At 38.0% G+C, this 62,870-nt stretch overlaps 4 protein-coding genes across 4 annotated transcripts; 2 read left to right on the forward strand and 2 right to left on the reverse strand.

The window, feature by feature from the left end:
- Positions 1-6,441: 6,441 nt before the first annotated feature.
- On the reverse strand, positions 6,442-7,471 carry LOC142625355 (uncharacterized). Its single transcript, XM_075799034.1, has 2 exons — positions 7,299-7,471; positions 6,442-6,823 (listed from the first exon to the last, which is right to left on the reverse strand). The coding sequence occupies exons 1-2, from the start codon at positions 7,469-7,471 to the stop codon at positions 6,442-6,444; spliced, it is 555 nt and encodes a 184-aa protein (XP_075655149.1).
- Positions 7,472-17,506: 10,035 nt separating this feature from the next.
- LOC142623853 (uncharacterized) lies at positions 17,507-21,072 on the forward strand. Its single transcript, XM_075797325.1, has 5 exons — positions 17,507-18,478; positions 19,277-19,382; positions 19,472-19,572; positions 19,681-19,752; positions 20,687-21,072. Exons 1-4 carry the CDS (start codon positions 17,712-17,714, stop codon positions 19,745-19,747), a joined length of 1,041 nt encoding a protein of 346 aa, XP_075653440.1. The 5' UTR covers positions 17,507-17,711; the 3' UTR covers positions 19,748-19,752; positions 20,687-21,072.
- A 1,968-nt stretch (positions 21,073-23,040) lies between these two features.
- Positions 23,041-28,034, forward strand: LOC142626299 (uncharacterized). Its single transcript, XM_075800116.1, has 9 exons — positions 23,041-23,507; positions 23,691-23,835; positions 24,378-24,546; positions 24,791-25,049; positions 25,430-25,518; positions 25,735-25,917; positions 26,019-26,104; positions 26,357-26,441; positions 27,004-28,034. The coding sequence occupies exons 1-9, from the start codon at positions 23,300-23,302 to the stop codon at positions 27,136-27,138; spliced, it is 1,359 nt and encodes a 452-aa protein (XP_075656231.1). The 5' UTR covers positions 23,041-23,299; the 3' UTR covers positions 27,139-28,034.
- A 1,007-nt stretch (positions 28,035-29,041) lies between these two features.
- Positions 29,042-34,372, reverse strand: LOC142623882 (putative prolyl 4-hydroxylase 9). The gene is made up of 7 exons (XM_075797363.1): positions 33,857-34,372; positions 33,392-33,549; positions 32,598-32,694; positions 31,428-31,523; positions 30,503-30,568; positions 30,238-30,357; positions 29,042-29,357 (listed from the first exon to the last, which is right to left on the reverse strand). The coding sequence occupies exons 1-7, from the start codon at positions 34,127-34,129 to the stop codon at positions 29,271-29,273; spliced, it is 897 nt and encodes a 298-aa protein (XP_075653478.1). The 5' UTR covers positions 34,130-34,372; the 3' UTR covers positions 29,042-29,270.
- Between the last annotated feature and the right edge of the window lie 28,498 nt (positions 34,373-62,870).

Consider the following 62,870-nt stretch of genomic DNA (forward strand, 5'->3'; position numbering starts at 1 on the left):
ATCATCAAAACCCGTCCCAAAAATTTCAACACAAACTCATCAATTTTGAAAAACCCCAAAATTTTTCAAAGACCCCAAAACCTAGGTTTTAAAAAATGAAATGCATGTAGAATGAGGGATAAGAAGCTTACCAAGTGAAGAAAAACTTGAAGAAGCTTGAAGAAGCTTGAAGAAACCTTAAGAAAAGGATTTGGAGTGTGAGAGAGAGGTTTGGAAGGTGAAAAGACAGTTCAATCAAGAGAGAGATAGAGAGAAATGAAGAACCGAATCGCACAGAACCTTTATATAGAACCTCAGTAAATCCCGACAAATACAGGTATCAAGAGGTGTCGAGACATCTATCGAGGTAAGTGTTGAGAAATACAACGTCGATAGATCCAACTATCAAGAAGGTGTCGAGGAACAAGACTGGACACGAGAACAGATGCTCGATCGATCCACCAGGTGTCGAGAAGCTATCGAGAGGACAAGAGGTTGCTCGATCGATCCAGAAGGTGTCGAGAAGCTATCGAGATTGCGATAAGAAAAAGATGAGATGCTTGACAGACAGACAAGTGTCGAGAAGGTGTCAAGCCAACTTTTCAAAACAGTTTTTCAAGAAGGGAAAAACACAAACATGAATGCAATCACACATGAAACTTAACCAATGAACCAATCAACATATTAGACTCTCAAAATCATCTTTCAACAACAATCTAAAGCCCATGGAACGAAAACAAACACACTCACACACTAAACAAGTCTAACCGATTTTATATTTCAAAAACAAGTTAAGACAGTTTAGTGAGTATACATCAACACATGTAAACCTTGTGATGGCCAAATCACATTGTACCTGCACATGTATCAAAAATAACAAAGAATATTGCGTGTTGTGTGTGAAAACATCGCAAGAATGCATAAATGTCTCAAAGTTATGATGATTTGAGATATGAGAAAATCACTTTAACTCACACACAATCATAACTGTTTGATGGGTACTATCACCTTCGAGGTACATCCTATAACTCCTACATCTCCTAGAAAACACGCTTGCAATCATATTTAAGGCATTTTTTATCTTTTTGCTTTTATTTTCTTTGCATATTTTCTTTTTATTAAGCAAACAATGCATGGGTATACGAAGGAGAGAAAAGAAATACCCAATTATGTTAAGCTTTTAACATTGCACTTTTGTTATGCCGAAACATATAGATGTCATTGACATTGCACTTTTGCTATGCCGAAGCATACAGATGTCATATCATGATTGGCGGGTAACATTAGTGAGATGATTATTTATGCCTTTCTCTTAGGATTTTCTAGTCCTACACATCAAAAAGAGTGATACGAGTGTTAAGTACAAGAGATCACTTAACCTTACTCGTCACAAACAAAAAGCCACAAAGCTCACTTGCTTAGTTGTGCATAGAGATGCTCATCTAAGCTACAAGAGATACAGAGTTTAGAAAACTCTGTTTCAATGGCCATTTTAAAGTTCACAAGAACCGATATACATAAACACACACTGTTTTTTGTATTTTTATGATTTTTCATTTTGTTTTTTATTTTGAAAAACAAAATAAAGCAAAACTAAAAAAAACAAACAAAAACATGTTAAACAATGCAAAACAATGCATAAAACTAGATTGACTCAAAATAGTAAAGCAAAACACGCAAGTAATGCAAAAACAAAAACAAGAAGGGGAGAAAGGGAAGAACTGAATAAATCACTTGGAACCCTTTTCCTTCCACACCTTGAAAAAACCTTTCCTTTTAGCAAACCCTTGAACAGGTGATGAGGGGGAAGAGTTGAAACCGTTCAAGTTCAAAAGGAACATAAGGGCTTTAAGAAGATCTCCAAGAGGAGCAAGAGAGGTTTGAAGCTGATTCTGGTTCCCAGATGCTATCATGTCATTACTCTGTTGAGTGGCTAACCACTTATAGCAATTTGGTCGAGTATGACCGGCAATACCACAATGATGACAGAGATGCTGCTTCTTCTGTTTAGGCTTTTGAGAGTTAGCCTTTTTAGTCCTAGGGGTTTTGGTTTCCTTCTTCTCAAACTTAAGGGGTGCACCTAAAATGGACTTACCTTTGTCTAGGTTCTCACTTACTAATTCAGTTTTATCATCATTGTTCTCAATTTTAATATTATTAGCAGGAGGAACAAAAACAGTAGTACTAGCAGAAGCAATGTTAGAGGAAGAGACTTCATACCCCAATCCTGTTCGATCAGAAGCAGATTTCTGAATGCTAAGCATCTTATCCAGCTTCGCACTTGATGCCCTCTCCAATTGAGCTCTAACTTGAAACAGCTCCGCTTCAAGCTTCTTAATCTTCTCAGCCAAGAAATTGTTCTCGAATCTCAGTACCCCAATAGTTTGATTTGCTTCATCAAACTTTGTGGAAAGTTCCTCATGGTTAAGTTCCACATCACTAAGCTTCTTGGTGGCTAGCCTATAGAGTTTCTCATGCTTCTCAGAGAGGTTGTACAGTTTCTCATAGGCTGTATGGATATCATTTTGATCATCCATCTTTTCAAACTTGGATTCCACTAATTCCTCTTCTTCATCCACATCTTTAACAATCCCTTCAGTAGGATTGACAGTGGTAGTGAAGGCATTCAAAATTCTGTCATCCTCATTGTCGAAATCATCATCAGGCTCAGTGTCGCTCAAAGTAGCAGCTAGTGCCTTGCTCTTCCCAATGCTCTTGAGATATGTGGGACATTCCTATTTTATATGAACAAAGCCTTGACATCCGAAGCACTTGGGTCCTGCAGGAACAGTATACTGACTGCCATCCCCAGCATCCTTCTTCCCTTTATCTTGACTCTTGAACTGAGAGGAGCTAGACTGCCTACGGTCCTTATTGAAGCCCTTTCCATTGGCATTTTTCATGAATTTCTTGAATTGCCTGATGATGTAGGACTTCATCTTAGAGTCTTCATCGTCTGATGACTCATCCGTCTCATTGTTCTTGACCTTCAGTGCCATGTTTTTGCCTTTACCCGACTTGCCAGTTCTTGTCAACCCTAACTCGTAGGTTTGCAGGTTACCAACCAGCTCAGTCAGAGGAATCTTGTCAATATCCTTTGATTCCTCTATCGCCGTGATCTTGGCATGGAATTTCTCAGGTAGAGATCTGAGCACCTTCCTCATAATCTTGGGTTCAGGAATGGTTTCCCCGAGATTGAAGGCTGAGTTTACTATGTCCTTGAGCTTGGCATAGAACTCATCGAACGACTCATCCTCCTCCATCTTAATTTCTTTGAAGCTAGTAGTGAGCCTCTGTAACTTCGAGTCTTTGACAGCCTTTGTTCCCTCATAGGTTGTCTGAAGGATAGTCCATGCTTCTTTTGCAGTTTCCGTGGAGGATATCTTCTTAAATTCCTCATTAGTGACCGCACTGAATAAGGCACTCAATGCTCTGCTATTGAAGTTTGCCGCCTTGATCTTCGCTTCATCCCAATCGGCCAGCACTTCTTTAGGCTTGGTCCAGCCTATCTCCACAGCTTGCCACACCTTCTCATCTAGAGACTGCAAGAAGGCTCTCATGCGTATTTTTCAATATGCATAGTTAATACCATCAAACAATGGAGGTATAATAAGAGACTGACCTCTATCCATGATAAACAGGGGTCAATGGATCACACACAAAAATTAAACCCTAATCAGAGTGTGCTTGCTCTGATACCACTTGATAGGCCAAAAACGTATTGACCCCTTGTGATGGATTAAATTGATTAATTAGCCAAGTTATTAATTAATCAAATTAACATGCAAACGCGTGGTAGCACAAACAAATCACCAATTAAACTAAAGTATGCAGCGGAAAATAAATGACACAGTGATTTGTATACGAATGGGGAAAACCTCCAAGGCGAAAACCCCACTGGATGATTTTAAAGTCACCACTCTTGAAATTCCACTATTATCACAACAAGCAGTTACAAGTAAAGGAATCTTAAATATCTTACCAACCTACAGTTGAACCCTTACCCCAATACCCAATTGGACTTGTTCTATAGTGACAATTTCTCCTTTTGATACACGGCTCCCAAGTACGTGACTAACCAATTATGCGGATCTTAGTACGCGACTTCAATCACCAACTAGAGAAGATTGTTGGCTGCAAAGTTCTTCAATTCATCCACACGATGAAAATCAAGAAGATGCTTGGTTGCAAAACCCTACGGTACAAAGACACAACAACTTCTTCACAAGAGAGATGAACTAGGGCAAGAATTTTGTCTCAAGTTACAATTTGCATGAACAAGGATTTCTTAATGCTTGTGCAACTTGCCACACTTTGACGGCCCTTAAAATAATCTTTTTATATGTCTAGGGTTAGGAGAAAAGAAGGCCCAAAGACACATCCACGGATTGGAATCAAAACAGAACTCATAATCTATTTTTCTTAAATCTCGACAGCTAAAGGTGTCGAGGTGCTGTCGAGCCTTGGGGCCAAAACAGCTTCTTAAAACTCAATAGATGCAGCTGTCGAGCTTTAATAAATAGCACTTCTAAGCTTGTTTCTTGGACAGACTTGATGACTTCAACACTTGATCTTGAAAACACAGTTTCTTGAAGTATAAAACTCATTCTAATTCTACCAAATTACAAGTAAAGTTTTGACAAAGGATTAACCAATTACATAAATAATGAATGACATATGTTCTAAACAAGTGAAACACATATGTCCTAACAAGGTCTGTCAGGACAATCCCATCTTCTTTTCTAAGGTAGTAATATCCGCTATCATGAGCTTTTCTAATGATGTAGGGTCCCTCCCATTTTGGCGTAAATTTGGAAGGTCCTAGGACATTCTTCTTTACATGCTCTACTACCCTTAACACCAACTGCCCTTCCATGAAGGCTCTTGGGTGTACTGTCTATCCATATGCCTTAGCCATCCTCTACTAGTACCTTTGACTCCTCATTCTGGCCACTTCTCGTTTTTCTCTAGCCCCTCCAGATCCATCAACCTCCTTTTACTATTTGTGCCTTCTGTACCTTCTTGAATTTCTTCGAGTACTACTCTTGGCGTAGGGATGACTAGCTCCACGGGGTTGATGGCATTTGTCCCATAAACTAGGGAAAATGGTGAAAATCATGTAGCTGTCTTCAAGGAACTCCTACATGCCCAGAGTACATCTATCAGGTGGTCACTCCATTTTCCCCCATACTCATGTTTCATTTTTTTGAGGATCTTTAGTATCACCCTGTTAATAGCCTCTGCCTGACCATTTCCCTGTGGATAATATGGTGTGGACCTCCCATGTTTGATGTAATATGTCTCAGTCAAGCTCTTCATGTCTTTATTTATGAACGAAGTTCCATTGTCACTGATCAACCTCTTGGGAATCCCGAACTGTGTGATGATATGTTCTCGAATAAAGTTCGTTACAACTGCTCCAGTGGCCTTTTTCAAAGGGACAGCCTCTACCCATTTTGTAAAATACTCGATGGCTCCATGATCCATATGTGGCCATTGGAAAGAGGGTTTATGGGTCCTATAAGATCAAGCCCTCAAGTGTGGAAGGGTCATGGTGTCGTCATATCTTACAGTACATTTGGATGAGTATGAATCGTATCTCCAAGTACTTGGCAGGCACGACACGTTTTGCCAATAGTACCCCAATTACAACAGCTGCATGTGGAGTCTTCTTTTCCCTGGGTGACTTCCACAGTCACCGGAGTGAACTTCCCTGACTACTTCTCTAGCTTCCCTAGATCCTAGGCATCTTAGGGGATCCTCATTGTACCCTTTTTTGAACAAGATTCCGTTCTGTAAGAAGTATTTGATTGCGAGTTTCCTGAGTTAGTGGGCCAATGTCCTATCAATTGGCGGGATCCCTTAAGCCAAGTATTTTAAGAATGGGGTCCTCCAATCTTCTGTCACGAACACAACATAACTTTCTTCTTTGTCCACCAAAAGTTGACACCTCTGACATTCCTCCTGTACAGTTATAGCCTCTTTGTTCATATTTAGCCAGTAGTACCCTATGCGCTGCATCCTTCTGTATAGTCTGATTTTACCTACAATCCCCCAGACCTGGCTGTGTAGTTCTTTTAATCTCAGCTTTCCTTCTTTCTCGTTGATACATCTGGACAGAATCCCTCTGGGCAGCCTTCTGTACAGCTTTCCCTCTATCAGAGTGTAATCTTTTAGTTCTTTGATGCTTCCTTCATGCCCCAATTTTTTTTTCTCTTTTATCTCGTCTTTCCAATCTTTCTATTCTGGTTCTTCAGGGAACATCTTTTTAAGGATCCCTATGATGGAATGTTCCTGCTTACTTACCCTTATCAAAGTACCTTTTCCTTTAAACGGTATTTGGGATCTCAAGGTGGCTAGTGCATCAGCGAATCTGTTTTCACTTCTTTGTGCGTACTCCATACTAAAGGTCTGGAATTTCTGCTCCACCTTCTACGCCCAAGTTCTGTAAGCTGCCAAACTTCACTCTCTTAGTGCGAAGTCACCCTTTACTTGGGAGATCACGAGGTTGGAGTCTTCCAAAACCCTCATATGCTTTACTTCTAAGCTGAGCACTATGGCTAGCCCAATTAGGTATGCCTCGTACTTAGCAGCATTATTTGAGCAGGAAAACCCAAACTTGAAGGACAATGGCATGGTATCCCCATCTTCACAGCTTTGTACAATTCCCAGGCCATTTGAAGTTGTCGCTGTTGATGCATCAAACCTTATTGTCCACTTCTTTCTTGGGAGTTTTGCCACTACCACCTTTTCGGAGATCTCCTCGCTAAATGGACACTCCTCGTTCCCTAGAAAGTGGGCTAGCAAATCTATTATGGCTTGACTTTTGATAGTCTTGGGGGTCCTGAGGTCGATGTCATATTGAGAAAGCAAGACCAGCCATTTTGCTATTCTTCTTGTTAGGAGAGGCTGATGAAGGAGTGTTTTTATAGGATGTGATTTGGTTACCAAGAGGATCTAGTAGGCTGAGAAGTACCATTTTAGCCTTTAAGATGCGTAGATGACCACTAGACATGTTTTTTTCTATCCTGGGGTACCTAGTCTTCGTATCTTTTAGTGTCCAGCTCACATAGTAAATGGGTTGCTCATTCCCATCATCATCTTCCTATGCTAGCAGGGCTTCTATAGCCTGGGAGCTTGATACTAAAAACAGCAACAAGGGTCGCCCACGTACTGGTGCTTGTAGGGTAGGCAAATGATTCATGGTCTGTTGGATTCTCTAAAAGGCTTCCTGTTGTTCAGTTCCCCAAGTGAACTCAGCCCCTTTTTTCAACAGTTTAGATAAATCACTTGTGACCGAAACTAATCCTGGCACGAACCTCTTGATGTAGGAGACTCTCCCCAGAAAACTTTTGAGCTCTTTAACTATTGTAGGCCATTTCATTGTTGCGATGGCTGTGGCCTTAGCTGGATCCACACTTATGCCTCTATGATGTACTAGGAACCCAAGAAATTTTTCAGCAGATACTCCAAAGGCACGAGATTCATGCATAGTTTGTACTTCCTACACCTTTCAAAAACTTGTTCAAGTACCTGGAAGTGTCTTGCCCTGGTTTTTGACTTTATCACAATGTCATTTACATAATCTTCCATTTCCCTATGCACATATCATGGAAGATAGTTGTCATGATTCTCTGGTATGTGGCCTCTGCATTTTTAAGGTCAAAGGGTATCACAGTGTAATAAAAATTTCCGATCGGGGTCCTGAATGCTGTCTTCTCTACATCCCTAGTAGCCATACGGATTTGATTATACCCACTATATCCATCCATAAATGAGAACATAGAGTTTCCTGCAACTAAATCTACAAGGAGATCAATATTAGGCAAGGGAACTCATCTTTTGGACATGCCTTATTTAGATTGCGAAAATCCACACAACACCAGATTTGACCATTCTTTTTTTTCACAAGTACTATGTTGGAGAGCCATTTGGGATGCTGGATTGACTTGATGAACCCAACTGCCAGTAGCTTCTTAACTTCCTGAGTTATTTGAGCCTCTATATCATTGTGAAAGACTCTAGCTGGTTGGATCATTGGCTTGACTCCCGGGTCCACATTGAGAGAATGGACTACCAGTCCTGGATCCAGGCCAGGCATCTCATCGTATGTCCATGCGAACACATCCACATATCTCATGAGCAATGCCGCTAACTATTCTTTTTCTTGTGATGTCAGCTGACTGCTAATGAAAACAGGCTTCTGGGATGCCAGCTCAGCCCCTAAGTTTGCCTCTTCCAATTCCTCATCGGGTTGGATTTGTGCTTCCTCGATTGGGTCCTCTAGGATTTTTTCTTGAGCCATCATACAATCTGGCGGTTTAGGACCTTCCTGTACTACGTATTCAGGCCTTGCGTACCTTCATAAACGATATATTAGCCTCCCTCCAGGCTCTCGTACTATTACGCATTCCCGAGATCCTGAGGAGTTGGTCTCCTTCTTTTGCATTTTTCTGTCCAAGAGGTTCCTCAGGTCATAGGTACCCCCTCCTTCTTCTTCTTCCAAGATAGGTGCTCCTAGGGTCCCTGGCGTAGGGCTCTCATCATCTGGTTCCAACTCGCCATAAAAAATTGTTTCCACAAAGTTCACTTCTCCTTAGCTGAAAGAGTTTGGGTTGGGAAGGATCCTTACGGGCCTCTCATTCAATCTCCCTTTAACATATTGATGGTAGGTGGAGGGAATAAGGCAATGCTTATGGAGCAGGGGGCGTCCCAACAAAACATGGGAAGAAACCTCTAAGTTAATCACATGGAATCTGGTCAGGGCTACTATTGGGCCTACTCTCAAAGCCAACTACACATATCCTTTAGTCGATTCTGTTGATCCTCCAAATCCTATTATCTCCATAGGAGCCCCCAAGATCCTCTTGCCAATCAGGCCCACGGCTTCTAGGGTACTTAGGGCTATGAGGTTGAGTGATGCTCCTGTGTCTATCAATGCTCTTCTAATTTGGACACCATTTATGATGGCCATTAAATAAAGGGGTATGCAATGGTTTGGGTATTCAACTTCCATGTCCTCATCCGTGAAGGTTATTGCATTGGTTGTTTCCAAGTAGGCTCGGCTGGCATGAGATTCTGCTGTGAAACATTCCACTCCAAAATCTACTGCTATATTCATGAAGGATTCTGTGGCCATCGTTATTGCTTCTGGCCCAAATCCCAATTGGTTGAATAGTGTTCTAAACTTAGGGCTTTTCTGAAGGGTCCTAATTATGTTTGGATGGAATGATCCTCCAGATTCTTCTGCTTCCATCGGATTTCCATGGATCACCACAGCCACCACTCCCTTCCCTTTGTGATTGTGTAAAGGGTTCCTTTGCACCTCGGGTTCCTTTTAAGTGAGCTTTAGGGTCCCCTCTGTAAGCTTCTTGTGAAAAAGCCTACGAAAGGGTCCGACAATCCTTAGTAGAATGCTTGACATAGTTATGAATTATGCAAAATAACAGATTCTTTCTTTCATCTTTAGTAGGTGGCCTGGATACAGTGAATGGTCTAACGATTCCATCTCCAATCCACTTATCCAAGACATGATTCAATTCTTTAGTAGTACATGGGATCACAGGTGGTTCCTTGGCCATTTTTCCTTCAGGTCTCTTCTTCTTTTTGTCTACTGAAGCCGTCATGGCTTGGGGTACTGGCACCCTCTTTGTTCTCATAGTCAGCGTTGTTCTCCTGGTCCTTTGTTGCGGGTCGACAAACTAGGTTATGCATAGATTTTCAAGGTTAAGCTTGTAATCAAAAAGCATGTTGGATATGCAAGTCTCCACGAGTTCCTTTTCTTTGTGGTCTCCATAGCAGTCCAAAGAAACGTCTTCAAACCTTTTGATGAACTGGATAGGATCCTCTCCAGGCCTCTGCCTTACCATTTGAAGGATTTGGAATGTGGCCTTGTCCTTACTTGGATAGTACTTTGCGCAAAACCTCTCCATCATCTCATCCTAGGTCTTGATGGACTCAGGCCTCAAGGTAGTGTACCATGTATTTGCTATGTCCACTAGGGACTTAGCAAATTCTCTTAAACACAGCTTCCTGTCTCCTGCATAAGGACCCATGGTGTGAATGAACCTACTCACGTGCTCCATAACACTTCCATTTCTCCCATCAAAAGGATGGAACTTTGGGGGTTCATATCCCTTGGGATAAGGCTTGCCAAGGAGTTTTGGTAGGAATGGGGGATCCCGAGAAAATTGCTTGGAGACCCCCGAGAGCTTTTCCCTTTCTTGTTCTGACATTCGCCAGTGTAAGATACTAGGGGTTAGCTCCACCGCCTACTGCTAACCCTCCCTCTGGTTGGGCTCTCTCTTAATTGGCCATAGGGGGTGTTATCTCTGATTTCTTGAGTCCTTCCCTACTTGAGGAGGCGGATCTCCTGTTGCAAATCTTTCATCATTTCTGTCATTCAAGCCACGAGGTCTAGTTCCTCTCCTCTTCCTCCCCCTTGCGTCTCTATCCTGAGACAACCTCCTACTCCACCAAAGGTACCTTATTCCTCTGTCTGGAAGCTAGCTCATTTTCTCCTACAGGCTCAAATGCCACAGGTGGCACATTGGTACCTTTACTGTTCCTTGGTCTTGAAGCTATGCTTTGCGAAGGAACTGCTTCTTCCCTCTCCTTTACCCAATCCCCAACGGAGTTGCCAAAATGTGTGGGTTCTTTTTTTAAGACACATGCTCAAGTAGGAACAAGGATCCTAGGCCTAACACTTATTGTTTTAAGGGACTGAGCTTGGTTCAACGTAGCTTAATTGGGCTGATTTTGAACTAGGTGATGCACAGAGCACAAATCCTACAACACATACATGCTAACATACGAGAAATATATGCATTGAATAGCAAGAAGACAACAAAGGAACAAAATGATTAAGAAAGAACATGAAATAAAGCGTTAGAGATCCTTGAAATATATAAAATACTTTGTTACTTTCTTGATTATGTAATACACTACGCTCACTACGACGTGTTACAAGGTCCAAATAAGTTCAAAAATCACAGACTTAGATGGCCTTTTAGGCCTCTAAGACTTGCAAAGTTTGAATCCAAGTGTGTTCTCTAGTGGCTACTTAAGGATACTGGACGGTATTTCCCTTTCCTTTCTCTCTTTTTGAATTTTGACAAAGTTTTTTCTCAAGGATTTTACTCTAATGCACTGTTGTTGAATGCCTTTTACTGTTGGTTGCTCCCTCTTTTATAGTGCCATTCTAGGGTTTCCGTGGTACCACTGATTCCCCCCTTTTGCTCTTTTAGGTACCAGAATCAATGTTTTGCCAGCAACATTAATGGCTGGTCCCTTCCTCTTTCCTCATTATCTTCTTCTTTTGAGGTTTTCTCCTCAAAAAGCCTCTTGCTAACTTTCCAGTTTTAGGGTGTCCTAAAGGGCTGACCTTTGGTCATTCTCCTTTCAAGGCTTCTAGATCCCATCTTTTCAGGCCCAACTTTTGACTGCTTTCCCTTTTGTCATTTTTCCCAAGCGAGCTGATTCCTTTCTGCCAGGCTGAAAGATCGCAAGCCTCTTCCCTTCTTGGTTCTTCTTCTTAGGTTCCCCAAGGTTCCATGCTCTTGTTTATGAATTGCTGGTCCCAAGCCCTCTAACTTCTTTTCTGCACCCTTGGGCGGTTGAAAAGGACATATCTATTCTTATTCCTTGTGTTTCTTGGCACCCTCCTCTGAACTGTCTTAATCCAAACCTGGTTTTGCTGCACGTCCCGAGGATCCCAGGCTCTTAGGAATTCCCAGGTATCCTAGCCCGATTATTTTCCTAGACTCCCCAGTGATTCTTCTGACCTTTAATGGCTGGGTTGAGCTTTTTTCTTCCTTTATTTCATGGGGCCCGAAATTTGCCCATCCATGGACTTGGGCCCCATTTGATGGACCCTTAATGGGTTTGGACCTCTCCCCTTTTTTATTGGGAGCTCAAATGCTTTATCATTTTCTCAGGCTTCAATCCTTTGCATTGTTTTGGGCCTTGGTACGTCATTGTTATTTTTTGGACCTCAACAAATACTCACCCTAAAAATTGATATGATTATTTCACTCATCTAGATAAGACAAACTTATCGCTGAATATTTTTAGTATATAAGCATAGGTTACAACTTACAAGCTATTTATTTTTATTTTTATTTTTTTGAGAAAATACAAGCTAGTTTAATTAAAAGTAGAACTTGATGGGAAATGTAATTTTTATTTTATTTTTATAAGTAAGATACATCATTACAGAGAAAAGAAAAAGAGTGGAGATGAAAACGGGACATCCCAATTACACAAAATGACCCAACGGGCAAGATAGAAAATGAGCTGAGAAGTTTACATGCTTATGAACAAAGATAGAATCCCAACACAAAAATGAATTCAATTAAGGCTTAATCTCTGCAATGAATCCTTAAGATTTGGAGTGGAAGTTGAAAGATTGACAAGTGCATCAATAAGCATTTTGGAATCTCCTTTAAAGCAAACATAGTTGAACTTGTGTTCTATTGCCATAGAAATAGCCAAACAAGCTGCACTTACTATTAGCTAATAGGGGTTCTCAAGGAGGAAGCACTATAGAGTAAGCAAAAATGATATCCCCCTTGTCATTTTGCAAACTGCCACAACTAGGGAATTTTAAGGACGAATGGCTACATGATCAAAGTTTACCTTGAACCAACCTGACTGATGAGGAGTCCAGCTTGATTTTCTGAAGCTTTCAGTGGAATGCAAAGATTGCCAAGCAGATTAATGATTCTAGTAGTTTTTTAACATACTTCCACTGCTGTTTTCAAAGGGTCCAGTGTACACTTTTCAAAAAGGACACGACTTGTATCCAATGTCTAATTTTACTAGACACGCTGAGATGCAGACATATATCCAAAACTAAACACATGTTTGCATCTTAACGTGTCCAGTAGAACTGGACACTAGTCACAAGCTCTCCTCTTTCAAAAGCTACTAGATTTCTAACCCATCATATCTTGTCAAGTGACATTGCAGTAAATAAAGTGAATCGTGCTCCATCATCCTTACTTAATCTCAGATATTTAGAGGGGAAAATTACTTTCTTGACTAGTTCACTAGTAGAGAGAATTCCCAACCTGCTAAGATTAATTGGCCTATATGAGTTAGACCAGCAAACTACAGAGAAAGGGAAATCGAGGAGAATATGCTCTAGAGATTGTGGTTGTCGCATAGAACATGGGCTGTTTCTTGTTGGGGCCATCTGCTATTCATAGGAATCAAAGCAGTATTACTGAGGAGGATGTTTAGTTTTTATTGGTGTTTCTACTTTCTATTCCATTTTGTCTAATGGACCTGGATCCTGGAATCTAGGTGACTGGTCTAAAGGTAAAGCATATTTAACAGTGAAATTTCCAAACTTGTTTGGTGTCCAACTGAGCCTATCAGGTGAGGGGTTGGCTAGGAAGGGAATTTTGGTTCTACATTTGACTGTGGGGTCATCAAATATAGAGGAGAGTTTATTTATATCCCACTATCCCAGGTTGAATCTAAATAGAATTTCAATTGAAAAACCCAATGGGTCTTGTTTGGGATGGTTTTACTTTTATCAGGTAATTGCGATCCTTGAATATGGCAAAACGTACCTCCTCAATCAATTGTGGTACACCAACCGACAACTTTTATGCAAAGCAAATATATCTTACAAAAAATAACTAAACTATTGCATGTGAGATTTGTGGATAGAATTTAATAATAATTTTTTTATAGAGTTTTAATTTATGACATTCACTTTTAATTATTGTATTTTTTATTATTAAATTAAGATATTAATCAGTTTTTAGTGTAGACGATGATTGAACCCTAAATTTTTTATTCAATCCTTAAAAATTTTATTAATTGAGCTAACTAGAACCCACTAGAATTTAGTAATACTAGTTTGTTAACTGTTTTATCATTTGCTAAATTACTAGTTTCTTAATTGTTGCATCTAAGAATTCAGCCCAAAATAATAATAAAATCGTTGGATCTAGGAGACATCATTCTTATATTAAATTCACTATGCCCATTGCCCAGTGATTGTTCCAGGAATGTACCCCAATTGCAAGCAATTACAGATCATAGCTAATTGTATGAAGTTTTAATCATTAAGTTACGAATGGACCGCATACCTACAATAAGACTTGGTTGCTCATCCAATTTCATTGTATATTTTTAGTCATTGCTTTTAGTTTAGACTTTAGACTTTAGAGCAAGCATGCACATCATACTAATTAATTAATCACTACGAATCCTATAGAGATTATCGGTCCAGTGATGCACTCTATGACTGTAAACAAAATATAATAAGAGCATCCACAGCAGTGGAGCTAAATAGCTATATTGCTATTTTAGCTCCACTCAAACCCTAAAACCCTCCTGCAGCAATGGAGGCAAAGCTAAAAAAATTTAGCTTTGCGCTACAGTGCTCATGTATCAATACATGAGCACTGTAGCTGAAAGTTATAAAAAAAAAAAGAATTTTTTATTCGGGCCCCGATTAAAATAATTCAAACAAAACGCCTCTCTCTCTCTCTCTCTCTCTCTCTCTCTCTCTCTCTCTCTCTCTCTCTCTCTCTCTCTCTCTCTCTCTGTGCACTAAAGCTTTCAACTCTCTCAACTCTCATCTCTTCTCTTTCAACTCTCTCAACTCACTCAAGCTCACCGCCGCCGGCCCATCACCGACCCACGCCGTCCGAAGCTCTCAACTCTCTCAAGCTCACCGTCGCCGAGACCCACGCCGTCCGAAGCTCTCAACTCTCTCAAGCTCACCGTCGCCGAGACCCACGCCGTCCGAAGCTCTCAACTCTCTCAAGCTCACCGTCGCCGAGACCCACCGTCACCGACCCACCAGCTGAGACCCACCGCCAATCAACCCTCTCAACCTCAGACCCACTCCGTCCCAAGCTCTCAAACCCACACCGTCACCGACCCTCCAAGCCGCCGATTAGCTCAGACCCACGCCGCCGATCCTTATGAGTTTGATCTGGGTTTTTGGTTGAGTTTGACCGCTGATCCTTCTGAGCTCACCGCTGATCCTTCTGGGTTTTGCTCCATTTTTTTTCCTTTCTTTTATCACCGTGCCTCTCTCTGTCTCTCATTCACTTTCAGAAAGAAAAGTTCAGAGGATTGAAGAAATGAAGCAAACAAAGAGGAAAAAAAAAATACGTGTATTTGGATGAAACCAACAAATAAGATAAAAAAGAAAAAGAAAATAAAGAATAATAAGAAATTAAAATTAAGTAATGTTTTATAATATTTTTGTAATAAATTTTAAGCGGTAGATTATTACTACTTAATATTGGTGAGAAAAAAATAAATTTTTTGATGGTGGCGGTTGCAGTGGTGGTGACAGTTGCAATGGTGGTGGTGGTAGTGACAGTGATGATGACAGTGGCTGTGATTGTTGTTTATTGTAGAGAATATATTATTCTATTACGTGGCGGCGGTGGCGGCGGTGACGGTGGGCGGCGGTAGTGATTGCGGTGGCGGTGGAAGAGTCGGTGGCGGTGGCGGTAGTGGTAGTGATAGCGGTTGCGGTTGGTTGTGATTGTTATTTATTGTAATGAATATATTATTTTATTGTAGTAGATATATTATTTTATTGTGAGGTTTATATTATTTTATTGTGTTGAAAGTTAAAATAGATCCACTGCTGTAGCATGTTTTGTAAAATGTATAGGTAAAATAGATAAAGTAACTTTTTGTGAAACTAAAAAGCTAAATTTTTAGCTCTACTGCTTTGGATGCTCTAAGACATCTCATCTACTATAATTCCTTTTAACTTTTGTTTTTTACTTCCAAACGTGGACATGGCCTTAAGTTAAAGGGTAAAGACAATTAAAACCACGAGAAAAACATGAACCCCACCTGGCACAGTACCGCCGCTTATTATTATAGCCCATAAAAGCCCCTTCCTTTGACATGGACATCCTTTTACCTTACACATCCCACTCCCGTGAGTATTTTTGTCTTGCTACTGTTGGGCTTTTGTTTGTATCGTCCTATTAAAAAAAATTAAATAGACATCTTTTTTTTTTTTTTATGGGAATTAAATAGACATCTTTGAATTGACACCATTTTGCTTGCACATCAGATCATCTCCTAGTACTCTATGTTATCTTTCTTTATTATCCTCAAACTAAGTTTTCTATCGGTTTGGAATTTTGTTACTTTAAGATTTAATCTTGCTCAGCACTAGCCAATTATTGAGTTTTAAAGGTAGAATATATATATTTTTTTTTTTAAAAAAAAATTGGTAAAGGTTAGTGTGGGAGGGAAGGTTTATGAGTGGCACTCTTGTTAAATTGGACCCGAGGTGTAATTTGGTCCAATTTGCCTTCAAATCAATTCTACTCCAGCCAAGATGGCCGAAACATCCAACAAGAAAATATCACCGAGGTGTATCCAATACTTGAGGAAGTATCATTAGGGCAACCACATGGCAGACAAGGTCGAAGCCACCCTAAATTAGAGCTGGGCAGCCGAAGAGGGAAATGATAACAAATACAAGTGAAGATAGGAAGAAACTTTTCTATAAAGCAATCATTACCTTCACATTAAATGCACTGCAACAACCCAACTGACCGCATTTATGGCAAAATGACCCCTGAACAGTGCCTCACACTTGTATCCTACTCTACCACCACCAGCAAAGCAGTGATGAGACAAGTATCAAGGGAAAGATTAAAAGCACTCCAAGTGGAAGGCTGGGATGTGGTTCAAGTGGCTATAAAAGGAAGGAAGATCCTACATGAATGGGGATCAAAAAATGAGAGAGAGAAAGAGATAGGAGCCAAACTATAATTCTCTTCAAGTCCTGTAGATTTTTGGTTAGCTGAAAGAAAGAGATAAATAAGAATTTCACCCTTTCTTGTTAAATTTCTGTCATTGTTAAGTCATTCATGTGGCTAACCTTACTTCTTTAATCACTAAGCCACACTTCCAAGGAATCCAAGTGTTAACCTGCATATCTATCTTTACAAATTAATTGTATTGTGTTCTAATCTTAGCCCAATCTGAGTGGGTTGGGTTTGAGATTTTACCCCCTACAGTTAGTAAGGTAGAATAAGATTTGAACTCATAGTTTTTTTTTGTTTTTTTTATATAGTTTTAATGAAAATACCACGAATTTTATTCAGCTTGAAAATCAATAATTATATCTTGGAGAAAGAGTTTATTCAACGAAGTAAAGACTCCCATTCTTGAGAGAAAAAATCATCAATACCTAAAGCATATTTTTTTTTAATATATAAAGAAGCCCTTAAAAATTTCAAACATATAAGGTAAGATATATATATATATATATATATATATATATATATATATATATTATTTCACACCCCATGAAGTGATTTTTTATTTTTTATTTTTTTTGAGAAAAAAAATTATCTGTTTACTCTTTATTATTATCGAGTTATTGATTTTTTTTTTTGTGGGGTTCATATCCAATTAGAACTTCAATGGAAAAAGGAATAATTATCAGTTAAGTTTTTTTTTTTTAATAGAAAAAATCAGTTGAGCTTAATTAGAGGTCCTGGTTTAGTGGGATATTATTATCAATCGACTAACTACTCCAGTAGTCTTCTACTAAACAGCCATATTGGTCCATAACTACCGCCTCCTCTCTCTCTCTCTCTCTTTATCTCCATCTCTATCTCTCACACACAAATTTGTGAAACAGTCCTTTTCAAATTGGGTCTCTTTTGAGTTGAGAGACGCATGCCATCCAATTGGGACCGACACCTACATGGTAGTTGCAGATGCTAATAAGCAGAATATACTTTGCTCTGTTCTGCACAAAAAAAAAAAATCCTCTCTTTTTCCGTCTCTTTATCTATATCAATCTCTCCTCCTCTTCACCCCCCTCTCTCTCTCTCTCACGCACACACACAATGATAATAACCATGGAAGTTCTTTTTACTCTCTTGACCCTCACGATCATTGTCGTTTCTGTTATTATAACCTGGGTTAATAATGACCTTCGCAAGCTTCATGACGTTACCGTAAAATCGGTGCCTAAACTCGAAGTTGAACCCAAAATTCGAGTTGGGCTTGTTGAGAAAATTGATGACAATAAAAACATAAGCGAAACCGAAGTGTTGGTTCAGGAAAAGTTGGGAATTCAAGAATCTGAAGGATGTGACTGTGAGTCGCCGAAGGAGGACGATAGCGGTAGGGAGGTAGTTAAGATCGTTGAAGTGGGAGAGAAACCTGTCGTAGGAGACAAGGTATTTGATGAAAGTCCCAGAAAGGAAAAGCTTCGTGAAATTGAGTTTCACAAGAATGGAGACGATAAGTTAATTGATTTAGAGGATGATTGGGAATGGGAAGGGATCGAGAGGACTGAATTGGAAAAGGTTTTCGGTGCCGCGGTGGCGTTTGTCGGTTCTGTTGATAATGCTGATCGAGTTTCGAGTCTTGGAAGTAATTTGAAGATGCAGTTATATGGGCTTCACAAAATTGCTACACAAGGACCTTGCCATGAACCCCAACCAATGGCATTGAAGCTCTCTGCCCGCGCAAAGTGGTAAATAGCTAGTCATTAATTTTTTTTTTTTTTTTTTTATAGCAACTGCTAGGTTGTTTATATATTGTGGTTGCCAATTTGTCTTGTAGTGTTGGTTTTCTTATATGTGATTGGCACTTTTGAGATGCCCTTAATTAATGGGTGAAGCAAGATCTTTGGTGTAAATTGATAAAATTGTCTCAAATTGAATGCATGGAGGTGTGGGTTGGTTGAGAAAAATCTAATTTACCAAGCTCATAGTACAATTTATAATCATGATTACATATGCAAAAGATAGTGTTGTGGTGAGTGAACATACAAAAATTTTAAGACCACAAAAAAAAAAAATCCACAACAGTTGCCGTAATTGTCCACATGGCAGATTATGAGTGGTGGGTCCATATGAAAGTGGCAGATTTCCAATGTAGGAAAGTTGTAGCAAAAGTTGTGACTTTTTATGTGGTACTAGAATTACTCTTGAACATTAGGCATAAAAGCATAGCAGATAAAGAGTCTTGGAAAAAAGCATATTGATAATCAAAAATTGAGTAAAAAACAACAACAAAGAATGTGGTCGGTTGTGGCTGATGGACTGAAATGTTGAAATGATACTTGTGTTTGGTATATTTATGACAGCCAGTGTTGAAATAGATCAGAAATCTAGTTTAGCTATAAGTATCAACACAGATTGACTTAATGTGTAAACAAACTAAGACCTTTCCTTCTAGTGTATAGCTTGATTAGTAGTCATCCTAATAGGTTTTTGCTATACTTCATTTGGTGATTTAATTGATGAAGGTTACTAATTACATTATGCAGGAATGCTTGGCAACAGCTTGGGAACATGAGTCCGGAAATGGCAATGGAGCTGTACATCTCTCTTCTCTCAGGAAGCATTCCTGGGTGGATGCAGGATGATTTTGTTGTAAGGCTTTGCTTTTGGATTTGTCCTATTGGTGATTTTCTTTGATGGGCAATGGGGTTCATATTCCTGGCATGTATTTATTGGTACAGGGAGATCATGAACATGTTTTAGCAGAGGTTGAAGTATATAAGAAGCTAGCTTCTGATTTAAAGACATTGCTACCAAATAAACCAGGTGCTGTAGATGAAAGGTATTTGATATTAGTGGGTTATTGGATAGTGTTTTTGTCTCCTCAGTTATCACTTCTCCTGCAAGAACTGACTTTATAGTTTATTCTCACCGTTTTCTTTATTGGCAGCAACATGGAGATAAAGCCTTGTTTTGAGGGATTGGATGTAAATGCATTTGGGGTCCAAACTACTTAATTTTGGTATGCACATGCTCATTTGGTTAGGATATTCCTTGCTTTAATTTTTTTATAGACTTGCATGTCAGACAGTGTGTGGTGTAATGGAGAAACTTGGCAAACATAAATGGAATGTTTCTATTATTATGTCTTGCAAATCATAGGCAAATTGAGTATTACAATTTTCAATAATATGCATCTGAAAAGGAGAACTTTATAGTCCATGCTAATTAACATTTTCCATATGAAAAATACTTAGGAGATGTCTGTAAGGCTGAGATTGGCTGTAACATCTTTTGAAAATGTGGAATAAAATGGATTGAGAAATATGTATGTGCATGTATATATATGGAAAATAATCCATTTTCCTGTAAATATAAGTAATAGTTTGTAACTATAGCATTTCAATTAAAATTGCAACACTCATGAGCTTTTCAGGGATCTGGTTAACAACTTAGTACTTGTATGAAAGAAGATACATGTCTATCATAAATATCTGCCGTTCAATATTCCATTGGATCAATTGGTGATTTTTCCTTTTCTGTATGCCCTATTAAAGTGTATTGCAGCTTTTACCTATATATATAGTTTTGGCAAGGGACACACACACTTAAAATTTACGAAGACATATATGTATGTCAATATGTGTATGTATTTTTTTGCATTAGATTATGATTATGTCATTGCCAAAACTATTTTGAGACTATACATATATTGAACCGAGAAACCACTAGTGGGATAGTAAAATCTAGTATCTACCAAAGCACAACTACGATGTGTCAGATTCAAAGATTAAGGTAATGACATGTCATTTTCCTCCTTGGGTAATCCTTTACTTTGTCAGCATTTGTTTGGCTATGTACTTTATATGATTCAATTTGAGGGATAGTTTTCAAGTTTAAGTGCTCCAACATAAAATGTATTACTTTTCACTAACTAGGCTTGTTTTCTTCTTCAGGACAAGGACATGCACTTGCCAATTGCTCTTCATCAGCAGAGTGGCATCTCCTACATTCTCACAGCAAGGATGAGGAGTTCGCTTTGAGGATTGGAATCATTAGGCTGGTTTTAACCTAGTAGATATTGCAATGTTCTGTGGCAATAAAAAACTGAACTTGTATTTATGGCATAACGTATTTTCAGTTCCTGCTTCAGCCTGTTTCAATGAGTTAACAGTAAAAGTATATATGATTTTAGGCCTAGGGATTCTTTTAGTAGATCTGTTTCCTTGATTATGAGGAAAAGGGAAATTTAGAATCTTTCAATCCTCCATGAAATTAGGAAACTCATTTTGTACAGGTAGCTGAGCCAATAAGATTTCCATTGCATTGTTTAATTTTTTAAGTGCTTGAGACTTTCTAATCTTCTTCACGTTTTCTACAGCATAAGGAACACTGCAGATCCTCAAATTTACATTCAACCAACATGTATTTAAAGATGCTGCCAAAATTAAGCACTATAGCTTAACTTAGGTTGGTGCTCCTTTTACCAACCGCTTTCGTAAGCATGCACCTGTGTTGATGAATGATGCATCAAAATAGCCTGATTAGATGAGCTGTAATCATTACTTCCAATGTGATATCTTTTCATAAATACGTGTGAAACTTGTAATTGTTATGCTTTGTTTTGAAGGAAAAAGAAAAAAAAGTACTACTAAAGATTGAAATTAGGATGACCTACTTAGGCCAATTTTTGGTACAGCTCTCCCATCATACTAAAGGTTTGTCCTTTTTGTGGGGCCAAACTGAAAAATTAGATTAACGAATTGTCGAGACTCGGATAGTAAACTCATGTTAGTTAACAACACAACCCATCATTATCAATACTAATACTAGATTTGTCATCCCAAGCCCAAGTTCAATGCCTTGCCCATGTGCCATAAAGAAAGAGAGTATGGAAGATTATGGAAATATGAAAGAGAATTTCTTCGATTATTTGTAACTATATACAGATGGCTTGCATCTCTTATATAGAAAAAGAGGATGCAATAGGTACAAATCATAAAATAAATCATAAATGAATACATAAGGTAGGTTTATCTAAGGTTAGTTCGGCCCAAGATAGGCTCACACTAACTAGGTGAATGTTGAGATGTTTTAAGCAAGGGACCCTCCTCGGCAACTGTATTCCAAGAAACATCCATCGTAGCCGAGGACATAAAGCAATTACTAAAAAATCATTTCAACAATACATGTTGGGAAATGTAGAAACAGTCACATAGACTAAGGAACCCATTTAAGCCACACAAGTGGAGGGGCTCACACACGTGTGGAATATTTTCTCATCATGATGGGTCCACTAAGAAAAGTGTATTAAAGGAGAAAGGAAAATAAAAAATGGGGGTTAGAAGAAAGACAGGGAGAGAAAATGAGTGAAAGGTGATGAATTATAGGTTTGATAGTAGGATTAGGTGATCTAGTTCGGACACCCAAAAAGGGGACCTCGGTTGCTCAGTACTCACCTTGGACAATTGCTTTTCAAACAAAGAAACACTACATCATCGCTTCAAACCATCACCTGCTAGCCCAATTTCTTTTGAGACCTCCCATTGTGAACTAAACCCAAAGCTGAATACAAATTAATTAGGGGTTTTGGCCCAACGGGCTCAAGGCCATTGGAACGGATCACAATCTAATACTTACAATTTTTATACCAATAGGACAATATGTATTTCCCCTAATAAATGACTATTTACAAATTTCTATTAAATAAGTGACTACATACTCCTATGACTTTTTTACTATAGATATATACATCTTTTCTTTAAGCGATACAACTATGTACACAGGTTCATAATTGTTCCTTTACTATTTGTAAAGTTCCTCGACTCTTTTGGCAAGTTTATCTTATCCCTCAATCATTTTTTTTTCTTTAATGGATTCGGTCAACGAGTGCCTTAGGCAATTTGCTGATAAACAATTTTTTTTTTAATTGATACTATTTTATGAGAAATATAAAAAATTCTCTAAAAAATTAGTTTTATTTATTTATTTATTTTTCCATAAAAAGTTCCTAAAAATATTTTCTAAAGAAATGTCTTTAGGGCATTTGTTAACTTTTATTTTTATTTTTATTATTATTATTTATAACTTATAACTTAGAAGTGAATAGCTCCTCCTGTTTTGTTGATGTTATCAGGGGGGAGCTGGGCGCCTTGTTGCTTTGTAGTTCTTTTTTTCTTGAATAAAATTCTTCAGTCATCAAAAAAGAAAAAAGAATAGACCCTTTAAAATGTATAAATAAATAAATAAATCAAAGAAATAAAAGGAAACGGTGCGTTGCGGCCAACTGAAAGTTGCAAAAAACGACGCGTTGTCGTTTGCAGTTGGAGTTGGAGAGCCAAAATTCGCTCCCTCACATCAGCTTCAAAGGAGTCACTCTCTTTTCCGGTCCACTATTCAGATCTGAACCGAACCAAACCCGTCTCCCCCTCTCTCTCTCTCTCTCTCTCTCTCTCTCTCTCTCTCTCGCTTGCTTTCATTCACTTTATCAATGGCTACGATCTAGGTTTTCTCTGAGATCAGAACCAAATACAAATCACACTTCAAACCTCATTGTCCAGCTACATATAATGGGGGTGGTGATCGAGAGCTCCATTTGGGAACCAAATCCCGCGCTCTTCATATTCATCTTCATCTCCTGCCTCTTCTCCATCTTCCTCTTCCCTTATGCCTCCAATAACAGCTCCAACAAAACCTCGACTCTCTTCGACCACGGAATCCCCTCTTCCTTCCTTCGCTTCCAGCGGAAATTTCTCTTCCTCTATTCCCTCGCTTCAGGTCTGTCTCTTTTATGCTTTTTATATATCAAAATCATAATTAACACTTCAATTATACTCTTCTTCTACAATGTGGAATCCTATTTCAATCTTGATTTTTTCAACAAACTAACTGAGTGATTTCTATTTTTGTCCGATTTGATTTCGGATTGGTTATCTGATTTTTTTTTTTCAAATCTCACAGCAATGGAAGGACTGTGGTCGGTGTTTGGAGAGTTTGAGCTAGCTTATTATGGTGTTAGCAGAGAGCAAATGGTTTTGTATCTCTGTGTTGGTTCTGCAGCTGCTCTTTTCGTTGGCACTTTTTTAGGCGTGCTTTCTGATTTAATGTAAGTGCGCCTTTTGCCATTTATTTAGATGCTATTTGTCTAGATTATTCATGATTTAAATTGAAGAAGAAAATGGAAAAAAATAAATTTATGTTCGTTATGAAATAAAATTGAATAGTGATAAATTAATGTATTCTGAATTCTTGAGCAGATGAATAGTTTGAAAATTTAGAGTTAGTTGGGGAAAAAATAGGTACTTTGGAAATAATTTTTGAACAAATTTGAATTCGAGAACTTACCTAAAAAAAATAGAAGAAGAAAGAGTTTGTAGGTGATAAAGGCTCTCATTTTCAGTAATCTTAGTTGATATGGAATCATTGCCAGGTTTTTGTATATCGGTGCAGAACACAGAACTAGATATTGGACTTCTGGTGTTTAGCTTTCACGTTTTTTATGTAAGGTTTTTAAACATAACGTGTGAACTTGATAGAACCGAGTCTTCTTTTTCAATGCTGAGACATCTTTGGCGCATTAATTTTTCAAGTTTGTGGAATGGAATATGTCGTGAACTCTTACAAAATTGTTTATATTCCTGTGTGTAGAGGTCAAGCAAAATTTTGTCTGATTTTTTGCATCCTTCACCTCTTTGTCGGCATATGGAAGAGGGTTACTTCTCATCCAAGTGTTATGGTGGCGAGCATCTGTTTGTCTCTCACCTCTTCAATATTTTCATTCAGTTTTGAGACGTGGATGGTCGTTCAACATGAAAAGGTTTGTTAAGAGAGATCATTCTTCACTTTTATTTTTCAGTACTTGATGTAGGCGCCATAATTTTTCCTCATGGAAGTGACCCAGTCCTAGGCTCCTAGCCTAAGTATGTTTACCCGATTAAGTGATTACTTCCTGTTTTCATTTGGACTCATGTTTTGGGACTGAATTCCTTTGTGACATCGTAGGCATATGTTGAGTAGCTGAATTGCTAGTGATTATGGTTTTTGTGTCTCTTTGTTTGCAGCAAGGGCACAGGCAAGATTCAATGAGTGATACATTTTGGATAATGACTTTTTTTGAGTCTGCATCTTTCATTGGAAGCCAGGTGTTTGCAAATTGGCTGGTTGGTGATAATCTGGAAAAGAACATAGTATCTCCTTCCACTGCAGCTATCTTCTTGGCAATGATAAGCATTATTTGTTTTACTAGAGGATTGACAGGAACTATACAAACAACTGCATTTACGGAGTATAGAACGTCTTTCAATGCATATATTTTTGGTGGTAAGAGTCCCATCATTTTAATAAAATCTATCTTGCCTTTTCTTTTACTTAAGCAAACTATTTCTGGGCAATTTTAAAATGACAGTCAAATCTATTATCAACTAAAGAGCAATTGGGACTGGAATGATACAGGTATGATGACACTTCGAAATCATTCAAGTTAGAAAAATAACTGAACTAATTGTTCAAATTATTTTATAAATTTTTTTTAATGTTTCATGCGGCTATCATCTTGTTGACAGATTCTTTGCTGCCTTCAAATGATACTTGTCATGGTCTATTTTTATTTGCTTTGGACTTGATCCAGTGTTTTACTTGTCATCATTGTCTTCCTCCTTTTGCTCTCCTTTTTTACTTGACGAACTCTTTATGATTGGCAGATAAAAGAATTTGGCTTTTGGCATGGGCACAAGCTTGTCTTCACTTCTCCATTGCAGTGTTTTGGATTCTATGGGCCCCAACATTAGTGGTATGGTATAAAAATTTTTGATGCAAAATCATCACATCCAAAACACTATTTTGCAGGATGGGTCTTTTATTTTATTATTCTTTTTAACCTTCTTTAGGTTATTTTCAATTCAATGATTCTATACTTTCTAATCTCTCAACATTGACTAAATCATGAATACTGACTGGCGAATTATCTACTAAATTGTGAAACTCTTTGAAACTTGTGTAAATTTAGGCTGATGGACGAGAACTGCATCTAGGGTTGATATATCCTTGTTTGCTGGGTGCAAGAATGCTAGGAAGCACAGTATTCCCATGGCTTATTAGTGGACCATCGTCACTTCGCACTGAGGATTTCCTAGTATATTCCTTTATTATAATGGGACTTGTGTTGTCTATAGTAGCTTATGATTATCAGGTACACATCTTATATTTATGGAATTATGAGAAATATATTTTTCTGTTGTGGCTCTGGTGTTAGAAGTTGGGACATTTACACTGTTCATTTCTAATTTGTAGGAAATTGAAGTTTTGGTCACACTATTTTGCATCTTCCATGCTTGCGTTGGCCTAATTTTACCTTCACTTGCCAAATTGAGGACCATGTATGCTAAACTAAGTGTTCTATCTCATAACTTTAGAAGAGTCAGCTGTAAATTTTGTTATGCATTCTTTGTGGTGCCTCGTATCTGTGGTTCGAACCCCACCTCCCCCTCCCCCACTATTTTATGCATTCTTTGTGGTGCCTTGTATCTATGGTTCGAACCCCACCTCCCCCTCCCCCACTATTTTACCTAAAAAAAAGAAAGTTATGTGGATCTGTTTTGATAGTTCTCTGCTATTAATTGTGTTTACAGGTATGTGCCAAATGAGCTGCGTGGAGGAATGATAAGCCTTTCTCTAGCCCCTGCAAATGCAGCAATTCTGCTTTTTCTGATCCAAGTGTGTCCCCCTCTCTCTCTCTCTTGCTCTCAATAATTAGAAACCTAAAGTGTATCTCTCTATTTAAGGCATATTTAACTTTGGGAACAGAATTAAACATCTCAGGATCTTGTATTCTGCTGGTTGAATGGTGTGGCAAACCGTTGGTAAACTGATTGCAATTTTGAAGGGCAAATTATGTTAACCGGTAGTTTTTAACTTTGTGACCTTTTTCTCATTACCCAACAGTGATGGCAATATAATTATACTAGGCTGAGCCTTTATAGCATATCTAGAAATAGAAGATCCAAACTCAATTGCTTACTGATCTGTAATTGTTTTCCACCTGAGAATGTCAGAAGTGCGACATATGTAAAATGCTCTTCTTATTCTAATTTTATTTTTTGGGCTGGGGAGGGGGAAGTCTTGCTTGCTTAAAGGGATAGGAAATATAAATTCATTTTACTGAACAATTGTGTACATTATACTCAAAGCTATCCTCTTAAAGAATACCATATAGAGGTTCCTGATTTCATTCCAAGATATTGTCATATACTTTAGTTGCTAATCGGTATTTTTACAGGGAGGCTACTATCGCAACATTGGGAATGCAGCAGTAATGGCTTTTGCTGCACTGGGGCTACTCTCAGCAGCAGGTAGCATGCATGTATTGAAGCGATTAGGGAAGCAACCATATCAAAACTGGCACAAATCATGATTTCATACCCAGTGAAGCTCAGGCTTGTCTGCATGGTCGATGAGTTCTGTATGTCTTCATTAGTCCCAGATTGATGGGAAGAAGTAAAAAGGAAAGAGATGTTTTGGCTTCAAGATTCTGCTGATGCTTCAATGAGGTGTAAACTGATATAGAAGGAAACAAAAAGGAGAAGAAAAAAATGAAAAACAAAACCAACATTCAACTCTAAAGGAGTCTGAAAAGGAAATTGCTACATGTCTACTAGCACCAATTTGAAGTCTCTTTTGAGCCCTTAAGGTTTTTGAATTTTAATTCTAAGATTCTTTTTTCCAGGCAGTGCCAGTACACCAGCTAGTTAGTCAGGGGTATACAAAAAGAATAACATGGTGATTACTGAGTCAGTATTGTTGTGGAAGGAGACTCATTGCCATACAGGTCTTAGAGGGAGACTCATTGCCATACAGGTCTTAGAGGGAGACTCATTGCCATTCAGTTCTGATTTCTTATATGGTAAAAATCATCCAATCACTGCCTCAAGAAATATGAAGATCTGCATCATGTATTTATTCCAATTCTCCAGCAGTGGACCTTGAGTGACTCAGAAGGTGGAGGCTTTGCTTTGGTGATTTTTTTTTTTTTTCTGTTACTGTGTATGAATGAGTTGAAGTTAATTCCTATAATGGTCCTGAGGGAACTTATATTGCCCTCATTGCGTAGTAAATGGAGTAGAATTGTAGAAGTTGCAAGAAGGATGATATTTTTGCAGTAAGAGGAAACTGCCACAGCTAACAGGCCAAAAATCTCTTCAACTACTAGACCAGAATTTTGTAATGCAGTTCACTATTCACTGCTAGTAAATACGAAATATATCATATGTAGTTGCTACATCAGTAAAACAAATAGACGAGTTTGTGTCATTTTGGGGGGCATCTATTGAAATAGGTGATTGCATATGAATAATTCTGTAGGAAATTCTTTTTGTAGTGTAATGTCAGACTTCTTCGTCTACTGGCAACAACTTTGTTTAACGGAGCTTGAATTAAAGGATCCTACCTGCGAAGTAGATTTGCAAGGAAACCATGATGAGGTGAACTGTTTTTGAGATCGTAGATATAATAGTACCTCTTTAATGTTCCAGTTTTACAATTTAAAGTCTCTCTTGTATACTTTTCGTAGGATTGATCGTTTGTGTGTGTGTGTGTGTGTGTGTGTGTGTGTATTGAGAGAATTAATTATTACTTTATTATGAGTGAATTTTGCAAGTGTTGCTAAGCGATGGTGGACGTGGTAGGGGTTTGGGGTTTGGGTTCTCTCGAGTTTTCAAAATTGAGAGAGAGAGAAAGAGAGAGAGATTCTGTAATTCAAGCCATGGATTACTTGATTTTGGTGTGGGAGGGGGATTCATCTTAACTTAGTGAAGCCTCTAGAGAGTCCACTTCCCAGCCCTTATGGAGCTTAGCTCCCCATTGTGGAAGAGTAGATGTAACGTACTGAAGACCATAGTTGTTGCCACTTGTTGGTGTGTTTATTTAAGAGAAGCTAATTCAATAGCCTTAGTCCAATGGGCTTTTAGGTGTAATAAGATGGGCCCTATTTCTATCTCTGACCTTCCATACTCAATCCGATTAGCAGAAGAGGGAGATGGTAATAGGCCCGGTCGCTTTCTTGTGTTTGCCGTCGTGATTATTCTGTATTGTTATGGTTGATCAATTAAGCTTTGTTTATTCGGAGTTCAGACACCAAAGAGACTGCACCAAAAAAATTAAAAGGAAAGGAGGAGGAGGTAAATAGGTATGTGCATAGCACGTGCATGGTCGCGTCAAGTTTCAATTGCGGCTTGAATTATAGAGCTAAAACGAGTCCAACTCGATCCTAAATCAGGCTTGAAATTTCAACCTAGGATCTTAGACCCAACGGAGGCTCAAAATCCAAAAGTCCCAACCCAAACTAGCTCAGTTTTGGGTTAAGCTTGCACTTCTTCTACATGAAGACTACCTATATAACAGAATCATTTACTTATAGGGCCAATTGGCTGGTGTAACATGAGAAATTATTAATTTCAAATTAATCCCTCTAATAATACTACAAGAGAGCTGCCAAATACTCAGGCAAAACAAAATTTTGAAATACAAGCAGATTGCAGGTACATATATTTAATCATGTTCTTCTTCATCCCTGATCCACTTTGTAGCCACCCATTTTACACCTTTGATCACAGGGCAGCTGCCATGAAGTGACATCTGCCAAAGTTTTCAATTTATGAATTATACTAGAAGACAACAAACAGCAGGTACAATTCATGCAATTATGAATGTCAACAATAGTGTTAAGGCCCTAATAATTGGTTTTAATAGCTAAAAAATTTAACAGCGCTTTTAATGTAAGGTTTTCATATCCATCAAGCTACTATGTGTCGAACAATTGACTTGATTATGCTTCACCATAAAAATGAAAAAGTAAGATTTGAATTTTGAACCCACAATTGAAGATGCTACACCTAGTGGGTTTTGAACCCACAACCTCACCCTTCTTATAATTTTAAAAGTTATAAATTATATCTGAGGTTTAAAACTGTTACAAATTCAAAATTATAGTTTCCTTAGTTTCAAATCAAACACTCAGTTTTGAAATCGTATTAATTTAAACCCCCAATCAAATTCAAAAATCAAACCCCCACATCAAAACAAAAGTGTGTCCAGGGTTTAGATATATGACTATAAAAGTGTCTAGGGTTTGATTTGAAACTAGTAAAATCTTAAGATTGTAATAGTCTTAAACCTCAGGGTTTGATTTGAAACATTTAAAACTATAGGATTTAATTTGAAACCACCCCTAAAATATAAGTTAAAATGTAATTTACCCAATAATTAATTAAAGGTTTTGGGAATCTGGAGAAGGTTTCTAACCGTAGACATTTGCAAGATCTACGTATGTAAAGGCAACATAAGAGGAAAAGTTTGGAAGTAGCCACAACTTGGCAGAATGAGGTATTCTACAACCTTTTTAGTAGTTTAAAATTTGGCTAATCTCTATTGATAAGGATGATCTTCCCTGATTAAGAACAACGGACTGCCCAATAAGAAAGATGAGAATGGTGCTAATGATAATGATGTTACTGACCGGATCAATTGTAGCATTTGGAAACACTGAATAAAATAGAAGTCCATCCCCTTTCCGTGGCTTCACTTTCAAACCAATACAGTCTTGAAAATCATAGCTTCCATCCATATTTAAGCCATTCTGCATGTCAGAGCACAGGATACATAAACCCCCAAAAGGGGAGAAATACGAAAAATCATGCATAGAATAATTAACATAAGGTCAAAATTTCTTAACCCCCCCCTAAAAAAAAACCTAAAAGAGACAACAGAGGTCTTGATCTTACCTCAAATGGGAACATAGTTTCCCCTCCCTTGTCAACATCAGATAAATACAACAAGAAAGAAGCCATCTGTATGAGGGTTAAGATAAGCGTTACAATTCTTTAGAATCATAAACTCCTTAATATTTATATCAAGTAATTCATATTCAAAAGATCAAGATGTGATCAACACTTGCATATTCTATCCAAACACACGTTTCTGTAGTTATAGTAAGTAAATTTAAAAGAAGAAGAAGAACTGGAACAAAGCATGACAAATGTTACAAGCAATGAAGAAACACTGAATATATGAAACTAAACACAATTATGAGTGTATGATGTTCATTTGGTTTAAACAAGTAAAACACAGTTTTATTAAATAAATAAAAAATTACTGATGAAGCAGATCATTAAGGTTGTCAAGTAAATGAAGCCAAGATTTATAAACTCACAGCAAATTCATGTGATTGGAGATGAAAGCTCTGTTGTCAGTAAAACCTAAACTTAACGTCCAAGTGATATAAGTTCTATCTGAATATTTTTATAATTTAAGTTCCTCCCATTTTTATGGAAATTAAAGTGCAAAAGATTCTAGTCTTGCAATTTTCTTTCTTTCCAAAGAAACAAAACATACATTCTGTTTGAGAAAGAAATATGTTAATTTTAGAAAAATAATGAGAAGAGCTGTTCCTTGTTACATAAATCCTAGAGAATGGATGTTTCATTGTCCAGCAGGTCACATGGAGCAAATCCCATAATTTTTTTCTTCCCCTCAAACTCTCTTTCAGAAGACAATCATGTAAAATGATGCAGCATCACCACCTTTGCTGTCAGCCCAACACTGAAATGCAAATGCCTTCTACTTATATATTATAGAGTATAACATGGAAATTTGCTTAAGTAACAAATAATTACAAACAAAAACCTATGCTTTTTGCTTAGAATGTACCCTTTGGCTCTTCTGTGGGCCATACTCAGCAGGATTGAATGCGTCATAATGAGAATTATACAACTGCCCAATCTCATAGCGCAAGATGTTGAATGCCTGAAACATGGTGATATCCTCAGACAATTTTAAAATTGCCCTGAAATAAAAGGTTAACTACTTCAATGAAAAAAGAGAAACACAGAATTTAAATATAAGAATTTCCTAGGCAAGGAAATTTAGATCATTCGTACATTTGTATATAAGGTAAAAGAAGATAGTAGCAAAAGAATAGAAGATAATATCAGTATTCCAGCACTGGTGATTTCGAACAAGTTAGTGATAGCTTGCATTGGATCAGAATACACTAATGAAATTGGAAACAAAAAAAAAAAAAAAAAAAGTTAGGAGATTTTCATTTAAATGATTCAGATATGTTCCAATCTTATTCATGAACTAAGTCAGTTTCATTTACCATAAAAACCTGCCATATCTTTTTCTTCCTACCAAAAGAGAGAGAGAGAGAGGGTAGAGTAGAAACTGAAAATACAAGGACAACATTAGAAACTCTTTTCAGGTATTATAATATTGGGTAGTTCATTTCTTCTATAAATTCAGTGGGAGAGAGGAAATAAAGAGTGTGGGGGGGGGGGGGGGGCAGGAAGAGAGAGATAGAGAGATCTCAAAGATATCAATATCATTGGGGCAACATAGTGATGTAATGAGTTGTATATCTGCAAGTTTCCTGCAACTAAATTTGCCACTAAGTGCAGAGTAGCATCAAGAAATCTTCTTCTCCATGGCAAGGGAAGTAATAGAGAAAAGAAGAAAAGAAAAAGAACCAAGAAAAGAAAGCATTGTCCATGCTTCCATGGATACAGTGTGTTGCCATTTTTGTCATTATCTTAAATACTTCGTTAGTCACAATTATCTGAAGATATTCCTGAAGATGCATTGTTACAATGTTACCTTTGGCAACAAACTTGCATATCTTTTACTTCGAATTTTTTAATAAGTAAAAGTTTCATTAAATGAATATTTCACTTTGAATTTATAGATGAGCATTAGCAAAAATTGGTTATCATAAAATATAAGAACCTCAGGCCAATCAAATTGAAAACCACACACAATAGTTTTATCTTCTAACCAAGAGAGATGGAAAGAGAGTAACGATGATAATACAATGACTAGTACCTCTCCATGGATCCTGGGAAGCATTGTTGCCCTCGCAATTTTTCCCTCAATGAAGTCCAAAGTTTTGTCTTCAGAAGCACTAATAAACACGCCAGAACTGTTCGACAGCAAGCATTAGCCATCAATAGAATTTCTCATCAACATAATCACCCTTGTTCTTAAAATCGATAAACTTCTTAAACCCATGATCACCAATGCCCATGTACACTAATTTAATTACCAGCACAACAAAAATTATATTTAATTGTATAGTAAACCAGCCAATGATGATGATGATAATCTCATGATTATTATAAATAATAATACTAAAAAGGATAAAAAAAATAAAAAATAAAAAGTTGCAATTAGCAGTGCTTCAATATTTGAAGAGAAGAAGTTTCAAGATAATTACTTGAATTTCATTAATTTATTCATTGAGAAGAAGAAAGATAAGTTAAAAACATAAAATTAAACCACTGACTCTACTTATTTACTATATTTATTATCTCAATCACCCTTAATTATAATATTAATAAATGGTCATCTTTTTGTTTTTTGTTTTTTTTTTCTTTTTTATATAAGATAGAAATTCTATATATGTGTAAAACTGCCTCGAGACTTGAACTCTAACCTTTGTCTCTCACAACCTAAAAACACTTATCTTATAGTTGTACTTGTGACCATAGGCTAATAATGTAGTTGTACTTGTGACCATCGCCTAATAATCTAATATAAAATAAAAGTAATGGTAACGGTGTATATTATAATAAAAATACTGCCTCAGACTCACACACACACACAAACAAACAAAGTACCTTGTTCTAATTCCTTGGGTGTTCTCTGCAGTTTCTCCTGGTCTTAAAGCCACTGTCGACGGTCTAAGTCGCGGCTCGGCCAATTTTATTATGCTTTCACATTGTTCTGCTGTTGCAAAATTTGGAAAATATAGAGCCCTTGGTCTCCAGCTCAATACCTATTCATAGTTGAAAATAAATTATTAAAAAACCAAAAAAATTACAGTATTAGCTAAAAGTACTCTTTCTGAGCAATAAATAAGTACAAATTAATTTTTGCTACAAGCTTTTAGATCAGATTAGATATTTAAACTACAAAATTTATTTTTGGTTTTTTTTATTTATTATCGAAACAGAGTTACAGAGATGATCACTTTCAAAACCATTAAAAAAAAAAAAAATGCATCACAGAGAGAATCAGATTAAAATTCTAATCCAACTGAACTAATTATAAACTAAATAGAAAGCATATATAAAATCGAGTACCTGAAAGGGAATTGAAGTAATAGAATCGTCACCGGTCTCTCCCGAGTTCAACAAATTGTAGTGGCTTTCCTCATCGTTGACCGAATCGAGTAGCCTTGACCTTGGCCTAGCACCAGAAATGTCCGGCACAGAGACCAGAGAAAAGAGAGTGGAAGCGTAGAAGCCAGCGAGGAAGAAGGAGGAGCATAAGAGAATGACAGACGGTAACCCTAGCTTGTTCGCCTTCAGGCTCAGGCTCAGGTTCCAATTTCCTTTCCCGCTTTTCCCTTTCATATCAGTATCAGTATCAGTATCAGTATCAGTTTTGATTCAAAATCGCGAAGCTCTATTAATACTAAAGTATTGGTTTCTGTTTTATCTTTGAGAGCGTTTTATTAGTTTATATATATATATGTTGGTTTTGGTGTTGGAGGTTGGTAATGGTGGGTCACAACTCTGAGTGTTAGAGAAAGAGAGACAGTGAATTTAGAGAAGAAATCATCATGGCAACTGTTGTACGACACGGCGGGAATCTTCTTCGACAACGGGATTCATTCACTGACTTTTCTTTTATGACTATTACCAAATTTTGTTGGATTTTCCTTGCCTTTTTAAATAGGAGTGAGTGTATTCCGGAATATGTCTACGTATAATAATAAATCCACAGTATTTCCACGGCACATTTTAATTTAAATGCACTTACTTCTTCTTTTTTTTTTTTAATCCCTAACAACTAATAACAGTCTATCATTTAAAATTTATTGTGAAAGTATTATAAACATAAAATTTCTCATATATATATTGAGTATTAAAATATAACAAAATTTAAGTATAGTATCTTAGTTGTTGTTCCTTATGTGTCATTTCTAAGATTTAATTATGTAATTATTTAACTAAAAAATACACTTCTAAAAAAAAATTCACCTGATAAAATTTTAAGAGAAAAATATGAAGAACAACACTTATTATACCTAGGTCTTGTACCTAAGTCTTGTCTATTACAATAACAACCAGTAACAACCTATTACTTAAAATTTGTTATGAAAATATTATAAAAATATTGTGGACATAACATTTCTTGTATTACTATAAGAGAAATGTTATATTTACAATATTATCACAACACTTTCACAATAAATTATAAGTAATAGATTGTTATTGATAATTATTGGTAGACTCTATACAAGTAAACACGTTTAGTTTGAAACACGTTTTGTTATTCTGAATAAATTGAAGTAGTAAATTTAAATTAAAACAAATAAAATTTATCAACTACAATTTGTTATAAAAAAGTTTGAAAATGAAATTGAAAACACGTTTAGTTTCATCTTTTCGAAAAACGTGGTTAAGCTTATTGGCTCATCCGCTCACAGAGTCATACGGTCAAAGCCCGCCCACAGAATAATTTGGGTTGCAGTATTTGGTAGTTTATTTATTTGTATCTGTTGCATACTTGTATAGAGTCTACCCTGAGAATAATGAGTCAATGACGTGTCCTTCTGGTTGGAATTGGAATCACAAAACTTAGAAATTTCCAGTCACTTTCACATTTTAATGTTTTATTACCAAAGAAAACTTACCAACAGGCCGGACCAATAAGTCAGTCCACAACCACCACTGAAATGACCCGGAAGTTAAATTATTGAATAAAATAAAGTTAAATGTTAATGAGCACCATCCGGTGCTTAATAACATTTTTTGTTTTGGATCTCACTTTTTAAAAAAAAAAAAATTATCAAAAAATGGTTGAAAGAGATAAAAAAATTGTCAAAAGCTGCCAAAAGTTGCTAAGAAATCTGAAAAGCTACAATAAAATGTGTTTTTAACAGACAGCTGTCTCCATTTACACAACTCTAAAATAAATAGATATTTTTATCATCCTTTCTTCTTCTTTTTTTTTTTCTTTAGGAACAATTAAACTAGCTAGTCGAATCCAACGGCTGCTTCTGTGTATGAACTATCCATTTTATTTTGTAATAAATAACTAGTGCTTAACATGCAAGTGCGTTTTATTTTGTCAATGACTAGTGCAGCTCAACATGCAAGTGATTATGCCATGCATGCGGGCCATGTGTCATTCCTTTAGACAATCAGTTACTTGTATTTCATCAAAGAGATGAATATTCTACTCATTTGACACAGATCTAGTAATTTTTTTTTTTATAAATACGATAAGATTTTAAATTTATCACTGCAGTTTTGTAAGAATGGTTTTATTATCAATCCAAGATATCAATTGATTTTTTTATTTAAGTAAAATTTAAATCATAATCTTTTTTTTATAAAAATAATCTTTTTATTCAACAAAAAAAACTTTATAAAATTATTGTGAACATAGTGCTATAATGAATGAGTATGAATACCAGATCAGTTTGAAAATGAAATTGAAAACACATTTAAGTTTCCTCATTTTGAAAAAACCCAATCTCATTGGCTCATTCGCTCAGAGTCATATGGTCATAGCCCGCCCACAGAATAATTTGCCTTGCAGTATTATTATTATTATATATTTTTTTTTTGATAAACGGCCTTGCAGTGTTTGGTAGTTTATTTATTTCGTATCTGTTGTATAGATATTAGATATAGTGTACCCTAGTATAATGAGTCAATGACGTATCCTTTTGGTAGAATCACCAAGTTTAGAAATTTCAAGTCGCCTTAATGACTTACACATTTATAACAAAGAAATCTTGCCGGCAGGATAAGTCCTAGAATAACTCGGAAGTTTACCTATTGCACATATATGCTTTTATTTTTTATTTTTTATTTTTTTACAAAAATGTAAAACTGACCTTCTAAATTTTACCTTTTGTCAATTCAGTCCTTTAAGTTTTAGTTTTGTCATTTCAATCTTTTAAGTTTCAAGTATAATCAATTCAGTCCTCCGTTAATCTTCTGTTAGGTGCTGCCGTTACTAACCAAAACGATGTCGTTTTAGATGATTTATTTATTTATTTAAATTTCTAAATTTAAAAAAAAAAACTTAAAAAACGTTAATTACCAACAAAAAAATTATAAAAAAAAACTAAGGGGAATGACGTCGTTCCCCAGCCCACTGGAAAAACAAAGCAAGTCCTCAGCCTATGACTCGAGAAATTTGAGGAACTAAGGGATAAAGAAAGAGAGGGAAAAGAGACGGAGAGGGAGAAGAGACCCTGTAGACCCACAACCGTTTCATCCCACAACCACACAAACGCAGCTAGCCATCGTTGTTGGCCTGTCACCACCTCAATCCGTTACCCATTACACTCCAAAACCACCGTACAAACCACCAATCCGCCCAAATGACATCAAAACACCACAAAGTTTCCGATCGGGTCAATTGATCAAATACACAACACAAAAAAGGCCTTTCTTTTTTTATCTGACGTTGGGGTCTAACCAGGTACCATAACAATCTATATTGTAAGTGTTAGAAATACTGAATTCAATAGTATTGTATTTCTCACTGAAAGAATATACATGAGTGCCTTTATATAGGAGGCATATGAGTGCAGTACAAGTAATCATGAGTTTAGTACAAGTAAGAGTGTAGTACAAGAATGTGTGCTATACAAGTAAACTAGTTGGGTCTAAAGCCCACTATACGTGTTAACAAGGTGGATGTGAGACCAACTTGAGGTTGTCAACTAAATCACGAAGGCATCCCTTAGGATGTGACTTAGTGAAGATATCTGCAAGTTGATCTTTGGAGGAACGGAGAAGAGCTTGAGAGCACTATGAACAAGATGATAATGGATAAAATGACAATCAATCTCGATATGTTTAGTCTGTTCATGGAAGAAATCGTTGTGAGCAATATGAATGGCACTATGATTATCACAATAAAAATGAGTAGCAAAAGATGTAGACACACCTAAGTCCTTAAGAAGCCATCGTAGCCAAAGGAGCTTAGATGTGGTATCAGCAAGGGCACGATATTCAGTTTCAGTACTTGAGCGGGCCACAAAGGTTTGTTTCTTACTTCGCCAAGAAATCAAAGAAGAGCCAAGGAGGAAACAATAGCCAATGGTGGACCTGCGATCAGTAGGATCTCATGCCCAATTAGCATCAGAGAATGCACGGAGTATAAGAGGAGACTGAGCTAAGTAGAAAATGCCATGGAAGAGAGTGCCCTTCAAGTATCGAAGAATGCGCTGAACAGCAGCATAGTGAGTCGATCGTGAAACAGACAAATACTGGCTTACCTAATGAACATCATAGGAAATGTCTAGACGAGTAACTGTGAGATAAACTAGGCTGCCAACCAATTATTTGTAAAGAGAAAGATTAGACAATGGTTTCCCCCTGAGGGAGTCAGATGCGCATTAAGCTCAATTGGAGTGTCAACAGTCTTGTTGTCAGTGAGTCCAGCTCGAGACAAAAGGTCAGAAGCATACTTGGCTTGAGTAATATAAAGACCATCTGTGGAATAAGTGACTTCAAGACCCAAGAAATAGCTAAGGTGTCCAAGATCTTTCATCTCAAAATGCTGACTGAGAAAATCCTTGAGTTCTTATATGCCATTGAGGTCATCACCAGTTATGATCATATCATCCACATAGAGGAGAAGTAAAATGGTGCATTTATCAGTGCAATGAAGAAATAAGATAGAATTATAAGGACTAGCAATGTAACCCAAGCGAAAGATGGTAAAGCTGAATTTTGCAAACCAAGCTCGTGGAGCTTGTTTAAGGCCATACAATGCACGTTAAAGGTGACAAACCTTGTTTGATTCAACAGAGAGACCAGGTGGAGGTTGCATATAAATTTCTTCACTCAAATCCCCATTAAGGAATGCATTTTTAATATCCATTTGAAAAAGATCCCATTTTCTAGCAGCGACAACAGCCAAGAGGGCACGAACAGATGAGATGTAAGCAACTGGAGCAAAGGTCTCTTCATAATCAATCACATACTCCTGTGTAAAGCCTTTTGCAACAAGACGAGCCTTATAGCGCTCAATGGACCCATTAGAGTGAGTCTTAATCTTGTAGATCCACTTACAACCAACCACAGACTGTCTAAGAGGGAGAGTAACCAAATCCCAAGTATGATTTTTGGTTAATGCATCAAGTTCCTCTTTCATTGCAATCTGTCATAAAGGGTCAGTGAAGGCCTCATGTTAGGTCTGAGGCTCGTGAAGTGTAGCAAGAGTAGTGTAACAATAATAATCAAATAAATGTGTAGGAATGGATCTTACCCGGGTTGAGTGACGAGGTGGAATGTCTTGTGGAGGATCTTCAGGCGGAGCAGGAGCAGGGACCCAGGCTCAAGTTGGGGTAGCTCGTCATCAACCTGTTCATCTTCAACCTGTTCAGAAGAAGCATAAAAAAATATCTGGAGGTTGGATAGAGAAGTCTAAAGGAGGATCAAGAGTATTTGGAGAAGGAACATGAGACTCGTCTGGAAAGACTTCTAAAACAGATGAGGTAGTTAGGGAAGAACGAAAATGAGAGAGTTCAACAAACAAGCGGTGTTCCCAGGAGACAACATTATGAGAAACACAAAGACGATGAGAGACAAGATCATAACACCGATACCCCTTTTGTGTTTCGTCATAACCAAGGAAACAACAAAGTCTAGACCGAGGCTCAAGTTTATTGTGCTCATGAGGCTGAAGAAGAACAAAACAAGCAGATCCAAAGGAGCAAAGGTGATGATAGCCAAGGGGTGACCCAAAGAGGCGCTTATACGGAGTTTGATTATGAATGACAGTACTTGGAATGCGGTTAATAGTATGAACAACATGAAGAGTAGTTTCACCCCAAAATGGGGGAGGAAATTTGGCAGAAAGAAGAAGAGCACGAACAGTGTCAAGAATGTGACGAAGTTTTCGTTCAGCTGACCATTTTGCTGAGAGGTACCTGGACAAGTTAGATGATGTACTGTGCCATAGGAGTATAACAGAGCTTGAAAAGCATATTAAGTATATTCAAGAGCATTATCAGAACGAAAAATTTGATACGTTTGGAGAATTGTGTTTCAACCATTTTTGCAAAGTTACTGTATATTGGCAAAATTTCAGAATGAGATTTCATAGGAAAGATCCAACTACAACGACAATAATCATCAATAAAAACAACAAAATATCGAGATCCACCAATACTAGCAACAGGAGAAGGTCCCCAAACATCAGAATGAATTAACTCAAAAATACTATTAGAAATAGAATCACTATTATTAAAAGGTAAAGCTGACTGTTTTCCTAACTGGCATGAAGTACAATCAAAATTGTCTTTGGACATAGAAACTAACAGACCCTTAGAAGCTAATTGTTGTACCCGAGAAAAGGATGCATGACCAAGACGAGAATGCCAAGGTGCGAGAGAAGATAAGGAAGAAACTGTAGCGGCTGCAGTAGCAACAAACACTAGAGCAACAGGTGGAAGATGAAGATTGTCCACAGAAAACATACGCCCAACTCTAGGACCAGTCCTAAGCTCTTGTCCTGTCCTTGGATCCTGCACAATACACCCAGAATAGTAAAAAATAAGGCGATATCCTAGTTCAGCTAATTTTCCCACAGAGCACAAATTATAGGATAGGTCAGGTACATGAAAGACCCTAGGAACAAAAATGTTGGAGGTCGAAACAAAACCTAGACTATTCCCATGCATGGTGGAACCATCAGCTATATGCATATTTAGAGGATGTGGTGCAGGGTTAAGTTTGGAGAATAAGGACGAGTGAGGTGTCATGTGATTGCAATAGGCAGAATCAAAAAACCAAGTTTGAGACTTACCGGGTAAAACTGAGAGAGCAGTGGAAAGAGATGCATTACCAGCCATACGAACAGCCTGAGCTATGATCTCCTGTAATTCAGTGGGTGAGAGGTTGATAGTGGATCCAGAAGACTGGGACACAACTGAAATGGGAGGCATTGGCAGAGTAGACTCAGTATTAGCAACTGCAGCAGTAGATTTGTTGCAACGGTAACAAGTCTCAATAGTGTAGCCAGGACGCTTGCAATAGTGGTAAAACCTTTTGTTGGTCTGCTTACGACGATTGCTAGAGCCAGAGGGATCACCTGGTTGCTCTATGGGTGAGCAGAAGGAGTAATATCCAGAACATTAAACTTATTCTGGACTTGAAGAGTTGCAAGACCACTTCTTCTCTTACTAACTCGTTCACAGCAGTATTAAGAGAGGGAGGAGGACTGCGATTAAGAAGCTGACCTCCAATGAGCTCATAGTCCTTGTGAAGTGACATTAGGAACTCATAGAGACGAAATTCATCTCTAACAGCAGCATATTGTTGAGCATCTTTTAAGCATGCCCAGGTTGGATCAGAAAGGTCAATTTGGTCCCAAATGAAGCGAAGTTGATCATAGTAGTCATTGATGGATTGCCCTGGTTCTTGCCTAAGTTGATGCAATTCAACCACTAACTGATATTTCATGGATCTATGAGTAGTGGAGTATCTTTTGGCCAACATATCCTATGCTGATTTTGCATCATCAAAGCTACCCAACAGATTGGAGATGGAGGAAATGGAAGTGTTCCGAATCCATGTGAGGATCATGTGGTTGTGAGTATCCCATTCAATCATGCGATTAAGGAAGACAGCATCTTCTTCACTTACCCCTTGATAGGAATAGTGATTGCACTAGAACAATAATGTCAGAGCATGCGACCCTTAAGAAAATTGCGCATAACTTGAGACCAAAATAAGTAATTCTTATTCCCCTCCAATATAGTATTGATGGGGCGAGGAAGACAAATATCTTTTTTATCCATTTAGAGACACAATGCAAAAATAGACTACAAAAATGAAATCTACGCGAAAAACTAGGTAAAGGGAACCTAGACTGCAAAAAGTCAACGGTCAAAGTCAACGCCTGGTCAACGGTGTGAGGGTCAATTTTCGGACAGTGTCCAGGCCCAAGCTTGAGCAAGGACCCCAGGCTCTCTTGTTGTAGTTTGAAGGGACTGGACTTGGTTTATCGCAGGGCAAGATTCCTACAATACGTACACATTAGCAAGTGAGAATATATGTATTGAACAACAAGAAAAACAGCAAATGAAGGCAATGTAATAATAAAACACACAAAATAATTGTTAGGGATCCTCAAATTAGAAATACTCCATTAGTTTTCTTAATTATGGATTACAATGTGCTCACTAAGACGTGATACAAGGTTCAAATAAACTCAAAAATTACAAACTTCGATGGCTGTCTAAGCTTCTAAGACTTGCAAAGTTTGAATCTTTTTGAATCCAAGTATGTGCTATAGTGGCTGTTTCTGGGATACCGAGAGATATTTCCTTATTTTCTCCATGTTTCTTGACAGAATTTTATGGTTCTCTCTTAATTTCGCTATTGCTGAATCCCCCCTTTCAACGTTGGCTGCTTCTCCCTTTATAGTGTCACTCTAGGGTTCGGGGGTACCACTGATTCTTCCCCTTTGACTCCCTGGGTACCAGAGCCCCTGTTGTTCCAACCCTTCTGACGACTGATTCTTTCCTTGTTTCCCATAGTTCTCTTCTTTTGGTGCTTTTCCTTCAAAAGCCCCTTACTAACCTTCTGTTCTGAGGTGCCTTCGGGGGAGCTGACCTTCAACTTCGCTTCCTCCAAGGTTTCTCTATCTTCCCTTTTTCAAACTTAGCCCCTTTTTGGCCGCCCCTCCCCTTTTGTCATTTTTCCCAGTAAGCCAAGTCCTTTTCTGCTAAGTCGAAGGTTTTCCCAGCTATTTCCTTTTATGGCTCTCCTTTCTGGGTTTCCCGAGGTATCGACTTCTTACTCTTGAGTCGTTGCTTTCCAAGCCCTCTGGTTCTGTGCTGCATCACTGAGTGCTCGAGAAGAACACATCTGCCTTTCGTTCCTTATGCCTTTTGATCTCCTTTTGAGCTGTCTTAATCCCACTTTGGCTGTGCTGCACACCCCAGAGGTCCCAGGCAGTCTCCAGGATCCCAGCCCAACCCTTTCTACTAAAATTTCTTTGGTTCTCTGATTCTGGCGGGCTAACTTCTTTCCTTTCTCCCTTTGTTTTATGGACACTAAATCCTGCCTCTTCATGGATCTTGGGCCTCAAATCCATCGGCCCTACCATCCTTCTCTTTTTTTGTAAGCCCAATCCCTTCTCCTCAATTTTTACTTCCCATGGGTTGGCCCAATGTGCCATTTCTTTGGGCCTTGTGTCATGATTTTTTAGACCTCAACAAACAGTCAATTGTCAGAGATGACGTCAGCAAATGACTGAATGCTGACGTAAGCTAGGGCTGACATGGCACTAATGACGTCAGCTGGAACTGATGACGGCTCATGGGGCGCGTGGGATGTAGCATAGAATCTTTAAGCGGCACGTGAGGGCGCGTGCAGGCTCCGATGGCTTCACGGCTTCCACGAAGGTGTAGATCGGTGCAAGACGATCTCAGTGGTACATGCAAAAAACTGATCGGAGCAAGATATGCGACGATGCTGAAAAATGGGTAGTGGTCTTTGCGGCGTGGAACTCCTCAACAGCTGCTGCTACAGGTCCAAAACCCAAGGATGATGTCTGGAAGACGTCGAAGGTTCAATGGCGAATGGCTGCGGCAACTGCTGTGACGGCGGAAACGATGTTGAGAATGGAGTAATACCAATAAAAACAAGACTGCTGAGAAAAGGTCAGAGCAGTGGCTCTGATACTATGTTAGAAATGTTGAATTCAATAGTATTGTATTTCTCACTGAAAGAATATACATGAATGCCTTTATATAGGAGGCATATGAGTGCAGTACAAGTAAATATGAATGCAGTACAAGTAAATATGAATGCAGTACAAGTAAATATGAATGCAGTACAAGTAAGAGTGTAATACAAGAATGTGTACTATACAAATAAACTAGTTGGGCTTAAAGCCCACAACACTATACATGTTAATAGTAAGGCAGGAAATAAGTAGAATTCCTAAGCTTTGAATGACGGTGAGCTTATAATACACTAGACCCACATAGCAAATCAAAACGAAAATCCAAAATTCAAAACTTTGCAGGTTGAAAATGCTAGAAATGAAAACTCTATATCCTTTATATAGCATAGAAATCAGAATCTAGTACACCTCCAGATCAATGGCAATATCAGAATCACAAAGATAATTAAACCATGGTTGACAGGTACAACAATCCGTGGTGCTATGGCATATGGGTGTACAAGGTCACCATTCTTGAAGCAGCTGAAGGTTTTGTTGGGAAGTGATGAGGCTCTAGAGGAAGAGGTACCACGAGTAGACCTAGCTCGACGGTGTTGATCCACCAAGTAGATCCTAGCCTGATAGAGTGGAGCGGAGCCACCACGAATCTCTCTTCTCCCTTTCGATCTCTCTTCCCCCTTTCCCGATCTCTCTTTCTCCCTCGGTCTCTCCCTCTCCCAATCTCTTGGTCTCTCTCTTTTCCCCCCTTTCTTTCTCCCTCAGTTCCTCAAATTTCTCAGGTCAGGGCTGGGGATTTGTTTTGTTTTTCCAGTGGGCTGGGGAACGATGTTGTTTCCCTTACGTTTGTTTGTTTGTTTTTTTTTTTTTTTTGTTGATAATTAACATTTTTCATTTTTTTTTTAAATTAAGAGAAGTTAAAAAAAAAAAAACCATCCTTTAAAATGTGGTGGTTTTGGTGAGTAGACAGCATCACTTAATAGGAAATTAACGGAGGATTGAATTGACTATATTTGAAACTTAGAGGATTGAAATGACAAAAATGAAACTTAAAGGACTGAATTGACAAAATGTGAAACTTAGAGGGTTAGTTTTGCATTTTTGCCTTTTTTTTAAATAGAATTTCAACATATGACATCCGCTTTTAATAATTATACTATTTATTAATAGACTAAGATACCAATCATTTTTTAGTGTAAGTGGAAATTGAACCTCGTATCTCTTATTTAACTATAAGAGAATTTACCAATTGAACAAACTAAAACCCATTATTTATTTATATTTTCATGAGCCTCGTTAAGCATAGTTATAAAAATCGTACCAAACCACTTGTTAGATCGTGAACTAAAGCATTATTTAGAATAGTTTAGTGTAAAATACCAAATATGCAATGACCCATTATCAAACGGGTTAATCTTTTTAACCCACAGATAACTAATAAGAAAAGAAAAGAAAAAAAGACTACCGTGTGCATTTACTAAACTACTTAAGATTGAAAAAAAAACAATCTAATAAAGACATAAAGTGATAAAGATTAAAGACTAAAGAGATAAAATAAAAGTTGTGCCATGAGATGAGAGTTGAGATTAAGGAGATAAAAAGATAGTGATAAAAAAAAAAACTAAAAAAAAAGACAAATGGAAGAACTTCTACACTAAAATAGTCAAAATTTTCCGGACTAAAAAGTTAGAAAACAATCCTACAGCCTACTCCTACATCTCACAAATGTGTAATCTCTAGGATTTAATGATGAAACTAAAATTTTATTTTAAATTTCTATGAAATATGTTGTTTCAGAACTTTTGGACTATATATCTTGGTTATTGGAAGATTTATACGGATGATGTGTTTTTTTTTTCTCTAACTTATGTCATATGATGTAGTAATTTATTGTTATAATTTATTAATTTACCTAAATGGAGTATTTTTTATTTTATTTTAGTTGCTTTTTATAATTATAAAATATATTATTTAATTAATAAATAAAGCTACAATTCAACCAATGAATCATTGGTTGAACCAATAAGCTAGTGAACCAATTCTTCAACCGAGTCTACCGCTAATACGGTTTTTATAACTATGTCGTTAAATCAATAGCCTCCAACACAAAGTCACTTATTTGTTATTATTATTATTCCCATAAAAAAGTCACTTATTATTGTTTAGAAAAAGAAATTTATAAAGAAGAATTTAGATTTCAATCTTTAGTTTTAAATTTTAAATGACTTTAGTATGATATAAAATGAACTCTTTTTTTTATTTATAAATATTGTAAAACTTGTAAAAGGATTTGAGTTTTATTAATACGTGGATTTGAAATGAGTAAGTGTAAGATTTCATTTCAAATTAATCTATAATATTGTAAGTGTTTTGGATTAAAATTTTCAAAATTCACCATTTAAAAAAAATAATTCAAAATTCACACATCATCCTGTGATGTTAAATCTATATCTTCAAATCTCTTGATTTTAAATCCTCAAATCCAAACTTCTTCCTACAAAGCAATGCATCTAACATAAGCTTTGACAAATGTTCTTCATACAAAGTAATAGATCGATAGAATCAGCTTGAATGCCAACTTATGGTATATGCATGGTTCTAAAAATTGAACCGGTTGGTTCGACCGGTTCAATTGGGAATCGAATATCAATCTGATCCAGTAAAAAAATGTTCAAAACCAATAAAAAAATCGATCAAAATCAGACAATATTGGAAGCAAATCCGATTTTGCCCCAATCTGGTTTTTAAAACCATGGGTATATGTCTACGCACCTCGGCTTTATGATCAAAATATAAATATAAATTCGTCCAAAAAATGAAAGAAGAAAATAAAACCATAAAAAGGCAGAAAAGGTGAACAGAGCCAAATTTGCTCAGAAGCTCAATTATACTTCTGGATCTAGCCACAATTAAATCCCCAAAAAGTTCCTACTTTCGCTGTTGAAACTCGTGTGGGAGATTAGTGACCACGCACAAGAAGCTAGAAATATATACATTTGTCATCATATTACTAATGGGGGACACGCAATATCCACAGCTTAAAAAGGAGCTTGTCTGGTAGAGTGCCGATATAATTTACTGTTAAGAATGGTGGACAAGCGTTGACCAGGGCCAGGTTATCCTAATCATATAAACAGATTCAATTTAGCTTGCCTTTATTTTCATTACTCGTGGTGTGGGGGGAGGGGAGTGTCATTTGAACATGCACAATCATAATTACAGACTAATAAATGTAAGATGCATGAGTGCAATAATAATAATAATAATAATAGTGATTTGCTTTATTGCTTATAATTAAAAGTTAGGAATTAACCGGTGGTGTATTTAGGACAATTGTTAATAGATCATTTTAAAGAAATTTTGATACTGTTTTAATGGGGAATATAAAAATTTATAAAAAAACTGTTTTTTTGTTAAAAATAAAGTTTGGGCAATGATTGGCTTGCCTTTATTTTCATTACTCGTGTTGGGGGGGAGGGGGCGGGGGAGTGTAATTTGAACATGCACAATCATAATTACAGACTAATAAATGTAAGATGCATGAGTGCAATAATAATAGTAATAATGATTTGCTGTATTGCTTATAATTAAAAGTTAGGAATTAACCGGTGGTGTACTTAGGATGTTAATAGATTATTTTAAAGAAATTTTGATACTATTTTAATGGAAAATATAAAAAGTTATAAAAAACTATTTTTTTGTTAAAAATAAAGTTAGATTGGAATATATAAAGTTTGGGCAATAAAAGGGTTACATGAAACGTGTAAAGTCTATAGGGATATGTATATCCATAATTGTACACATTATTGCAATCTTAACTCATAAACTCTACAAGCATTCTTAAGGTTTTATATGTGTGTGTGTGTGTGTGTGTGGGATTGCTTTATTGTAATTGTACAGATTTAAGAGATATAAAAAAGATCGTGGATGTCCACTTGAATATAAGGGATTCTTAATATATATTTCTTGTTTTCTTCTCACTTAGTTTATATATTATCTCTTAATTCACAACTTTTTTTTTTTCTTAAAGAGCTTATACACATATTTCTTAAACCAATGTCTTTAGGACATCTATTAACGTTTCCCTATTTTTAAACCAATGTCTTTAGGACATCTATTAACGTTTCCCTATTTTTTTTTTTCCAAAACTAAGAAAAATTCAATTAAATTTCAAATTAGAGTTTAATTTTGTGTCATTTGTCAATTCAAATTCTTAACTTTAATGCAAGTGTTTATTACACAGTGCAAAAATCGAGGGCCACAATAATATAACTCATTCATCTATTGATTTGTGGTATTTGATAGTGTAGGGACATTGGGCCCAGTAATTTACAAAGGATGGCCCAACAAAGTCTTTTAGGCTAAAAACCCAAATCTAAGGATATCAAATGATCTAGGAGTGCGTGAATGTACCTCATAAAGAAAATGCTAGGCAAGAAGTGATAAACGAGTGACCAATAATGTCCGAGGAATAGATTTTTCCTCGGATAATTAAGCCGAGGTCATAGGAAGAGAGGTTTAATGTCCCCGAGCTATGTTATAAGAAATCCTATGACTACGGGAAGGCGCAGCACACGTGGAGGACAATAGAAAAAGCAGTGGAATATCTAAGGTAAAGCTGCTACCACCGCCAACCCATTAAAAGCTTTGTAATTGATATACTGACTGCATTAATGGAAAGATTGGACCTAAGCATGAGGTTCGGAACTTGGTCCCTGACCCCTGCGAACTTTGGGGAAAAATTGATGGGACAAGTATCCAAAGTCAACGTTACAACCATGAGGTGGAAGATGATAAAGAGAAGAAGAGGAAGTATAAATAAGGGAAAAGACCTTCGGAAGAGAGGAGGCTTTTTCTTTTGAAAAGAAAGACAATAGTATATGATAATTTGACGATCTATAATTGTAATCAACCTTAGGAAGCAATATTATAAACTATCATCGGATTGTGTCCGAGGAAGAGCTTTCATTCATACTCTTACAATAACTCTTTATTTCGTGTCATTGGGCCCGGAGCCCGTTTCTTTTCTTTGTTATTTAAACCATCCTTGAAATCTAGATTATAAGCACACTCTCTACAAATTTATTGTAAAAAGGCCTTTCAAGCCATTTTCCTTTTGGTTGTAGATTGGGAATTTGAATTGTGTCCTTACAATTGACGCCGTCTGTGGAAATTTAGTCTTTAAGGAAGTTTAGAACATCATGGTGGGCTGAGGACCACAACGCAGTGTGGAGTCCGTAGGCTCCCAGCATGAGGATCACTCCTTGCATCCTGATCACGGAGAGAACCGGGAAGGTAGTGTACATACTACGTACACTATCAGAAGTATGAGTCATTCACAAGGAGGAAACAGAGTTCCGCACGAGAGGAGTACCAAGGCCATGCAGAAGGAGATTGACGGCCTAAAAAGAAAGTTGTGTCACGAGAGGCGAAGGCGAACTCCTTCGGTCTCCAACCCGTCTTCGGAGGGATCTGAAGATGACAATTACAGGTAGAGGTCCAGGACTCCCCTAGGTGAATCTTTTTCTTCCGAGGAGGACAACCTGAATGGGAGGAACGACAGAGACTACACCTTTAAGGGCTTGGGAAATGATACAATGGGTAGGGCGTTGCACTAAATCTCCAAGTCACCCTTCACGCGCAGGTTGGAAGAAGGGAGGTTACCTCAATACTTCATAAAACGAGCCTTCACTATTTACAATGGTTGGACGGATCCTGTAAAACACGTGAGCCATTTCAGCCAAAGAATGGCAGTACATTCCAAGAATGAGACCTTGGTACCCAAGATATTTCCATCTAGCCTGGGGCCCGTGGCCATGAGATGGTTTGATGGCTTGAGGGCAAGCTCCATTAATTCTTTCAAAGAGCTTACTAGAGCATTTGGTTCTCGTTTCATCACGTGCAGTAGAGTTCCTTGGCCATTGGATTCATTATTATCCATGGCCATGAGGGATGGGAAAACCCTGAGAACGTATTTGGATAGGTATTGGGAGATGTTCAATGACATTGACGGAGACTTCGATGATGTGGCGATAAGGACCTTCAAGGTCGGCCTACCGACGGAGCATGACTTGAGGAAGTCTTTGACAAAGAAACCTATCAGAAGCGTACGCCGGCTCATGGATCGCATCGACGAGTACAAAAGGGTTGAGGAAGATCAACAGCAGGGGAAGGGTAAGGCGAAGGTTATCCCACAGGATTGTCTGCAGATACAACAACAACAATAGGCCTGCAAGAGATTTTTCTAGACAAGCTGGTCATATGCCCCCACAGGTGGGTAACACCGTTTTCAAAGAACCAGTGCAACAGCTGTTGGAGAAAATCAGGCATGAGTCTTTCTTCAAATGGCCAAATAAGATGGCAGGGGACCCTTTGAGACGCAACCAAAATCTCCATTACCATTATCACCAGGAGAGGGGTCACACCACCGAGGATTGTCGCACTCTGTGGAATCATTTGAAGCAGTTGGTTAAGGAGGGAAAGCTAAAGCAATTCCTATATTAGCCTAATGGGCAAGGAAACCAATCATGAGTAGCAAACCACGGTGGCCCTTCGTCAAGGCCTCCTCTAGGTACAATCAATGTAATTTTTGCGCACCTGGAAGGACTGGCTCAGCTCCTTTTAGGGTGATGTCAGTGGCTCGGACTTTGGCCGAAGAATCAAGGGATCAGCCGAAGAGAATTAAGGCGAATATCCTACCAATTTTGGGTTTCTCGAAGGAGGACAAAATGAGGACTATCCAGCCTCATGATAATGCCTTGGTGGTAACCCTAAGAATAGGGGACTATGATGTGAAGAGGGTGATGGTCGATCAAGGCAGTGGCGCAGATATCATGTAACCTGACCTGTTTAGAGGTTTAAAATTGAAGCTTAGAGATCTTACGACGTATGACTCACCCTTGATAAGCTTCGAGGGAAAGGCTGTTGTTCCAAAGGGACAAATTAGACTGCCTTTATAATCAGGCCCAGAGATGGTAAATGTAGATTTCATCGTGGTGGATGCCTATTCTCCCTATACGGCTATTGTGGCAAGACCTTGGCTGTATGCGTTGGGAGCTGTTTCCTCAACCTTGCATGTCAAGGTTAAATTTCATTCTGGAGACCAGGTGGTGGAGCTACTTGGGAGTCAGTCTGTGGCTCGACAGTGTGTCACAGCTGCAATTCTGCGTCAACCTGAGCCAGAGTCCTCGGCCTCAGCTGGCGAAGAGGCGTAGCAATCAAAGTCTTTTGCCGCAGCCAAGGTAGATGAACTTGCATGTGAAGAATTGGAGAAGATTTTCATAGACAACGACCCTGAGAAATTCTTTCAGGTAGGGGTTCAATTGCCACAGGAGGAGAAGGCAGAGCTGATTTTGTTTTTGAGGAAAAATATGGATGTATTTGCATGGAATGCTTATGAGGCCTCTAGGGTTGATCCAAGTTTCATTTGTCATCATTTAAAAGTCAATCCAGCTGTGGTACCGAGGAGGTAACCACCTCGGTGGTCCTCCAAAGAGCATTCCGAGGCTGTAAAAGAGGAAGTGCTGAAACTCAAGAAGGCGGGTGCTATCAAAGAAGTTTTTTATCCTGAATGGTTAGCCCATACGGTAGTGGTGAAGAAGAAGAATGGGAAATGGAGAGTTTGTGTAGACTTCACAGATTTAAACAAAGCCTGCCCAAAGGACTCTTTCCTAATGCCTTGGATTGATCAATTGGTGGACGTTACTGTTGGACAACCTCGGATGAGTTTTCTTGACGCTTTCTAAGGTTACCACCAAATACCTTTAGCTGTGGAGGACTAGGAGAAGACTGCATTTGTCACTCCCACAGGAAATTACCATTATAAGGTAATGCCCTTCGGTTTAAAAAACGCAGGGGCTACCTATCAAAGGATGATGACGAGAATGTTTGAGACACAGCTGGGAGAGACTATTGAGGTATATGTGAATGATATGGTGGTAAAGAGTAAAGCAGTTTCTACGCATTTGGAAGATCTGAGCAACACTTTTCAAACGCTAAGAGAGTATAAATTGCGACTCAATGCCTCTAAATGTTCTTTTGGTGTGGGATCGGGCAAGTTTCTAGGCTATATGGTAACTCACCGGGGAATTGAGGTGAATTCTGCTCAGGTTAAGGCCATTAACAACTTACACCTACCTCGGAATCCTAAAGAAGTGCAGAGACTAACAGGTATGACCGCTGCCCTCAACCGATTTATATCTCGGTTTGCGGACAGATACAGACCTTTTTTCAGTTGTTGAATAAATGGAAGGGTTTTGAATGGACCAAGGAGTGTGTGGTGGCTTTTCAACAGCTTAAAGAGTATCTCTCACAACCGCCCATTATGTCTCGACCAGAAATTGATGAAGTTCTGTTTGCATATATTGCAGTAGCTAACCATGCAATTAGTTTGGTTCTTATCCGAGATGATAATAATATCCAGAGGCCAGTTTATTATGTAAGCAAGTCTCTGCATGAGGCCGAGGTGAGTTATTTGCAATTGGAGAAAGCTATCTTAGCGGTGGTGCATGCTACACGAAGGCTTCCTCATTACTTCCAATCCCATACGGTTGTTGTCCTTTCATAACTCCCTCTTAAATCTATACTTCGGAGTGCGGATTATATGGGAAGAATTGCCAAATGGGGCACTGTCCTAGGAGCTTTCGACATCAAATATATGCCTCGCACCTCTATAAAGGGGCAAGTCATCGCGGATCTTGTGGCAGAATTTACTGAGCCCTTATTAGAAGGATATATTAAAGGATCAGGCGTGGGTAAAAAATCAGTAGGCATGATCTCATACAAAGAGCCTCCGTTATGGAAAGTATACGTTGATGGAGCAGCAAATCAGAGAGGATCTGGTGTAGGGCTAGTTTTGGTATCCTCGGAGGGAATTACTTTCGAGAAATCTTTGAGATTGGGGTTCTCGGCCACTAACAATGAAGCAGAATATGAGGCCGTCCTCGCAGGGATGAACATGGTTCATAAAATGGAAGGGAAGACGGTACAAATGTTCTCGGATTCACTAGTGGTGGTAGGCCAAGTAGAAGGGAAGCTAGAAGCAAGAGATTCAAGAATGCAAGGATACCTAACCCAAGTCAGGTGTATGCAATCTAAATTTGAGTATTTTTCTTTATTACATGTATTCAGATGTTGGAATAGCCATGTCAATTCCTTAGCCACACTCACAAGATCCTTAGCGTAAAGCCTACTGCGAGTTATCCTTGTTGAAGATCTGTTGAAACCCGCTGAGACAAATAGTAACGCCACTCAAATTCTTCAAATTAGGACAAGGCCTAGTTGGATGGATCAAATAGTAATATTTCTCAAAGATGACATCCTGCCTAGAGAAAAAGCTGAAGTAGATAAAATTTGTAGGAAAACAACTCAGTGCTGGTTATCCGAGGACTGAAAATTATACAAACGCTCTTTTTCGGGACCATATTTGTTATGTATGCACCCCAAGGAGATAAAGTTACTTTTGGAAGAGTTGCATGAAGGGATTTGTAGAAGTCGCACTAGGGGAAGGTCTTTAGCTCATAGAGCCCTTACTCAGAGCTATTGGTGGCCCAATATGCAGAGGGAGGCGCAGGATTATGCGAAGAAGTGTGACCAATGTCAAAGATTCGCTCCAAACATACATCAATTAGGAGGTGTCCTTAATCCTCTATCTAGCCCTTGGCCTTTTGCTCAATGGGGCTTGGACATTGTTAGACCTTTCCCAAAAGTAACAGGAAATAGGCGATGGCTCCTCGTCGGAACGGATTATTTCACCAAATGGGTTGAAACTGAGCCATTATCAAATATCAGAGACATGGAGGCAAAAAGGTTTGTATGGAAAAACATCGTTACCAGGTTTGGCATCCCTCATACTCTCATTTCAGATAATGGTCTACAATTTGATAGCAAAGCCTTTAGAAAATACTGCTGTGATCTGGGCATAACGAATAGATATTCCACTCCAGCTTACCCTCAAGGGAATGACCAAGCTGAGGCCGTCAATAAAGTGATAGTTAATGGACTTAAAAAAGGTTGGGTGATGCTAAGGGAAGATGGGTGGAAGAACTGCCACATGTCTTGTGGACATATCGAACTACCCCACGGAGATCCACAGGAGAAACACCATTCTCCATGACTTATGGAGCCAAGGCAGTAATAGCCCTAGAAACTGGGTTCCCAACCCTAAAGAAAAGCTCCGGCGTTCTAGATAGAAACGATAATCTATTGAGAAGAAATTTAGACTTAGTTGTAGAACGACGAGAGAATGTAATGGTTTAACTAGCTTATTATCAACATAAGCTCAAGCAGGGGTATGATTCTCATGTAAAACTGCAACGTCTTGCACCTGGGGACTTGGTGTTAAGAAAAATTTTGAGCACAACAAAGAACCCAGCATGGAAAAAACTAGGGCCCAACTGGGAAGGACCTTATCGTATTACTTCGGTCGCAGAAATAAGGGCTTACAATCTTGAGGATTTGGACGAACGTGTTGTACAACGTCCTTGGAATGTAAGTAACCTACGAATATGCTAGTATTAAATGAAAGGCGCTTCGACCATTTTTGTTAAAACTATATTGCGTTCATTGTCTTTGTTCATCTAAGTATCAAACTGAAGCTTGGTGTGGGAAAATTAACATTTCAATTGTTTCGTCTAAGTATCAAACTGAAGCTTAGTATGCCTGGATCTTCGGACCACATACCTCGTCTAAATTGATATATTTTACCAAGTGTTAAACAGAACCTTAGTTATGTTTGGTCCTCGGATCATCTACTTTGGGAAAATTAACATTTCAATTGTTTTATCTAAGTATCAAACTGAAGCTTGGTATGCCTGGATCCTCAGACCACATACCTCGTCTAAATTGATATTTTTTACCAAGTGTTAAACAAAACCTTAGTTATGTCTGGTCCTCGGATCATCTACTTTGGGAAAATTAACATTTCAATTATTTCATCTAAGTATCAAATTGAAGCTTGGTATGCCTGGATCCTCGGACCACATACCTCATATAAATTAATATTTTTTACCAAGTGTTAAACAGAACCTTAGTTATGTCTGGTCCTCGGATCATCTACTTTGGAAAAATTAACATTTCAATTGTTTCATCTAAGTATCAAACTGAAGCTTGGTATGCCTGGATCCTCGGACCACATACCTCATCTAAATTGATATTTTTTACCAAGTGTTAAACAGAACCTTAGTTATGTCTGGTCCTCAGATCATCTACTTTGGGAAAATTAACATTTCAATTGTTTCATCTAAGTATCAAACTGAAGCTTGGTATGCCTGGATCCTCGGACCACATACCTCGTCTAAATTGATATTTTTTACCAAGTGTTAAACAGAACCTTAGTTATGTCTGGTCCTCGGATCATCTACTTTGGAAAAATTAACATTTCAATTGTTTCATCTGAGTATCAAATTGAAGCTTGGTATGCCTGGATCCTCGGACCACATACCTTGTCTAAATTGATATTTTTTACCAAGTGTTAAACAGAACCTTAGTTATGTCTGGTCCTCGGATCATCTACTTTGGGGAAATTAACATTCCTTTTCTTTTTATTAAAGTATCAAAGCTTGGTATGCCTAGATCATTAGACCATATGCCTTATTTAAAGTATTTAACATAGTTTACTAGAGGATTTTTTGACCCTTAGACGTGCCCCATCTAAATGAAAATTCAATTGCTTAAAGTCTCCTTGAGATAGTGATAAATGGATAAGAAATCCATGAGCATCACTTAATGCATCTCCTGGCATATTGAATTTGCCTATGGTATTAAGTTTGATCCAGGTTGTAGCTTTGACTTTAGTCAATTTACAAGGGTAAAGGGATTACTATTCTAAATATATAGCAAAACAAATATGAAGTGATATAATCAAAACAAAACAAAGGCAAGGGGCATCAAACAAAGAGAGTATAAATTGTGCTTACATTAGATTCAAAGAGTACTTTTGTAAATACAAAGAACTTGCGGAATTACACTTAGCAGAAAATAAAGAAAAGACCAAAACTAAGGAAGAGCAGTCACTACTTCATTTCTATTTTTAAAGGACCTTTAGGGTCTTGTGGAGGGGGAAGCTGCATCGAAGACTCATTAGCAATTCCTTTGCCTTTGGGATCATCCTTCAAAGTTTTCGGATTTGCTTGATCACCCAGCTCATCCTTGGAAGATTCATGAAGGTCACCTGAAGGCTGTATGTCTTCTAGTGCCTTTTCTTGTATTGGATCAACTTGCTTAGGAAGATCTTCAGAAGGAGCTGAGTCTTTAGCCAATTCACCTTTCTTATCCTCAGAGGATACCTGGGTAGCATCATCCTCAGCTTAAGGAACGTTAGAGGCTCGAATTGCTAGAGGATAGTAGACACTCTCTGCTTTCCAAAGAGTAGAAGAGGCATCAACCCCAGCTTGAGAAAGTGCCTTATTCCACACTTAGAGGCAGTAATGTCTACATACCTCAGGAACTTGAGCCTTAAAGGTTTCCATGATCTCCTTCTCACCGATCTCGTAACCTTCCTGTTCAGCTCGGTACTTTGAATTCTCGGCCTCTTCCTTTGCCTTTTTAGCTTTTTCCTTTTCTTGAAGGGCTTTCTCCTTGCCCTTGATGGCTTCCTCCTTGACCCTCTCAGACTCCTTCAGATCTTTTTTGAGATCTTCAATAAGCTTTCGTGCTGCAATGAGGTTCCCATCGACTTGTTAGAGCATCAGTCGTTGGTCCTCAGCCTGTTTAGTGGTTGTTTTGAGATTGGCCTCTAAACCTGAACTCTCATTCTCTGCCTTAACCAACTTGGCTAAGACCTCCTGCAGCTTCTTCTTCTGTAAGTCCGAGATCCTCTGGGAGGTTTCACGCCTTGATTCCTCGACCCTCAGAGATTTGTACGAGCTAATGGCAATCTCTTCTGCCCTGTGGGCAAATTGAACAGCCTGTGAACAGAAAATATATATATGTATAAGTTTTATGAAAAAAAAATATATATATATATATAATAAAAATATATATATATATATATATATATATATAGACAAGGTTTAGAAGAAAAAACTTACCATCAAAAGCTCCTTCTTCAAAATCATGAAGACATTGTGGTCTCTTTTCTTTCTGAGCTCACCCATGTCCTCGAGGAGCAGCAACGCTTGTTCCAATGCTCCTGCCACGCATGCAGCAGTTCCCTCATCAGAGTTTCTGATGGACGCGTCCATGGTAATAGCCCGGTTGTCCATGGTCATGTCAGGGAGCCATAGAGGAGCGTGCACGGCCACCTGCGATTTGGTCCTTTTGTTCGACCTGGTCTGCACGGTGCGGGCCTGCTTACCACCCTTTTCAATCTCGAGCTCTTTAGGAAGAAAGCCCTTTCCTACCTCCATCACTTCCTTTCCCTTTTGCTGATCCCTTTTCCTATTAAGGTCAGCCGGGTTGGTACGTTGAGTTTGGGAAGGAGGAGGAGGAGGAGGAGGGAGCCTAGACTCAGGGCCTTTGTCAGCACCCTTTTCTTGGGCCCAAGGGTGCAGTTCTTTAGGAGGCTCTTGAGAACCTGCGTGACCCTCAAGTACGTCTTTTAAGCTGCGCTTGACCTTACGCTGAATGCCCATGTTTTTGGACTGTTGAACAATAGATTGCGAGATTTGTGAAGAGGTGCCGAGGATAGAAAATGAGTCTTCGGGAGAGTGGGGTTGGTTGAAAACCTCAAACTCGTCCCCGGAATTAGATACCTCGACGATGTCTTCTTCCTCCTTTACAGTGGGATGGGAAGATGTGGTTTCACCAAGTACGTTTTGTGTATGGATAGGTACTAGGGGAATCCCAACTGGAACGGGTTGTGGGGGTTGTATAGGTTGAGTGACCAAAGTACCCTGAGGAATAGGAGCCCCCTCGGGTAGCAAGAAACCTTCAACGACAACACTAATCTGGGGAAGGCGGGGGTCCTTAGCTTTGATCACACACTTCGGCGCTTGAAAAGCTTTGGAAATAGGATCGTAGCCGAGGACGAGATGAGCCGCTCGGAGTTGGCCGTCAGTATGCACAAAAACTTCGGCTTGTAGGATCCTGTCCAACCGTCCAAAATCGACAAGGAGAGGATATCGATCTGCTGCGTGTGGATCTGTAGAATTATCCAAAAAGAAAAGGGGTAAGAGTAAATAAAAAGACAAAAAAAATGGTTTTGAGGATTTTAGATAAAATCCAAAAACTTCACCTGGGGTCCCCTCCCTTGTTGAACAGGGTAAGCTGTTGTGCCAATTTCCTGATACGATCAGGAAGTCGTTTTTTAGACCCTTATTAGATTCTGGCAGACACTGAATTAGCCTAACTGCCGGGTGTCTATATTTTAGGTAATATTCATCTTTCTTTGTTAGGTAGTGGAGGTTATAAACCTAGTTCACGTCGTGATAAGTGAGTCCTAGGTTCATCTTCTCGTTTAAGGCATCTATGAAACCTAAGATCCTAAAGACATTTGGGGCGCACTGGGTGGAAGTTAATCTAAAAGCCCTAAGGTAATCCCTAGTCACGGTTCCCATTGGGATTCTCATTCCCCCTTCGATGAATGCAATCATCGGGATTACTACCTCCCCCGTTTTTCTTTTTACAAAATATTCCTCCTCGTTATAGTACCTAATAGATACGTTCGAGGGGATTCGGTACTTAGCCTTGAACTGCTCTATTTTTTCGTTTGAATCCACCAGGGATGCAAATCTACCCATCTTTGAAAAAGGGGGTGTGGAGAAACTAAAAAGACTATGCTAAGGACGAAAGATACAGATAAAAAGGAAAAGAAAGGGAGAGAAAAACAAAAGAAACAAAGAAGCTGATAAGAAGGGGAGAGAGTATGTGAGAACTTACTTTAAAAAAGAAGAAGGCACGATCACCTCGGATAGGGTATTGGGTAAAAGGAGAAGGCACGTGAAGGTAGCGAATGTGGCAGGTACGTTATAAGATTATTTGAAGTGAAAAAAATTTGAAGGAAATTGGTATTTATATATCAAATAGAAGTTATGAAGCGGGAGAATTCCCGCCTCAACCCAAGAACAGCTCTCAACCGTTGGATATGTGTCGCATCATTGAAACATGGGGGACATAGAGACGCCAGAATTTAATTCAGGGGCGCTTCACATGCCGAACTATCGGGAACATGCGACGGGTAGTTCAAAAGTCATTGTTCCTGTCAGCAATGTTGCCAAAAATCCGCAAGATAAAAGGAGATTTAAGTCGAGATCCTCTTTTCCCCCTGAGGTGAAGAAATAAAGAATCTCGAGGGGCTATTGTAGGGACATTGGGCCCAGTAATTTACAAAGGATGGCCCAACAAAGTCTTTTGGGCTAAAAACCCAAATCCGAGGATATCAAATGATCTAGGAGTGCGTGAATGTACCTCATAAAGAAAATGCCAGGCAAGAGGTGATAAACGAGTGACCAATAATGTCCGAGGAATAGATTTGTCCTCGGATAATTAAGCCGAGGTCATAGGAAGAGAGGTTTAATGTCCCTGGGCTATGTTATAAGAAATCCTATGACTACGGGAAGGCGTGGCACACGTGGAGGACAATAGAAAGAGCGGTAGAATATCTAAGGTAAAGCTGCTACCACTGCCCGCCCATTAAAAGGTCTGTAATTGATATACTGGCTGTATTAACAGAAAGATTAGACCTGAGCATGAGGTTCGGAACTTGATCCTTGACCCCTGCGGATTTCGGGAAAAAATTGATGAGACAAGTATCCAAAGTCAGCGTTACAACCATGAGGTGGAAGATGATAAAGAGAAGAAGAGGAAGTATAAATAAGGAAAAAGACCTTCAAAAGAAAGGAGGCTTTTTCTTTTGAAAAGAAAGACAATAGTATATGATAATCTGATGATCTATAATTATAATCAGCCTTAGGAAGTAATATTATAAATTATCCTCGGATTGTGTCCGAGGAAGAGCTTTCATTCATACTCTTACAATAACTCTTTATTTCATGCCATTGGACCCGGAGCCCGTTTCTTTTCTTTGTTATTTGAACCATCCTTGAAATCTAGATTACAAGCCCACTCTCTACAAATTAATTGTAAAAAAGCCTTTCAAGCCATTTTCCTTTCGGTTGTAGATTGGGAATTTGAATTGTGTCCTTACAGATAGTTTTATTAATTTTGAAAGACGTTTATTTATGGCAATCATGTGTAGCCTTTGAATCATATTATTAATTTTTACTCATTAACCATGTATCACCCATCCAACTAAAGAATACGAATCAAACTAATACGGTTATACTGATCAAAATGAGCAATACAATGCAAATAATACTTCTATCCATTGAAAATGATAATGCTCGACTTTAAACTTCATAGCTACTTGTACCAACTATTGTGAAAATTATGCTAGAAAACAATCTAAGCACATAATTAGATTAAGTTGAATGATAATTGTAAGTGCATAATTGCATCTGGACCCAAAAACACACGTGGGCTCAGGCCCAATGAGCTTTAAACAATGAAATTTGTAGAGTGTGGGCTCGCAATCTAGTTTAGTGATATTCGAAACTTGATGAACAGGCTAAAATATTACAGTGTTTGCAAATAAAAGACAAACGGGGAAAAATAAACTTCCTCGGACGTGAGCCGAGGACAAATTATATATTATTTGTCTTTTTCTTTTCTCAAAGACCACAGTTCTTAATATTTGTCTCTCTCTCTTTTTGTTTGCCCTCTTTTCTCCTTAAATACTTCTTCTTCTTCCCTCTTTGTTCACGTGTCACACAAATCACCCTATTAGCCACCTGTCCCATCCACCATCCTCTGGAAGTCTTTAAATTATAGCAAGAAGGCTGACTTCTACTATTTAGGGGTCACTCCCCCATTAATGCGGCCAGGGAGGTAGGTGCAGGATCTTTAATGTGGAGGTAGCAGCCTTTTTATAAGATATTTCCCTCACACTGTTGCGTCTGGAGGGTGCCTAAATCCCCCTCTTAACCAATGGTTTTTCCGTAACTCTGCCTTGATCTTTTTGGTGAATCCCAAGGTCATCGTGGGTCTGTCCGAGGAGATATTCGACCTCAAACGAATCCTCGGACTCTCAACTCATGGGCCGAGTTACAGTTCTAAGAGGCTTTTAGTCTAAAACAAATTAGCGCCCATCAACAAAGCCCGAGGCCCAAATACTTACTTAGGTCCTTTTAGCCCCCACAATAATAGTTTGTGTATCTTAATTCCACACATTTGCATATGTTTGTCTTATCTTTGGAAATAAAAAATAACTCCACTTGCACTTCATATTATACAATTACCATATAGATATATATATTTATTAAAGTGAAAATTGAGATAAAGTTCAATTAAACATCCAAATTGGATTCTAATTTCATTTCAATTTTTCGCCAAGAATCCTTCCAATTTCCCTTTAATTTGATGCCATATGTTTTTAGATTTTAATTGAGTTTTAATTTTGTGCCAAGTCATTATATATATATATATATATATACTCAAATGTCCTTACACATAGATTCATGAATCTTAAGTAGTAAAAAAAATTATATATTGCTCAATTAAAATTTATTATAAATCTATGTAACACTTTTTTTTTTTAGTTTCAATTTATAACATTCGCTTCTGATGATAACTCTTTATCATTAGACTAAGATACCAATAAGTTTTTTTGGTGTAGGTGGGATTTGTGTAACACTTTGAATGTGTAATACTTCTAACATATTTAAAACTATTTTAAGTCCTTAAAATTACTTCAAGCCCATTCTATTTAAATCCCATTTGAAACAATTTATGATCCACTTAAATATAATTCAATTTTTCTTACAAAAACTTATTATTAGTTCAAATATAAACTTCAACAACAAATTTTATCGTGTTCTACAAAAGCTAGTTGTTCATATCCTATTTGAAATATGTAAACACGAAATAAATTTATTGTACTACAATAACAAAAATTAAGTTAAGAAGTGAAAAAATATTTTATGTTTTTCAAAAATAATATGATCAATGTTGACAATTAGCATATTCTATCAAATAAAATCCTTGCCAAGGTTTTTTACAGGGTTGACAAAAGACAATTTGCAAGACCTCCCATAAAGCCCAAACTAGGTGATGAAAAACTCAGATACCCTCCAAGTCAAAACTTCCACACTTTTTCCTTTGGGTGTTCATAATACCCAAATAATAATTTTGGGCTTTCGGAATTTGTATCAACATGATGTAAACTTATATACCCTTATTTTGTCTAGCGGGCTGCCTTGATTAGGCCTTTTCTGTTTAGTTGATTAGTTATACGTTTAATTTCGGTCATGACCAATTATTTACCCACAATACCCCGCCCGTTTGTGCTAGCGGGGACTGCGAGAGGCAATACCGTTTCGTCTAGTTTGAGTTTGTGTTGGATATAAAAAATTAGTCCAAAACAATTTTTTTTAATCATCTTAATATTTTATGGATAAAATTTAGTTACAAAATTGATTATTACTTTAGGCTACAAACTCACTCAATAAAATAAATATTACAACATATTTTGAAAATTTAACCGTTGAATTGCATGTTCTTTGCTAGGGCTGTCCACGGGTCAGGTCGGGTCGGTTTCTGACCCAACCTAGACTCAACCCGCCGGCGGCGGGTGGAGGGCAGAGTAACCCAAAACGGACCGCCGAAAAAATCGGTCGGTTCGGTTTCGGGTGATGGTGAACGTCGGTCGGGTCGAATCGGTTGCCAGAATTAAAAAAGGAGTTGAAATCTGCCAAAAAATCGTCGCTGGAATCTAGAATTTTCTCCAGAAATTGGAAAATCCTGCAGGAAACTTTAAAAAACTTGCCAGGAACTAGAAAAATATCACTGGAACCTGGAAAACATTGCCGGAAACTGAATTTTTTCTAAAATCTGCATTTTTTTCACTAGAATTTGTTGAAATTTGGCTAGATCTGGCTAAATCCCACGAGATCTGGCCGTATCTGGTCGAGATCTCGCCAAATCTGGCTTGTTTTTGCAGGATTTGGCAGGATTTTTTTATAGCTTCGGTTGGGTTCGGGTTGCTTGGGTTTTGGAGATGCAAACCTGCCACTCGACCCGCCTTTGTCGGTTTTTGAGAACGGTAACCCGCCGCCGACCGACTGGACTTTCGGTTCGGGTCGGCGTAGGGCGGTTTGGCCGGGTTGTCGGGAGGTGGGCAGGTCTGGACAACCCTATTCTTTACGCTCTTAATACACATGTCAAATTTTGTGTCAATCGGATATTATTTACTATATAATCTATATATATATATATATATATATATATATATTTTATGCATAATTTCAAATTACAAAAACTTGTAGTTTAAAAATTTATTGACGACATAGCTATTGATTTTTAATTTTTTTAAAATTTTACAAATATGGAGAATATAAGAATAAGATGTAATCCAATTGTGAATTTGTCAAAATTTACTTCCAATAAAAAGATATTGAGTGAGTCCATATTTTATTACAAATAAAATGGTGA

The sequence above is a fragment of the Castanea sativa genome, chromosome 2 (assembly GCF_040712315.1).
Source record: "Castanea sativa cultivar Marrone di Chiusa Pesio chromosome 2, ASM4071231v1".
Lineage (NCBI taxonomy): Eukaryota > Viridiplantae > Streptophyta > Magnoliopsida > Fagales > Fagaceae > Castanea > Castanea sativa.

Coding starts and splice junctions, on each gene's coding strand:
- LOC142626299 (XM_075800116.1), top strand. CDS start 23,300: ATGGGGGTGGTGATCGAGAGCTCCATTTGGGAACCAAATCCCGCGCTC. Junction 25,050..25,429: donor CAATGCATATATTTTTGGTG/GTAAGAGTCCCA, acceptor TATGATTGGCAG/ATAAAAGAATTTGGCTTTTG. Junction 25,519..25,734: donor TATGGGCCCCAACATTAGTG/GTATGGTATAAA, acceptor GTGTAAATTTAG/GCTGATGGACGAGAACTGCA.
- LOC142623882 (XM_075797363.1), bottom strand. CDS start 34,129: ATGAAAGGGAAAAGCGGGAAAGGAAATTGGAACCTGAGCCTGAGCCTG. Junction 33,550..33,856: donor TTACTTCAATTCCCTTTCAG/GTACTCGATTTT, acceptor AACTATGAATAG/GTATTGAGCTGGAGACCAAG. Junction 32,695..33,391: donor ACCCAAGGAATTAGAACAAG/GTACTTTGTTTG, acceptor GCTGTCGAACAG/TTCTGGCGTGTTTATTAGTG.
- LOC142625355 (XM_075799034.1), bottom strand. CDS start 7,471: ATGCATGAATCTCGTGCCTTTGGAGTATCTGCTGAAAAATTTCTTGGG. Junction 6,824..7,298: donor AGAGTCTCCTACATCAAGAG/GTTCGTGCCAGG, acceptor CATCGACCTCAG/GACCCCCAAGACTATCAAAA.
- LOC142623853 (XM_075797325.1), top strand. CDS start 17,712: ATGCTAATAAGCAGAATATACTTTGCTCTGTTCTGCACAAAAAAAAAA. Junction 19,383..19,471: donor GGATGCAGGATGATTTTGTT/GTAAGGCTTTGC, acceptor TTATTGGTACAG/GGAGATCATGAACATGTTTT. Junction 19,573..19,680: donor CCAGGTGCTGTAGATGAAAG/GTATTTGATATT, acceptor CTTTATTGGCAG/CAACATGGAGATAAAGCCTT.